We start from the raw sequence: 72,089 nt of genomic DNA, 5'->3' as shown, positions 1-72,089 counted from the left end.
GAAATAATGGCGGCGCCCAGTGGCACGGAACGATCCGGTTGATTGTGTTCGCAGTTATAGATGTTACCACCACGCACGGGAAAAACTTTTCATGCACAAGCTCTCATATTACCATATAAGGAGAATATGCTTACATTCCCGTAAACACGCGCGCCCCCACAAACGCAACCTTATCTTATGTAAATACGGCGCAATTTTCCATGCACCAGCAAATTGCTTTGCTATTTCAGAGCAATGTAAAAGACACGATTAATTTTTTCTAATGATATATGACATTTTGACAGTATTAACGTACACGCTAATGTGCTCAATGACCATTCCAATATCGATGCGTTTTTGCTCGTAAAAGACGGATATAGTCATATTGTGGCAACGTAGTGTTGTGCTCAGAATACTGAGTGCAGTAGTTTTTCTCATCTAAATTATTTCACGTTTCGTTAATTTAGAGGTAATTAAAATGATTATGCAGTTTGCTGGGTTCGTTTTATAAACAACTCAATTAAAACAAAAATAAATACACGAGCTGTCGGCTCCAGCGCGCTCGCTGTGAACACTTGGAGTTTTCATGTAATGTTGTTTCGGAAACGCGGATCACTGTGATATACTGATATTAGTTTTTTAGTGAGCGCGCTCGTTAGCCGAACGTAGCGAACTTATACCACTATCAATATTTAAATATGCCGTGACTTGGTGACAATTTAGTGGCAGTAACTTTGTCGCTGGACAGGCGACCTCCAATATTTTTTAAAATATTCCTAAAGTTGATGATTTCGCAAATGGTTTCGGCCTCAGATCTACCACCTAACGACTGGTGCGCATGTTACATTTGAATATTGACATTATTATTGATATAAATAGTGCTCGGTGAATTAATGACCGCCCCGAGTTCTGTGTACATAATGATGTGCACGTGCAGATTTACTCTTATTTCGTCATATATCGATCAGGTACTTAATTAATCTCCTACAAGTTAACATTATCTGACAAAACGACAGTAGGTATATAATATGATAAATTATATTATATTTTCGTGAATTATCGATGTTTATGCTGAAAATAATTATCTACAAAAGGAAATGCAAATAATTTTCCGGCAAGCCTGGCGTACACGCAATAATTACGTCGTCTGCGCACAATTACCGCCCGCATGCGCCGGCGCAGCTCTCTGCGGCACCCCGGCTGCTCCCAGCGCACCTGGGAATATATTACGATCGTCCACCGATACCCTGCACTTAACTCCATGTTTGAGGACATTTCCATCTACAAGTCCATAGCCTGTGACAGCTTAGAAGAATGGGACAGTTTCAGACCAAAGATGGCAGCAATATCTAGCAAACTTATCGTTTGTTATTAATTGTTTAAAGGTCGAGCAGGAACAATGGCTTGTTATAACTGCACCTATCGTTAATTGAATGTTTGGTCCCTCAATCATAATTAGCATATGACATATAACGAATGTGTAGACAACCAAGCAAGAAAACCAAAATGTGTAGACTGAATAGCTAACAAAATGTTACCCACAGTAAAAAAACTGTTTCGAACTTCTTTTCATTATTTTCGTTGCTAGATGCAAAATCTAGCAACTTAATAAAGAGACACCCGTACGACTTTGAAGTTTGACGATGCTGGCTGGTGGTGACACATGCCACTGCCTGCACATGGATCAGTCTCACCACCTCGCCGTAACTCAGCCGCGAGCAGGTTTCTCGTAATTTTCCTCGAACGATCGCCTGTTTATCTAGTAGTGGCGGCGTATCGATTACCTTACATTATAAAACTCGTTGACATTTTTAGAGTCGCGCAAATTGCAAGGTGGACCTGATCCTGTAAGTGTTACGATACGCATCGCCAGTGGCCACATCCCACTGAACCTTGCCCTATGTGCTGAGCGTCGAACCGACAGTTACTGTTTCGTATGTTTGCCTTGAAGAGGATCCTTCTCCGATAAATTATTTCCATGCTTTTCGAATCTGATTGCTCAAGATTTTTCTAAGATGTCGAGGTCGAAATGCATCTAAAACAAATTTTAAATTAGCAATTCTCACGACCTTTAGGTGACCTAACGAAAACCTTAGCTCCCATTGCCACGATCTCTTATGATGCAAAACTTGTGAACGCCAAGTGGTCAGTGGAGGGTGATCAAGTTAGATACACATTTAATACATAGCAAGCTTACAATTGTTCCTTTGGTAAAGTGCGTATCAAGTTACACGGTTTCCTTTGACAGTTTTGAATCTTAAAATATGGCTAGGTCCGTTCATAAAATGTTCAATATAGACGTGTATTTATCTTAGATCCCGCGGTGTCCAGTGCGCAGCGGCTGACGGCGTAACATACACACTTTATGTTTATTGGGAGTGATTCGCTTATCTGCACTCAGCTTCTTTTGCTATCTCAATACTGCGCCGTCACTATAAAGTGCGGGACACACCGCCGCGCGCCACCTGGGCGGACGTACCCGGCTGGCTTATGCTCCGGGTTCAACGTTATTGGTATATACCGATTTATTTATTCTTTTTTAAGAAAAAATACATTAAAAAGTTTCCAGTAAAGCTACCTACCATTAAACTTGGGCATCCAAACAACGACTATGTTAAGAGATCTCCTATTTTCATCCTTAACAGCGAACATACTCGTAGATTAAGCACAGGCCTAGCTAGGCTTGAGTTCATTCGCTACCGGAACGACGAATTAGTTTGAACTAATAGTGATATTTATGGCGCACGGGTTGACGTAAAGCGTATAACGCGTGCGTCACGCCGCACAGTGGTGCGTGCGGCGACGTACGGGAACACCCAGGTACAGTTGCTATTACGCACCTAGGAGATAATCTAATTCAGTTTCCAAACAAGCCGCAACTTGATCATGTTTTTGAAGCTCGTCTCAGTCTCTGGTTAAATATATCTGAGCTTTCAAGATAAATATGCTTTTGAGCTTTTCAATACACAGGTGTTTTGGCGTTGAAAACTTCTTTTCAATTTGTTTTCTTACGTTAAGCTTATTGGTAGCGACTATGTGGATGTAATTATGCGGAAGATTTAGGTTACGATATCTATTGTATTTGAGATTTACAATGATCTGTGTGTAAGTAGTAGTACACTCGTGTGGTAGGAGTGACACGCGTGTGTCGCTGGGCGCAGGGCGACCGTGGCGCGGCCGTCGACCTTGCGGGAAACCGTGTCAGAGAAAAGCTTTCCTCCTGTTGTGACGCAACCGCCGAGAAACGTGCTCTACTTCGTAAATCATATTTTCACAAATTCTGTATCGGCCATAGTTTCTTTTCACTATGCTAATCACTTACGTATCTGTATTTTTGATAAGCTAATTTGGAGAGAGAGCAATGAAAGTGGAAAGTCATTTGCGTAGTAACCAATTAATTATGTAATGAAAATAAGCTATCAACTCGATCAAAACTAGATCCTAGTGTCAGCTTAGAACCTAATTAAGTCAGGGTTTTAAATAGTCGTTTATATCAGAGAAACATTTCTCGTTTGTCAATGTTGCGTTCCTATCTCTTGCGATTTTTTTACAACCTGTTATAAAAACAAGTCTAACCTATTGCGTAAATTAATTTGATTCTAAAATACATCTGTTGGTGAAGTCAATATATTTCGAGTTATTTCGTCTATAAAAGGTTATTATTAATTAATTAGAATTTATTGCTTCAGTAGATATTGCATCATAAATTATATGTTAATTTTTTCAGGGAGGTCTGATTGATTTATGAGTTGACACATCTGAAGCGAGCACTGGTCATGTGTGGACAGGTAGTCATTGTGATGTTGTACATGCGCATACATGAGCATCTTCGAATAAGGGGGTAGTCTATTGTCCTATATTTTTGGGAGTAGTAAGTAAATCATTGTGCGGCATGTATGGGCACGGAGTGACGGCTGTGGCGGGATGCATCACGTAGAGGCGCGTATCGTCGCCAGACGTCCGGCCGGACTTATAGGGCGTCCCCAAATAGAGCCACTTGCGGAGCGGGCGCGCGCGCGCATCGCATACTAATCGCGCCACAGCCCCGTAACGCTTCAATCGATACCAAACAAATCCTCACACAACACTACAATGTTTTTGGACTCTTCTAAGAGTTATTTTAGGAGTTTTGTCGCGTTTTTGTTTTTTTGTGATACATAGCTATCAGAAACTTTATAGCACGAGATCACTCCTGCGAGTTCGCGTAGCATTTGCCCTGAAAATGTAAATGGCATTGCTGAAAGCAGAATTTGATTATTTTACTCGAAAACTTAAAATCTATAAGAATGTTTCATATCACTTCGAAAGAGAAATTGTACCGTTGTATCGTTTTCTAATTTATCTAACTGAAACGAGAAAGTATGAATATTTCTGTTTATTAGCTTCATTAGAAACTGGGGATATTTGCTGTTACAGTGACTTATGCAGTTTTTTCGCCTATAGCCATTAATAACGGGCGCCTATCGATAAGGCTATAATTTTATGCTATTCGGCTGTATACATACGACTTTCTTGAAAGTTTTGAGTACTCAATCACATTGGATGTAAGCGGAGATTTCAATTCGTATTAATTTAGAGCTTGGCTTGGTTGGAGTGAGTCCCGGACACATCGCCACCCAGAGCGACTTTCTCCAAAGATTTATAACTTTGTCACCGATATATATAAATGTGTAATAATTATCACAACGTTTATAGGCGCATAATGATGGCGAATGGAAAATTTTGTGATCTTCGTTTCTAAATATATACTGTTCGCTAATTATGTAAAGTGGAAGATGTTCTGTTGCTAGGAACGCGTACATAAATTAAATACTAACATTTCTAAACGGGTCTAAATTGAAAATGTTTTGGGGTTTAGAAAGTCAAGTTAGGCAGGACATAACTCGCCATTTTTATATGTTGCCGTAGTGTATTTGATTGGAGGCAGCTGGATTGTGCCGCTATATTCACCTGGTCATCTGTAAACTACGGTTAGTATGGTTAACATACCTACTTCTAATTGACAAACTATATGGAGATTGGCAAAATATGTATATGACAGTTGGTGTTGTCTGTCGGATTTTCACAAGTATATGCTGTTTGTTTTCTTCTTCTGTCATTATAAAGTAGAAAATATGGTCTGAGCTTATACCTGAGTTAGCAACAGGACTATGAGGAAAGGGGTGGGGGTGGGAGATTCTTACGAGTCATCTCCACACGTGAGTGTTACAAAAAAAATATAATAATCTAAGTTTATAAATACATCAAAGCTAAAAATAAAATGCTATAAATAAAGCCTAAGACTGTCAAAAGCATAATTTTTTCGCGTCTTCCTTTTGATATGTACATTAAATATGCTAAGCTCTTCATGGTAGCATTTGATGTGGTGTATTAGCTGCCTACTTCAATATTATATGGTTTTTAAATTATAATTATTACGATGAATACAGAAACAGATAAGCGTTCTATAAGGTTTGTTTTACTATGTTCTGTAGACTGCTACAAAAATCATAATGTTCGTCAACCCTGAACACGCTTTTGCCGGCAACGATATTGTTCGTCTGCCCACAACTTCCTAGCGCTGTAAGTGCGTCGCATTACTAAATCACATTATTCTAGTGCAGTGTTTCAAGACCCACAAAAAATGTTTGCAGCCTCTTTGGAAATGGTGCATTAGGCATGCAGCCCACTGATGCGTGTCATCATAGATATTCGCGCGTGCAGTATTGACGCGAGCGACGAGCGTTTGTCAACGCATGCTTCGATGCGTCGTTTTTGTGGCGAATCCACGAATCTATGACGCCACGCCTCAGTGGGCAACGGCACTTACGCGAAACTGTCTGCATATCATTACCTGCTTTATTTATAGTTAAAGTTTCTCTAAAATTGTTGCTTTATCACGATATGTCAATATCGGAGTTATTTAGTGCCGTTTCGGTGTCATCTTGGTCATTCCTTCAGTTGGACTTTTTGCTCACACTGTTATTAAGCACGATAATTTGCTCAAAGACAGATTGTACATCATTCACTACATGGTAGATGCACTTTACTGGTTTTATGTGTTGGTGAGCTTCCAAGAACTTGATAGGCACCATTGAAAACTCCATTCAGGATATGTGGTATAATTAGTTTGGATATAAGAGTGTCGATCGATGGCTGTGTGGCTGCGCTCGTTGGCAGTGCGGTCACGTCGCCGCGTAAGTAATCACAACTATATCTAGCTACCGGACTTTACGCACACACACAAGTGCACGCACACCCACACAAGTGAGCACAGCCTGTAAGGGTGACCGGGTATGAAACATGGGGAATTACTGGTGATTCAGAAGACATCGCAATTAGTAATTAAATCAGCAACATTAATTAATAAGATTTAGGTATGGCGAAACTGGTTGAATTTTCCATAGAGCTTCCAATCATCAAAGGAAAACTTGAAGAAACCCAATTGTTTAGCAGTCGACTGACCAGATTTTCAAGCCGTCCTGCATTATCATACTACTTGATTACTGTGACACCACCTAAATGAAGAATGAATTTTTAATGACAAAATTAATAAAAATGCAAACTAACAATAAGCAAGAATTAGCGACCCAGACTGCAGTGTCAGTATGTGGGCTCAGCAATGAGGATTACAATTAGCATAGTCGTGATGCGGCCGCGGATAAAATTAACGACGTGTTTAGATATATGAACTTGTACCTTGTTGTGTTTGTTCATAACCTGTTCTTATGAGATGTCCTACAAGGATAGAAGATATCAAAACTTCCTTACAACAATATAATATGTATATAACAGGTTAGGTTATTGCAAGACTTTAGGGTCACACTTTAAGGACAAGATATTGGACAAGATATGGCGTGGTCAGATCTTCAAGTGTTATCCTGGCTGACTAAAGTTTCACCAACAACTTGGTTCAAGAATGCTGCTAATTAATAGACTATCCATTTATTTCTTGAAACACAGTTCTTTGTCCTAGCTTTTCTTGTTTGGGGTTGAAGTAGCAGCTTATTTAGTGTCAAAATGTGTGTTTTCTAAGTAGTGAGGTGAAACAAATAGACGCACAAACAATGCGTTACCCGGATGCGGCCACTTGCGTATGTGTGCGGCGTCGCGTGTAGAAAGTGCACACACGCGTGACTGTGCTGTCTACTGCAGGCTATTGTCACACGTTTACTTTGTTCCTTGTGGTGCTTAACAATATACTCTCAGGAATGTGTTACTTTTTAATCAGAAATAATCAAAAGTTTCCTGTAGATTTTGTTTCACAGAAGTGAAAAACTTCATATAGACTAACTAGTTTATCGTCAAAATTGAAACACAAAGCAGAACTAAAATGGAACACAACATGGGAGTAATTTGGAAATATAAATAAAGCACAAAGTATCGAAAGCGTGCCAGCCATCGGAAAGTAAAATAAACTTGACATGTTTACAGCTAGCGATACTCCAGTGATAGCTGTAAATGCGCTCAGAACGTCACAATTGTGTATTGTCACCTACGTGCAGACCACCTGGCCCGCGTCCCACACAGCCTCGTCAAACTATTCCAACAATCAATTACTCCACAATACTGTATGTAAACTCCGCTAAAGATGCGCACGACGGCCCAAAAACGTAAAAAACAAACTGGAAACGTCAAAAAGCTCAACGCTCGTCGTCCGAGACAGAAAAGTAAACAAAACGCATCAATCAGAAGCATCCAGTGCTACAGAGCCGGGACACGGCGACGCGCGCGCAAAAACCACTGCTCCCAGGCAATAACTCAAAACTGCGAACATCCCGACTCGCTCGGCCACTAGGTAACTTACACTGTGCGTTTTTTAAACTCTTGTCACTCGTCAAACAGTCGTCGGGCTCATGATGGGCTGCCTTCGATGGACGCCTGCCAGCCTCCCCTCAAGACCGACAACGTCCTGGGAGCACTCCGCGCCGATCGAAATTCAAATCTATGTCGGAGACAATTGTGTATCAATTTGATTGTGTGAGCGATGGCGTTACTTCGTTGTCGGCAGCGCTGGATGGCAAGTGGTAGTGTTTTTTTGCCCTCGGCGACCTGGCGGGCTCGACGGAACTGACTGGCCCATTGTATGGTAATACCCGGCCGGATTTTGTTCGAGCTCAATTATATTATGAAGCTTAACCGCACAGCTAAAGTCAAAAGTCACCCGTGTGTCTTTTGTTGCGGTGAAACCGGGCGCGTGGCTGCGTCTGCGCAACGCACGCCCACGCCCGACACGCGTTGCCCAGTGCTGGGCATAGGAGCTGACACACTTGTCTAAACACAACTATTTATTGTATTCGAAAACGAAAATAAATCAAATTACATAAAACTTTCATCCCAAATGAAATATTTTGCCGAATAATGTTTAGATTTAAGAAACTTTGATCATGCGTTGGTGTCTATCTACAGCTACAACTACTGCTGGTATTCAGTAAGATTTTGATTCAATTAGTGGAACGATGGTAAATGAGCACGTTTGTCCAGTACTCCCTCATAGAGAACAACCTAATTACGATGGAACCAGTAATAAGCAAGCCCTGCATGTGGCCGCACCAGTTCCTGATCCCATTCGCTACGAGCTGCAGTACAACCGGACAAACATTGCCATTATCTCAGATATTGGTCAGGTTGCTCGACACAGCTACTAAAACATTATGTTAATTTGATTTACGGAAAACAAAGAGATATCTTACATATGATCCATATCGCCACTTCAGAATCTAATGTGATAAAACGTCAAAAATCAACAAAACAGCAATTAAAATGCATATTAAACATTGAATAAAATAAAAATTCTAATAAGAAGTCAGTACAAGTATTCAGATGATGTTGGTCAAGACCGTGCACTTCCTGACAAATAGAATCGTTTTCCGAATCGTAAAACATCGATTAATCGCTCTCGAATACACGTGTGCTAATCCATTAATATGTATAATGTTTATCTATTTGCACAAATCTTGTTATCACGTCAACTCACTTTATTCTATCAATATTGAAATTGTATGCTGGCGATTCGGTGCGAATATATAATACGTTATTTATGTAAGTATTGTGACCTCTGAGTGGTGGCTCCTCATTGGTCAGCACATTACACTCGGCGTGTGTTTGCGCAACGACTGTAGACACGGAACAGATTTTTAGCGGATTGCTATTTATTATTGGCTTTACGCAAGTCGTTCTAGAAAACTATTAGGATCCCAAGAATATTGATACACTCGCGTCTGGTTTCAACATTGATGCCTATTGCTATAATATGTATATGAAGATTTTCTCTGATGTTTTACAACAAAACCTATAAGTTGAAAGTTAAAGAAAACGGGGATTAAATTTATTTCGAAACAATATGCAGGCAGTGCTGATTATCATGTTCAAAGTTTTTAGCAAGTTTGTGTCGTGTTAAACAAATGCGTGTACGGTGGGTGCCCACGCGCCGGACACGCCGCTATCCTAAATATATGAACACCCAAAAAATTCTGTAGCAATCTGGATAAAACGCGCAGTTCAAAGCCGGCCGCGGCCATAAGCTTCGATATTTATCGCCTTCGACGTACACCAGCACCGTAAAAAGGTTAACTTGTGATTGAAAAACGAAATGTTCCCACACAAAAAAAAGTCGAGCGACCGATCGAGTCCCGGACTTCTCACTAACTATTCCGATCATCGATTCAGTGCGTTATTGAAAAATATCCAGCGATTCGACTCGGATTAGAGCCAGTTATTTGGCTACTGTTACTGTTGATTCTAAATTATTGATCGTTTGATATGGACGGATACGTGCCTAGTCCACTCTGATGACTCGGCTCGGCCATTCGGAATTTCGTGGTCGTCGATATTAAGCGATAGAGGCGGCGTGAATAGAATTTGCGTAAACATGTCGGTTATTATATTCCGAGCTGCCTACACGCACGATTGATGTAGTGCTAGCTGCGGACATAACTTTGTCTCACGCGCACTCAAACCGATTTTAATCGATAATTTACGATATATTACAAATGTTCCCTTCACTTAAGTGCTGCTTTGAATACTCGAGCTCTTGTTGAACCGTGATTTATAGATTTCTATCAGGTAACCTTAGGAAAGCTTAATAATTGTTTCTGCCAGTAAATTGTGCTTTTAGGACATAGTAGTGGCCACGCCTGTGATAAGGTAGCTGTCCAGAGGTATAACCCGGGGGTCAGGAACTAAACACCCTCATTTATTAATAGAACCAGCTGGCAGCCAAATAAGGCCTCACTTACGAATATCTGTACAATGTACATACAAGAATAACGAATTTATCGAAGGTTTTGATGTGGTTCTATAAAATAGATCCTGCAAGAGAAATAGGTGGATCTGTTGTGACAAAAAATGCGAAGGTATGAGAAAAAACGTGGCAAAAAATAATATTTTGAGGGTCAAAAATGCTTGCTTTTGTGTATTTTTTGTATACTTTTAACCTGGACAAAAAACTCCAGCGCCCAAATCTTAAACTACATGTCACCAGCTCTAGGCCAAATATATTTTGGTCGTCATGTAATGTAGGCTCGTAAGATAAATGTCTTTCTCATTATCATAATTTTGCAATCTCCAATTAGTTAGTTACACTTCATGGTCTATGTATCAAAGCGTGGCACAAGCGAAGGGAAACCCCGTGAACACAGACATGATGGGATCATTGACCCCAATCTTTGAAGTTCTCCAATCTGCCCATCGATGACAAGTATGTGTCTAAAACAAATATCAGGTTTAGAAATTGGAAATTCCCACAATCGCACGAATCCATAGTTTGGTATAAAATATGTTAAACCCTAATATAAATATCTAAGTTGGGTCAATTAACTGTGAGAGGCAGTAAGACGAGCCGGCATCACGCTGCGCCCGCTCTAGCACAATTTATGACGGAGATCGGCCACGCCGAATTAGCCGCTACCTGCGTATGAACCAATGGAGAGTTCACCTGTGTCAAAAATTGACTTGATTTGTTTTATTCCAAAAAAATATAAGCTATTTTTTTAAAGACTTACTACCTCTCAAGAAAAATCATTCTCAAAAATAATCACATTAGTCAGGATCTTTATGTCTTTATCCTCATTAAAAATGTGTTTAAAACTTACCACGTGCAGTCACATATAGGTAGTAAGCAGTACAAAAATATACATATACCCAGTATATTTTTAGGTAGGTAACGGTACATACATTTTGTTCATATGAGTTCTCCATGGTTACTTGCTCCATGTCACTATCGGTCGCCGCGCTGCGTTGCGACACACGTACGTATGCCTTCAATTAACTATACTCGATAATTCAACTGTTATGTCATTCGGATTCGGGTTTATTTGAGTTTGTGGACTGAGCACAGTAGGTATACGCTACACAGCTCCCCTGTAGACACACCAAATGAACCAGCATTAAAGTAGTTGGAGGATGCAGTGCAATATGGATACATATGCTGTTATGTCGGATACTTTTCTGTTTATCATGGATGAATTCTACTATTAGGTACTTATCTATTGTAATCTATCTCCTTTTACGCATTGTTGCTCTCAATCGTTAAGCTAGCATGGAAACTGTGCCATCAATTACATTAAATACGTTCTAATTCTCATTGGATTCAAAGTGATTCGTGACTCTCATCTGCTAAACGGTCAAGCAGAGTGCGGCCTGCACGAAGTTCCTGTTGCCTGATTAGTGTCAATGGATTCATGTGGGCCACTGTTACTCGCGAGAACCACTCCGACACTGTCACGATTAGCAGGAAAACTATTTACAGAAGTGTTCTCTTACTGAGAACTTTCAGTTTCACATCTTTTAAACATTAGTTGGTAATAGAAGCCGTTGCAAGTATAATGCGAAATATTTTTCCACACGCTTTGCCGGTAGGCACGTTACAAAAAGCGGCTCCATCCCTTAATTGCTTTTGTATGAATAAATTTTCCTAGCCATCAGGCACTGGGTAAACAGTTAACCTTGTTTATAACCTTATAAAAATACGATCCAGGAAGACTCAGCAAAAACAATACTCGTTGGAAGTGTTGCCCTTCGCACTGACCTCAGAGTCCCCTACTTAATTCACAAACCGATCGATTACAATTTTAAATGAATAGTATTCACACGCTCGACAATGTACCCGATTTGGCGGACAACGGTCACTTTCGTCCAATATATAATTGTTTGTATAAATTCACCGCGTTACCCGCTACACGCGTGCCTTGTATCGATAAATTTCACATCGCATCTTCTGTAATTTGATAACCCTAGTGACCGGTGGTCACTAGTTCCACCTGCGTACCGATTATGGTCACTCGATGCCTTATCCCGCTCGGGTCAGCTCCTGACAATAAGCGCGAAGGGGACGGAGCTAGTGGATCTGAAAGAAGGCGCCAAAGAATAGAGGTGACGGTCAGCGATAGGGTTGCTCGTGTAATTCGATAGTTTGATAGGAGTTATGGTCTCGTCGTGATCGCTCAATTACCGACGTTTGTCGTCGGTCAGGAAGTAATAAATATATGTGAGACGGGGCCGCTCGCACTCGGAAAATTTATCCACCGCGCTTTGACCACCATTGGGTTTTGTAATAAATAACACATAGCTAGCTATTTCCTCCATATATCTCTGAGCCGAATTTACGCGATGACCGGCTATGAAAAAACATGAGCATATCAAGTGTCAGGTACATGCGCGCACATTGTAAGACAAGCACACAAAGCTAACAGTCATCACATGATTTAATCAATAAATTAACATATTTAAGGACGTAGAATTTTTGTATCGACCGCCGCTTTGTAATGAGTGTCTAACTGATAAACAATAGTTGAGTTTCGTTTCCCACAATGCGTTTAGTTAACAGTAACTGTCGAAAGTAATAGCGGGTCGCAAGTAAACCCGGTCCGAGTGTTCCGAGAAGCAATACCGGCAGTAGGCGAGAGTCAACACGCGGCTAATCAAACACGCTTTGTCTTATGTGAACTGTCAACTGATAGACTAGCTACGAGCAGACGATACACAGATACACATGCAGTAGATCTACCAGACACGTTGAAACTGAAACTAGTAGGTGGAGTAATAATCATAAAGATTCAAGATAATTGAGTGAAGTAATAAGTTTCATTTCGTACACCATGTGACGTTCACTCTCTGACGACCGATGTAAAAGACATTGTGCTCTGCAAAATTCCTGCACATACTATCTACTGAAGTAAAAATTTAAACTTTAACTTAGAACAGAACTCGTATGATCTACATTCATAATCTTTGACAGGAACCACGGCAGCTCAAAGACAAAACAGTGTTTGGTGCGAACAGCGGCGGCGCGGGCGCAGCGGCAGAATGTTTGCACTGACAACACCATATGCAAACACGTTAATGTTCTCTAACTGAGTAGTAATAAAGGTCATTATCGCGTGTGAAGTGACGGCGGTATGACAGTACAGTGTTACCTGACGTAATATCGGTCCACTTGTGGGCAAACAGTGGACGCTAATCATCGCGACAAACTGATCAATGACGAACATTATGAAAGAATTACTGAATGATTTCGTGGACACAGCTTGAGACAATATTGAAGGTGTGTGAGTTCAGACAACTTCGAATAGTAAAGGCTTCTAAATGTTCGAAGGTCGACTGTTAGTCCAAAATCATTTAACTTTAGGAAGATTCAAGTTTCTTCAAAACCTTTCTATCAGCTACATAATTTAGGAAAATGGTTATCAAGTTCTTCGTAGCAGTCGTAGCCCGTAGCATTCTATGTTTTCATTAATCAATACATTAGATACTTTGGAAGTTTAGAGCAGTAGATGAAATAATACAAAACGGTCTCTTCATTCATGTGAACATTACCCCGTGTTATAATATTGTTAACATTGGTTAGTCGCCGAGGTCACGACGGCGGTGACGTGAGGACTTCTGTTGTTTTGTTTGGGATGCGCTTGCGCTTAATCTGATCGCTCCTTACTTTCAATCATATTACCGCACGATTTGTGTGGACCTTACCGGCTTTCAAGTAGTGGTAAGATTTAAGGGTTTCTGAGTCGATGTTCATGAACTATCTATTTCTTACAATAACAACGATGTATGTGTTGCAAGTCCGACTATAAGATAGAATGATAATGGGAAAAGCTCAAAAAAAGTTGAAAGTGTCAAGCTGAGGATGGATGGTTTACCTATCGCAATGATAGAACAATGTGTATCAGTTTTCAGTGAAATTACTTCACAAGAGACAATAAATGATCTACAGTAAAACATTAGAAGGCGTCCTATCCACACTATGATCACCTCTTAGAGATTAACTCATGAAATCGGATAAAGGGCGAGTAATAAGTGTTGGCGACGTTGGCGCGATAACGCAATATTTATACGTACACGCATAGTCGCGCCTCGTCGCATGCGTGTGCGCAGCCCGCACCGAATTACGCGGCATAAAGCGTTCTGTTTATTCGCGGTGACGCGATGCTATCTGCCGAGGACTTCATCAGACGCGCCGAAACAACTCGGATCTTAGATACTGCGAGTATGGATAAATAGAGTGTGATTTATTGTTTGCGCCGACATTTTACTCAATATGTTACGGCATAGCTTTTGGTCTTCTTCCAAGTTAGATTTTGCATCAAAAGTCGCTAAGTCAAGAGATTTTACGACTTATCTTTATTTAATATGTGGTGTTTCTATTAGCCTCAGTTTTTTTATTATCTTCCTGTTGCATGTCAACTACCAAGTCTATATTCTAGGTGCACTTTAAAATCATTGAACTCTTGATTCTTTAACGTCCGAGGGCCCTTAGTACAAGCCTAAGTAAACAACAGAAATAAGTATGATATCTGGCAAATGGAATGCTCTCCGAGTGGGTACACAGCAAAGAGCATTCCTCGTTATCTATTTGCCCCGACCTTGTGAAGCCACTACTAATATTTGCGTACGCACATCCGTGTGGCGCGCGCCATTACGCTCACAAACAGCGAGGTGCAATGAACCAACATCCGCCCTCTTACACCATGTGCGACCTAGCGCCAAGCCGGCCTGGTCCTCAAGCCCAGGGTACCAGACTGCCGGAGTGCCAGTCACTCCACTCGCTAAACTGTTTGCTGACGTCATTAGTGAAACTGTCTTGACAAACGACACGTTCGGTGGCTGTTTGGCATCTCTGTATGTCTTCGGCATTCCAACCAATTACCAAATTGTTGTTAGTTGTGACATTAAGGCTTTCAAGGTAGTGCAATATGTGTGCGAGACGCTTAGCGCGGATTATCGCTTCTCTTGTTAGATTACCTCAGTGGAAGCATTTCTTTATGCAGCTCTTGCGTTCTGAACATCTTGATCCGGACATTAAGAAGGCGTCACAGAATATAATAAAACTATTCTTGAATCGCGTATAAAATACTTGCAGATACAGGTTTACCTTGAAGCCATTAATTTTATCAAATACTACAGTAGGTATTGATACACATATTTAAACAATCCGGTAAAGAAGCGATAGGTATTTCCTTATTGATGCAGATTAATTTCTGATTAACAGAATTGATCTTTATTCTCGGAATTGTGACACAAAATCGTTTTATAAATAAATGATTACGAAATGGCAAATTGATTGCAAATGCGTATCTAAAATCTAGATTTATTTACATTAATATATTTTATATCTATTTTATAGCTCAAAAACTAAGTTTTAGAGTCAAGAAACATAGCATTAAATACACATTAGCATTTAAATTCCGAAAGTTTTGAAAGCGATTTTCAAATGGTGTCACAATTTTCTAAATCACTGAAACCACTTGACTAATTGTAATGAAACGGTGAATTATTGTGATGCTGTAGAAAACAAACAAACAAAAAGCTTTTAAGTTGTATAAAATTTAAGTTTTTACACAAACATGTTAAATATTTATCGAATGTGATTTATTCATCGCTACGTTTTTATGAAGAAATAAAAATGTTTACTTGTGGCGATACATTTATGTATGAGAGTACGGAACCATTTAGACGATGCTCTTCATTGTTCCAAATAGTTGTATCTCGGTGTGATATCTACGTGTATCTGATATCAGCTCCGATTGTTCACGATCGCACACGCATCTATATTATGTGCTTAACTACGTAAAAATTATAATATGATGCTGTGAATAACATTAGATAACATGTTGATAATATCGTTCTTTGACGTTTATAGGTTTCCTTGAGACTTACTGACGTCCGATTTTTTTTCGCCATATATTGTATTACAGTTGTTTCTACCAGATATTATTATTATAGAGATATTTCACAACATTTTAAATAGTAGATAATTCGCCATTCATAGTCTCTCTCTGAGCAGTGACATTTTGCGACAGTTATGAAAAGTTTCTAGACAATAGATAACCTACATTCCTTAGTCCAGACATTTTATTGAACATTAAAACGCTATCACTTAATATAACTGCTTGTTTTTTACATTAGAGGATCCACTTTACTAACTTTATCTTAATTGTTTTGTTATGATGTTGTTGTAATAAAGTGACCGTAAACTTGTGAGCTCTGGTTGCTTCCTGCCGCCCTTGCGTAACCCGACACCCCGCAGTGGTGACCCGGACCCTGAGGGTTACAGAGACATCGCCAAAAACCGGTTACATTAGCCAATTAAATATTTACTATTAACGTCCAACGATTCCATTAGACCGATCATAAAATAAATCATTCGATAGTTAAAAATTGTTATAACCTCGTCCGTGAGTCGGGGACATAAAATTTTACGATTTTGTCTCTGGTATTTTGGCAAATTAATGAGCGTTAGACAATCGATAACGTATAATTAATTAGCTATTTGGGCTATAATGTTCTGGTAAAATTATAGGGCGAGTGTCCGAGGTCGTGGCACAACCGGTGGAGTGTGCTTGCAGGGCTGGTGGACAAAAAGTAGGCGACGACGAGTGAGCAAACATAGTCTAACAATACAATACATGAGCGATGTTTGCGCTGCAGCGAGCGCACCCGCCGCCGGTAGCCGACACTCGACAGCCGAGGATTATGAAAATATTGAACACCAACCTCTCGAAAGAAGGTGAAGAAATCACCACTCCCACTCGCTTTTACACCTAGAACCAGGTACCAGAAATAAAATCTATTACAATATATGAATTTATATTGGCGTTCACTTTAGATACCTGGATGATTTAGTAGGCAGTGACATATTTCAATGTTACATTTTGGAATTCGTTTCCGTGCATCTATTTCGGGTTTAAAACTACGCACTAGCCGTCGATACAAAAACTGTATTAATATTGATTAGGAACTCGTCAGACTTCATCGTTATATTAGCAATGTCAATATTAGAAGTGAGCTGCATAGTATTAGCACTAGTTTGAACAGTTAGCAGCTGAGAGGCTTTTATATCTGGTGTTGTTTGAGTGTGCGGTCACTATCCACCAGAATGTAGGCAAACTACTCCACGCTATACATTATGTTTACCACTTGAGTGTCTGCACTGTTATTTAAACTTACCAATTAATATTTTGGCTGAATAATTTAACGTTTTTTAGATTCTGATTCTGCATAATTTCAGTCAATATGTTTGTTACTGTCCACCTGCATGCTTACCTACTGCAACATGTTTATCATTGGGGACCGTTGGAATGTCACTTGGGCCATAATTAGGTAATCTATCTTGAACATAAGCATGTGTATGTTCATAATGTATATCGTTGTCAGTTCATAAGTCCCTGATTGGCATGGTACAAGAGCATGTAGCTGTCGGCGACGCCGCGGACCGCACCATGCAACCACTCCCATGCACAACAACAAATAATTCGTGTCCCTCTCTATTTTACTAGGAAAATAATAACATTGTTGGCTTTTACGACATTTTTATGTAACTCATTGAATTTGGTTTTATTGTTTTCGCTGCTTCTATGTTAGATTCAGATTATTTCGTGTAATAAAAGGTAAAGTTATGCCATTCAAGCTCCCACTGTTAGTTTTTATGTGCTTCTGAGTGATTTTTAATCAGGAACACTATGTTTATCGTAATTTAAAGTGTTTCTGGATATTTTTGAAATACCGTATATAGGTATTATCGCGCAAACAGTGAAGGTGTAGTGTAGGCATTGCAACGTGCGCCACGTGCGCGCTTGCGTTTTGCGTCAATTGTTCACGTATTAACATAACTCGGCGTCACGTGGCGTATTATTTATTCCCGATGCTGGTTCATTACTGAGCAATGCGCTCTGTGCCCGGTGACACTAACACCGCGATGACGAAACTCGCCACTACTACAGGTTTGTGTTTTTTCTCCTCCGACAGCAGTTTATACGTAGTTTGCGTCATGCAGCGGCCGATGTGTAATTTGTTGCTGTTTACGAATTAGAAACTCGTGTGTAATTGATACTTTCGATTTAGGTCAAAACCATTGGTGATTGGAAACCCGAAAATTAAACAAAACCATAGTCAACAGCTTCAAAGCTAAAAGATAAGTCTACTGAAGTAACGATATAACTTTGAAACAATTAAGATAATACTTGAAGAGTTACGATAAAAGTTTCTTAAAATCACAAATATTTTACGCTGAACACCGATTATCTAGAAGTGAAGACACCGGATTACAAGAAAACTTCCACCGTTATACTTGAGATAGCTGCCTATTGGACTGCTCGTGTACAATATCACCTCGGGAGATATCTCGAACACAGAAACAGCTTTAAATACTAGAAGGTCCTCAGATAGGAAATTTCCATAAATTGTAAAAAAAACGACAGGTCATCGCCTGGTTATCGACGTAATATTATAATGAAGAGCGGGAGCGTAGTGCCACAATAGTACGCGCAGATAATGTACTCAAATATACGTTTGAAAGCCTCCGCAGATATGAGTTTAAGTGGTTAGCGGTACCTTTGCATGTTCGCGTCAGTCCCGCGGTGCGTCTCGTAACGTATTTAAAAAACATCATCAAGGAATTCTTTTTAAAATTAAGTCTCGATATTAAGATTGTAATTAACAAGAGGTACATGTAAAAACTGAGGAGTCGTTAGCGTGGATGAGGCGGTGACAGCGGCTGACGGCGCGTCCTTATCGCGAGATGGCGACGATAGCGGCCGCCGATAGCCTTGCGTCTGCGCAGCCCGCTGACGCTCATCTCGATTAGAAGTGTCTCCGCGGAGTATTGTTTGAGATGCAGTTGCGCATGTTCTAGACCCGATCAAGTTTGTGCTGATCCGATTGCATCAGTTGCTAGGTGTAACTTTGCAGGTTTAGACTACCCTGGAGAGTAAAAAATATTAGATTTCTGTCTCTGTCATCCATGCCAATAATTGGTCTATGAACGTAGATAATCATGAAAGCTCAACTCATTGTTTTTGTGATACCTAATAAGACTTTATTTCCGAGTAAGGTGTGCGGTGAGTTAACAACAGCTAGATTTCAAGTTCATAAAAGTCGAGCTTGAAGTAGTAAGTGCAGTTTGGAAGTCCGTATTGTTTAATCATCGCGACGGTTTAATGCGGTCTATCCACTGTAGCCGGCGGTAATGGGCGCAATCCGACTGATTTATACGACCAGTGACGAATGCCTTTACACACAGTTTAGCATTTGTTATAATGTCGGAGAACGGGCCGTTTTATGGCGATCCGTCACGGTCCGGCCTCTGCCGACTGCGAGCCTTACTTGCCTACTAGGTACCTCCTGAGAGTTCATGGTAAAACTTCCAAAATATGCAATGTTTTAACTAGATGTCTCGGCTCTTATTTACCTTTCTTTGTTAGGTACAAATACTTTATATGCAGTCTGTTATGTGACACTTACCTAACTGTTCGGTCAATCACTGCAGCAGACGTCAGTATGACTTTTGTCTGACTTCTCCTAATAATTACTTGCAATCAATATTCTGCCTGTATAATACATAGTTATACCTAAGGTGCAGCGTATATTTTATGGAAATAGCAGTGGTTGTATGCATGTTAGAATAAGTTATAACTATTTAAATGAATTAATTGAATAAATGTTGTTCTGGAACCAATTGAACATTAATCGCATTTAACTACACGAGGCCTAAGATTTGTTGTTTGAATGTAAATGCAGAGAAAACAAATTATTATAGATTCGTGATTATTAGAAGAATTAATTGTCCTCACTAGTAGCTTAATAGCCAATATTTGATGTGTTTGCTGAAGCAGATAGAGTACCTATTAGGTAAACTTGCTTCTTAGAAGCAATCAAAGCGACATGAACATCAAACAAAGCCCGTTTGAGAACAATGAGTAGTACCGCGAATGGCGCATTACGGAGGAACATGGTCAGCTTGCCCTTTCAAGTGCCATCCAAAATCCGGGCGAGTGGAGTGAAACCCGCGCGACACGCGGCCGGGGTCGGCAACCTGCGCCCGCGCCTAAACCGAACCGTCTTACACATATGAGCCGTTAATTACGATTTCGCTTGTCACGCCTTCTGCCTTGCTTAATGTTCGGATTAACTTTATTATTAAAATAAAATGAGCGAGCCTCTAGGCGCGGGACTTCAACTTTCTTTCGGATTCCTTATTCGCCAGCGCGACTAGTCCGACCGGAGAGAGCGCCTCAGCTGATCGACAATCGACAGCGACCTTCAATCAACTCGATCAAAGTACGTGTTAGCCATTACACTAATAACATCCAGTCGTAAAATAACGCCAACTCGAATCAACCGAAATACCAACGAGTTGTAAAAAATATTAAATAAATAAAAGTCAAACAATATTTATAGTAGACAAACATTAGGAACGAGTCCATCGGCAATAAATTACGATGAAGGAAGCAGCTGCTTTATAAACAACTTGTTCAAACTGCTCCAACATTTTAGACACCTATTTGTGTGGAACATAATTGTTTTGTGGATATTTTAATGATTACAAATTAATAATATCGCGATCAAAATTATTATTTCCTCTCAGAGTAGAATGGTTAAGCCGACTCACACGATCACCTCCGATATTTCATATGTAGCTAGGCAGAACATTTAACCACATGACTTTTTCATTATTTTTGAATATAAGAAACGAAGATACTCAAACGTACTTATAAGTTGGTGTTGAGTATCGTGGCAGCGACTGTATGTGTGTATGTGTCGCCCACACCTCTTGCCAATACAACCGATAGATACGATCACATTCTGTTTCAAAATACGGAATAACAGTTATTGAACTGGAAACTTGTACCACTTAGCTCCTCGTGTACTTTAAACTCTGTTTTATTGAATCTTGATGAAATTGTTCGCTTTGAAATATATACCTATGATGATAATGTGAAAAGAGACACGATACAACGCTCATAAAAATCAAATGTGTTTGTCGATATAAGTCGAAAGTCCAATTCTGAGATCGAAACATAAAATGAGTGTGGGTGAAGATGTTAACTCAAAGAATATACTTATTCTATTGTTTTAGACTACACATCAAGTAAATACATTGCTTGTTGCAGCATATGTGAGACGGCTCAAATCTAAGTGAAGCTTTCATACTTGTACAGTAGCCCTTCTCGTGTAGACAAGTAATTTATTTGCCGCGGCGATATCGACGCGATACCGCTGCGAGCCTCGGGCCAAATTAATTAGAGGTATCACGCATACGTGCGTCATACAGCGATGCGCTGAAATTATGCTGATCGCCGCGATTGATGGCCAGCCCGCAATGGATTCAGTGCTACTGGTTTTAGCCGATCAATGGTTATGAAATATGCCCGATGTTAGGCTAGATGAAACAGATATTGCTTATTGATTCATTAAACGGCAGAGCTTTTGAAACCGTGGTATACGTATGATAGTAGTCAAAGTCATGCACCGTAGGTTAGACGATTAGGTGTGTCAGTCAAGAGAAATTTTTGGGAGCTTTCGAATCTTTTGGGTTTTCTGTGTGTTATGCTGGAGCGGAATATCACTTCATTATCTTGACAATTACACAATAATTGCGCCAATAAGCAACTCGAAGAGAAAACGCCATAAAGTAAATCTAAGCTTGTTACTCGGTCAGAATTAATTGAGCGTCGCTTCTCAGCAACGGCAATAAACTCTCCAAACCGTATCGAGTCTCCAAAACGTATGCCTATGTGAAGACACGCGGCGCACCGTGTCCCACCGTGTCCGTCTGTGCCGGTCAGTATACCCTGCACCTGCGAACTTACAGCACACCGTGCTATGACTAACTGCAGCAGGAAAACACCCAAACAACTTTTGACTTTGAGAAATTAATTGGCGTAACGGCTATGTTTTTTAATTACCAGAGTTTCAAACAAATGTACTCTTGAACCGGTGCGCGGGTAATGTTAGAAGCCTGTCCTAGATGGAACCTGGTTCCTCTTCGTAATAACATTAAAACTTTAGTTCTATGAGAACAACAGGTGTGGAGTTAGAAATTTTGAGAATTTTAGGCAAATATTGGAATTGGTGTTCTTGGAGTAGTTACAGTACAAAACTTTTATTTAACCTTTAAGTTTCTAGTCTAATAGAATTGCGTAGTGACAGTGGAGCTTGGCACATAATTAGTGGGCATTAGCGAGTCAATCGCGACATATCTACTGGCACTTTCAATGGGCGCAGTTTGACGCGACCTCACAGGAATGCTGGCTGTAATAACACTGTTAACAGTTCACTCGAGGAGTGCTGCTCGTGCCAATGTAATAATGAGATCAATAAATACGAAAGTGGTTTGATGATCAGTATTGAATTGTGTTCTGATGCTAGAAAGAACTTTTACAAAACCGATGATCGAAAAACTCTTCCTCCTCTTCACTCACGTCGTAATTTGACGAAATAGAATATAAGATTGTCCAGAAAATCCTATTTTTTATTTATGTAATCCTGTTTTTATATAAGTAGAGACTTCCTAAAAATATTTATTTAAAAAGTTCTTTTTAAGTTTATTTTCTTCCTATTTTTATTTAGCGACAAAATGTCAAGGCTGTCTATTATCAATTTACAACTTTAAAACAAATATAAAAGGCAGTAAAGATTTAAAATATGTCGTCCATTTCGAATATAGAATTAGACACAAAGAATCAGCACACGTATCGGCTTTGGTGGATGGTCAACAATTTTACAATGTGAGGAGAACACAGAAGGTTCACTCTAGAGCAACAACTATGTAATGTAGATTTGTAGATGTCGATGACAGAAAAAGGCCTTTCTAGTAGCACGTGACAAATCTCTCTTCTCGAGAAGAGTCTCTTTTAAAGAAGGCGATAGATACCTCTTGACTATGATTTGTTAAAGTGACACTAAGACGATTCGATCTTCAAATCTCGGAATGATTCTGACTGTATCTTCTGCTTTGTCTCGTGGTGTGGGGCAGTTCCGCTGGCACGCGTTCAAGGAGATCGTCTGCCCCACCCACTAGGAAGGCAGCAGCAGTCACGTGCGCTAATGATGGCCGAGCGACACGAACCTGTTCACGCCACCAGCCGTATATCAACTGCTAAATGATCTGGTCGCCATTTTGTGTGCCTACCTGATTACTCAACACACGTAGAAACAGAGATGTCCATCGGCATACTTTACCTAGCTAAATATAATGGTTCCGTCCATAGATATATACCTATAAGATTATTTCTACTTGAGGTAATACGCAGTTTTTATTTTCACAATTTCTACTTCTGTGACGACGTAGACGCAAAAATAAATGACGCGCTTAAAGTTGCGCAAGAGTGGCGCATGGCCATGTACACCTCTAAATACATCTGATTTATGTGAACCTTTTAAAATGTCAGTTTAGATGTGACGATAAAAAATATTTCCAAACTTAGTTCCTTAAAGGAAGATTTATTTAATGAGACGTTTAACTTTAATGGCATTTTTACATGATTCACGTAAAGCCTATCAATACAAATGACACGTCAATTACTTTGTTGGTTTCTGGCATTTAGACGACGAACGTGTAAATTATTTGGTGAACATAATTACACAAATATTTACGTATAAATCTCAATTTTCTCCCAGCAACAACCGAGAACGATAGTAATATTGAATGTATTACTTGGCGTATAAAATTGATTCATTGTTTTATTATGATAATAGCTACGTGTTGGACAATGATTTCATCATTTGAATATAAAGATCGTCAATCATCATTCATAATCAATCCACTAAAACACACGAGCGTTGAACATATCGGGCGCGTCGTACCGCGGGCTGCGCTAGTACGAGATCAACAACAAAAAACAAACGCGTGGCAACAAAAACACGATTTAAAATCCTTTTAGAATAAATCTTCCGTTATTCATAACAAATAAGATAATAAAACACCTTGTTTTTTTGACATCGTAAAATGATTCAGTGTTTTAAAATGGTAATAATTCGGCTATTTGAATATTGAGAGTGTGATTGGGCACCGCGCGCCGCTGCGCACGCGCCGACTACTACGTTCCGGGTAGTGTGGTGTGTCTGTGTATTTTTTCTCGGTGCACACAAGTCTGAGAGTACGAATTAAGTATTGTAATGTATGCAAATTTTTGCTAAAGATCCGCTCGGGGTTCTTGCTCTCCACTTAATACTAGGGCAACAAAACTTTACGAATTGCACTCGTATTTACATAATTGAGAAAAAGTAAAATAATATTCATGACATGTTAATTTGTCGGTTTATAAGTGTTAAAGGCGTATAATTGAATGTTGTGGTGTACACCCACGCCCAGCGACTCATTGCTTTGTGCTTCACGTCTGCACGACTGTGTGGATGTTTAGTATTGGGACGTTTGCGCTTCTGGTTCGCGAGTGTTGTGTATGCGCAGCTCCTGCGACATTGTCGTCACTGCTGTCACACCTTGATGCTATTACATTTTTGGAATGTTTAATCTAACATTCATGACTCACAATCAGTTTAAAGTAGCCATAAAATTGTTTCTTTTATAATGTAAATGATTACGAAATATATGGCAGTGGCTACACCTCGCAGTAAGCTGTATCTTTATGAAATCTCACCGGCGAAGGTCGCCGATGACTACGAAATACATAAGTCCACATACCGACAGGTAGGTGGTGTGGCCGTTAGACATTCTAAAAAAAAATATGTGGAAACATATGTTCCATTCGCCTTAAAAAGCGATTTTGGACAGTAAGTTCACGATTCGACTATTTATAATATTAATAATGTGTTTAAAACAGGCTCATGGGGATACTTGACCGAAAACGACTAGTTGAATTTATTGATATTACCTTTACGGCTTGCGTTAACATTTTTTGTATCGAATAGTCTGTTTTTAGGCACGAATATAATGTCAGATCACAGAAGATAAGAGCGGGTCCGGTTGAGTCGCGAATGCTGGAGTTTGATTTGATTATTCAAAGCGCGGGTCGCGAGGTGTCCGCACGAACCTGTGATCGATAGAAATATTTATTATCTAGACTTAATCGAACTGCCACCACTACCATCGGTCGCATTAATATGCGTAACTAGATTTTATCTCGCGTTCACGTCTTTAGAGCACGAGGCTTTGTAGGTATTAACTATAAAGCTAGGTTAAAAGATTAGATAAAAAAAAAACTCAAAGCAGTATACCGGAATTATTGTTTCTATGCGCTGATCCTTTACTACCTAAACCAATGTCATTCTCTAAGTACTCGACGGCAACTCGCCTGTTTCTCTAACTTCTTAGTTTCGTGGTAGGGGCCTGGTCCGCTCCGGGCCTATGCTAATACACAGGCAGCATGCTCCTGCGTTACGTGCGGTAATGGAACCACTTCTAGCAATTTCCACTCGCTTCAGATCGCTGTATTTATATGCGTTTATATCGCCTGTAAAGCATACGCTTCTGATTGACTGCTAGGCTTGTTGATTATAGTAGTTTTGATGCTCGTTTAGAGATGTTGTGCCAGTTTGGCAGTAGGTGATGTCCATATAAACTAATGAGGAACGAAACTAATGCCTGGGCTAATGATGAAAATGACAGGATGGTAGTAAGTGGCAATACTAATTAAACAAAAAAATATAGTTTATTGGAAAAAAAAACAAGGGTGGATGTTTCGTCTTATAACTTGGCTTTATACCGATCCTACTTATGACTTAAAAACCCAGACACAGTTAAATATTTATAAAAGAAAGATTTGCTCTGAAATGTAGTTCAATGATGAATGTTCCTCGACACACATACTCAACCGGCTTGATCACCTAGTTGCAATTCGTCTGTTATGACCGGACCTACCTTAATATTATTTATTATTCATATTAATTATAATTACTCGAATCATAATCTGGTCTGTGGTTATAATAACTTGGTGGATTGCTTGTATTAAATTCGCTGGTCAGTTAGTTGAGTGACACTGAAGAGATGTGACGATGTTTTGGTATCGAGGGACTGGGGTCGCTGGTGTACAGGAAAAATGGTTTTAGAAATTAGAGGAAAGTGCAAGATATCTAAAACTCAATTACAGCGCTTAATAACAGTCTGCGTGCGCCTGCGCAGCTCGTACGGGGCCGCGGGTCCTCCGCTGACATCCGCTTTATTTAGCGTGCGCGGACCCGCCGCGGGGGTCCCTAAACGTCCGACCGGCTTATATAATAATTGTTCGCCGTTTTCATTTAACAACGTTTTTTTTTCGTCTCGTCCGCCATTAACACGCGGCGCGTCTCGGTCGGCGGCGCGGGCGCACCTCCGGGCGAAATTATTTATTGCCGATTTGAAGGAAAATTGGTATTTTGTTGTAAAATATAATCGCCGTCGCGATGCAGCGGTTAATTCGCATCGTCGCGAATTTCTGCTCGGATCCGTCCGATGCCATTTATATTAGACATGTATGGCTCTTGTTTACGAGTGTACCGACTACTTATGCGTTAAATTAATCGCAGTCGAGTCTTTCGATAGGACGGCCGAGAATTAAAAGTAATTATAAGAGGTCTTATCGCTGGCGAGTTATAATATACGCATATTTAATGCCGGCTCGTTAGCGAGCGGAGACTCCGCGACTGGGACCAGATAATAGAAATGTTGAAAATAAAAACTAGTATTTATGTGTGCGGGCTCTCTCGCCGTGAGTTCACGCCAACTTATTATTTTGAAGACCAGCCAACGTAAACGGGCGTTGGCTTGCGGCCACCGCCATATATGGCCGTAAAAAATACCGATAGGTTTAGTAAAAAACAAGTAATTACACATCTTCATTTGACCGTGATGCGGTGTGTTTTTGTGGCGTGTTCCGGACCGGCGGCCGCGCTACAGCGGGCTGGGAAATGCGAAAATATTGAACTCCTATATAATTATATAGTGAACCCTTGCCGTATATGGGCCGGCTGACAGCCGCCGGCCGCTGACCCGCCGCTTCACACCTTGCCCGCGCTGCTGATGCCAACAAAACCTAATACATTGTATTCATTAGACCCCGGGGGAACCTGCGCAGCGGCTCATTATAACTGCTTTATTTTAATTCACGTCAAACTGCTCGCAAGCCTCAGCACAACACCATGTGGCCACAAAACCTGAAAAACAATATCATATTTATGTCCTCTTTGGAAGTCCTTATGACTAAACATTTCAAATTTTATTTTTGCTTAATATAACGCTTATCCAACAACTCAAGTTGGAAAAGTCCCTATTTCAATTTAACAAACAAACCGCACTAAATATCTTCTTACTCTTAACAGCCGCCTGTATAAGCCCCGATGAGCTGAAACGCTACACGCTGTAAGCGCGAGATTCCCCACACATCGGTAATGAATATCGATAGATTCAGTGTAATTGCGCACCAAAAAACTGTGTCGACTGCGCACATGATACGAATCTGATATAAACTGAGAGCGATTTGTTCATACTACCAGCTGAATACTTATTTAAAAAATTATACATTCTGCATTGTTCTATAGTATGGAGACGAATACTGAAGACTTAGTTGTGTATAATAGTGTCATATCTGATCCAAAAATAAGCTGCTAAGGAAATATAAGTTTGTTACATATAGGTACACATGTGTCCATACCTAACCGACGTCTGTCTGTCAAGGTTAAGTCTTACTTATAAGGGTCAATAATGTATCATAATCATAGGCTACCTGTTTGCTATGTTTTTTGTCTTAAGTTAAAATCATTTGCAAAAACTGTTTCCCTAAACTTTTAAGATGTGGGACGATGTGACTACATTTTTTAAATGACTCATTAAAAAATGATTTGTACTTCAGACTTGTGAATATATAGCCTGACTATAGATATGGTGGTACTTGTATTTGGAGAGGAAATACTTAACAGCTGATGATTAAGAAAATGTGCGACTTGTGCGTACTGATAAATGAGTAAACTATGATTCAACTGCTGATTACAAATTAACTTAATAGCCGTCATTTGTTGTTTCCGTATCCTGTGGATTTACCATACCATACCAATAAAACTATTGGTTTACACATTTGCAGTTGCTATACGAACGTTATGAATTTATTTGGTCCAATCAATTAAAACTTTCATCTGCTTTTAAATATCTACTTTCTTAAAATTTTCTTTTTAGATCTATATGAATTTCGGAACTTTCTTGTTGACGATGATACCCGCTAGTCTTGTCACCTCGCGCCAGATAATATGCATATGACCGAGCGCATTACCGGATTTAGTAACACTTATCCGTAGCAGTGCGAACAAAAACCGCAAGCTATGACGTACACACATAAAGTATCGGACACGCGAGCCAGCTATGAATATGTAAAAGTTAGTGATTAGGCGATATTCGCTGTTTGTTTCTGTTTGTATTTAAATTAACACTTTGTATGTACACGTCACGTTTGATTACTTGTTATTAATCACGTGTGGAGTAGAACAAAGTTATGTGGTGATATATTTATTGTCACTATGCAGTTAATATGCTATACATATCACTAAATCCTGTTAAGAATCGATGGAAAATTTTATATCATTTAATTGAACTAGATACATCTGATTACATAAAATACGGCTTCTTTTTATTTATTTTCATGAAATAAGTGTAGGTCAAACATTCTAATTTAACATCGATATTCCAGTTTCAATGCTGCTCAGCTAATTATGTAAAACATTAAGACATTATCAGTGCACATTAGTGCGACCAATATCGTTAATTAAATATCTGCGATCAATGAAATTAACATAATAGCGCGCAGTTCTGCAGTCGCATCTACAGCTAGCACTGGCTGGCTGGCTTGATTTCATTTTAGAAATTATTTCTACTTCATGATAAGCATCTGTGGGGTAGACATTTTTATCAGCTCTCTCTCTTGTACAACATATTTTCAACATTTTATTCAGAATCAGAAATGGCTTAAATATGCTAAATAAGTTTTTTGTTACACTTTTTCGAATTCACCTATTCCAAATTGTAATAGAAAAAATAGCTTTTTAGTTAGAGTTTAATATTCAAAATGGTGTATCACGGTCAACAGGATATTGAATTAATTAATGTCAATATTCACTCGCTGTTTTTCACTAAATCAAAATTAAACATCGCGTTTAGATTTCAAGAATTTACAAGGTGGTTTTTGTGAAGGAATCGAAATAAATATTTTATTCAATGTAGTGGAAAATTATGACAGTTTATTAATTTATGATCAAAATGCTCAAAAAGCTCATTAATGTCACTTTACGCTTTATAATTTAACAGCAATAAAACCACCTCTTCTAAACAACAATGACATCAGAATAGGTTCATAGAAGTGCATAGAATTGAACAGAACTACTATGGCTGACACAACTGCCCACGGGTTCATAAATTTCCCTCAGTCAATGGGTCGGCCGGGGCCGGTAGACGGGCGAGTTTCACAATTTTTCTGACCATAGGCAGTAAACTGGCTGGTATCGCGACTGATCCTACGCACTAGATATGCGACGAAACGTATTGGAAGGTGCAGACGAGCGACTCGCACGCGTTGTGGTAGTGACAATAAATATGGAACGCTATTGCTTAGATCTGCACTATTAGATACTGGTTGCACACCAACGGTTTATCCTATATCTACTTCACGTGAGGGTATACTGTGCCTTGCCAATGCGCTTAGGTGTCCATCAATTACCTTATAGTAGAAATATAATAAAACAAGAAGATGTAATATTATGAACAGACATTGCGTTAATTTAGATGTGTTACATTCCCAAACATGAGGGTTACTTTTTGCTTAGTTCATGGCTATGAAGCAGTCTGCTTCAAGGACATAACAAAACAGAGCTTCAACTGCCAGTCTGCTCACACAGAACAACATTAGTTGGTGGCGAAAACCGCCGCCACGTCGTCTCGTAAACATGTCACATTTATGAAGAGAAAACGCCCGCGTGCGCCAGTCTGCCCGTGCGTCCGGACATAATTACCGCGCCGTATCGCGACACCAATGAAAACCACATCTTTATGTACCCGTTACGCAGATAAACCTAAAATGTTGATGGCTGTACACCGACACTATTGCCTACGAGATAAAAAATGTAATAAAAAAAAAACTAGCCGGCCGTGGCTGTATAGTCCGTGTCTTAATGACACCACTTCAATGGCATTTCACATATTTTTTACTAAAGGAATCGGTTACATATTAATTGCGTCGTATTGGTTTGCCATTTAATTTTACCATACCTAGGAGTAAATTCCTGAGTTTTCCAAAGTTTCCTCGAAAGCTAGAGGTAGATAGAAAAAGTATAATTTTTCACCTCCTCTACAGCGGAATGAAGGTCTCTCAAGTGGTTTTCTATGTATGATTCTTTTGCTTAATCGTCCTGTAAGTACATACCCCTGTAAGACTAAGCTTTTGACGAGAAAACCTTGCCTAGCTACAGCTACGCTTTCACGAGGCGATGTGAATGTCCTGAAGCTTGCGGCTAATGTGCCGGCTGTATGACAATACACGTTGGTGCTAATTTATGTAACGCTAGGTATTGGGCTCAGGCGCTCTGTCATCACTACTCATTACAATTACTTTCCCACGTAAGTGTTTGGGTAGCACGTCATACTTAAATGTTTAGGAGAATTTTGTCCACGAATATAGGTATGATACAAACATTTTCCGTCTTACCACAAAAACTTGACTTAACTTAACGTCAGTTTAAGACTTGTCTAAAAAAATGTCAAATTATGACGTTGACATATGGTTCATTTTGGAGCCACGTTTTTTTTAGACAAGTGTAAAACAGTGGTTAAAGTTTTTGTAGTAAGGCCATTTAAGTCTGAATCTGATCTGAAAGCTTACGTGAAGTCAAGGTCTAGAAGAAGAATATACTTTTGATTACCAATTTTTGAATCAAGTCACAGAGTACAACTATCAACTACGTTATCAATGTTTTTGCGCGTCGCGGCGAGAGGTGCGCGGGCGCAGCGGGGAGGAGCGACGTCTGCACGCGGAGGGGCGGGGGGGGAGGGGGGGAAGGCATGTCGGACTTGTTTTAATTGGCTCAAGGAAGCACGCTTCAACGACTTCAGCCGACCTGCCACTAGACTGCGCAAATATACTGCTCAATGTACGAATTCAGTTTTGTCAGGTGCCAGCTCTACTGACACACACTTCAAGAAAAAGCTAATGCCGTATTGGTTCTGATACGTCACAGACTTACTCATCACATTCTTGGCAAATCTGATGATGGTGTTTGTTGGGTAGCTAAACATTTTTCAGGTGCTGAACTGTATTTAACATATACATGGGTACCTAACCTAAAAAGCACAACCGCAATATTTCTCTCCAACCCTTTTCCAAACACACTCGTGCTGGCAAGCCAATTAATTGTGACAAAAGTAAAGTACCTAATTGTAATAATTCACAAGGCACACAAATAACTTAAGAAAGTGCACGGAGTATTATGTTAAATGGGCGAATTACGTCCACTTGATGTATTCATTAGGCTAAATTAGCGGCCGGCACGCGCAGCGGCGACGCAGCGGCGGCGCGCGCGCAACGCAACCGCAGACGACTCACTTACCAAAGCTTATGTAGCAGGAACACTATTGCAAAGCTATACTCTACCAGGATCTTGAAAGTTTTATGAACATGTGACATCGAAGGATAATGAACGACGTTTTATAGATCTTATCTTTAAGTAGAATGAGTGTGCTGATTTCGTTTAACAGCGTAAAGTCTGCAAAATAACAGGAAATGACAAGAACTTCATCACCTGTCATTTCATAATAAAGCAAGTGCATTACCATACGATCTCGTTTAACGAGGCATTAGCATAAACGAAAACTAACCTACCGCACACCATGAATGATTGAACGAATATGCTAAATAATGGAAACACTCAAAACTCCGGGTCCACACTTGTCTGTGGCGAGCATCAAATAATTAATAATGACAATACGGCGGCGCGTGCGCATGCTAATTGATCGCGAGTTATTCAAATAAGCGAGAGGAAAAAATCTCGCACGTTACAATTATGACAGCCGCTCGCCTCGGGAATAATGCTAAGAATTTATTTGAATTACAAATTGAACATACAGCAGACAGTTTTAGCGCGGCGCGAATAAATAATTTGATATTATGCTAAGTGATGATACCACAGTTAAACGCCGCAAACGACCTTGACATAGACCCATAAATAAGAATATCTTAACCACTCATACATATGGACGGCGGTTCGCACACTCAAATATGGTAAGTGCCCGCTTATGAATAAATTTTATTATTTAAAACTCGGTATGTTCATTACTAAAACAAATACTCGTAAGGCGTAGTAATACAGGCTGTTTCTGTTTGCGGTTGGGGGGTGTGCCGACTGCTGCAGGATGCACCGGGTGGAGTAGTGTCGTGGTGGAATAGTTCATTAGTGGATAGTGGCGTGCGTTAGATGAGGTGCTAGGTATCGCGAGCTCCGGTAGGTTTAGCGCTAAACGTTCAAGGTGAGCGGGGTTGTGTTGGCTGAGTCGCGGGCTGCCTGCGCCCACGCCTGGCCCAAACACATAGGGTTGCCAAACCTCACTAACATTTACAAGATACTCTATAATTAAGTTGCGATTAATACTGCAGTTGTTGAGAAAAATATTCGAGAAACAGTTTAGCAGATGATGACACACATTGTTGCAATACATCGAGTATTTCTTCGGAGTCTTGTAAACTGCTATTCATTTGGATTGCATTTTTCACATGTATTTTTAATTGTAAATGATAGCCTAAGCTACTAATCACATAACAAATGCTCTTTAGGAAAAGAAAACCAAATAAAGTTTGTTGCCTACGCTAAGTATAAAAGTAGTGATGTATGTCAACGTTCAGGCGAGGTAGTCGCGCTAGCCCTGTTTGGGGTGACGTCACTAGTGATTCGCTATCTGGGATACAGAACAATGCTTGCTATCCGCGTATCGAAACGCCATTACGTAACCACTAACATCTCTATCGCTTGCATAGGCGTTTCCTTGGGCGCGCTGTCTCGACCGGACGGCAATGACATTTCAAACGTTACTACTACTATTTTATTCGTAACTCGGGTCGCATTAACGTTGACCTCGCGTTGACAATTCGAATTTTCTATTAAATATTTATTCGAATTGTCACGGCTGCGATTAATATCGATTTATCGGCGATCATATGAGAGGTGACAGCCGATAACGAGACAGGTAATTGTAAAACTTGTTTGTTCACTTTTAATTTTTGAACTCGTTCTGTGGTACAAGTTCGGAATGTTTTAAATACTTGTACAGATAGATCTCGATGATTACAACTTTTTATATGAACCATTAACTAGTTCTGTAAACAGTTTACATAGTAACCGCGATGTAACGTTGATCCTGTTCATGATGTGTGCACAAGTGCAGTATGACGCGATGCACAAATGTGAGCACCCTGTGGTGCGGCTGACCCGAGGCGAGATCACACGCGCACATTCTCCTCACAATAAAAACAAGACAACAATCGTAGTGTTTCCATTAAACAAATTCGTGAATACGTAATGCTGCTCAACGCTTCATATTATTAATATTTATAGAATGCGCGGCCATTTGAATAGATCGCTGATAGCACTCGTTAGCGCCAACTGCTGATCACATCTCGATCTGTTGATGTTTGTTGTTACCAATTAGCTTATCGGAAACGTCGCTACGTTTTTTGTAATATTTAATAACGTTATACTTATTTGAATATTATTATTTAGTTCAATTTGAAGTTGGATCTTGATAGTGAAGCGCTACGTAATTGACAGTTCTCAAGACGTTTGTAATTTAATTAAATTTCGTGTGTGAAGTGTGCATGTGTGCGTGCGTGTAGCTGTCTCCCGTGACGTGAGGCGCGGGCGGGGACGGGGCGCGGGGCGCGGGGCGGCGGCGCGGGCGCACATTCATAAAAACGCAGCATTCATTGAGGGTTATGTGATGTGTATCTCGATGGAGCCAGTATACACTTAAATTACACTTGTTTATGATTCATATAGTTTTATCGCAACGAGTCTCATAAAATGCAGGAACAACCTCGCGTAGCCGTTAATGTGTTTACTACTTTACGTGTTAACAGCAAAAGTATAGAAAACTCATTATATCAATACACCTTTATCTATATGCCCGCATATTAAACGCTTAAAATTGCTTCCTACAAATTGCCGTTGCTATGGACCCTCTTTGTCGTTTTCATCAGCAAAGGGATACTAGTAATACTGGATCTTATGCACTTCAGCAAGTATTCAGGATTGAGAATTATGATAATGGTAACAATAACCTCGCATCACCTATATCCATAAGAAACAACGTCACAACATTATTCCCATCAATCTTCACATAGCATCAGACATCGATAAAAGCTGCGACACTATGAAAGCGGGTTAAAGTACGAACATAAAGGGTCACCCTCAACTAACAGTCGCATGAAACATATTAATATTCCGTGGTACTGCCACAAAGGGAAGGATATAGCGAACGTGCCTCACAAAGCGAGCCTCGATATTATCCTAAGGTTTTTGTACCGCCGTATTAGGAGTGACGCCGAACTACAGACTCGGTATAAAAACTAACGCTTGTTTATCGGTATTGTTGTACATCTCGCTACTGGATGTGTTCCCGTTACTGGCTCATGTTGATGACAAAAAACAATCATCCTTGAACAAGTTTGTTTGATATGACTCCAATGAGGGCTGTGCTATTTATGATAGTGAGAAGAAATTGCTGTTCCTACAATGTTAGCTCTTGTTAATAATAAATTGCAGGACAAAAAAGATGAGATTATTTTCTTAAATATGTTACAACTGTATAATTGAATGCATTACAGTATAAAGTTACCCTTAACCTGCCACAGAATTAAGCGCACAATTTAATACGACACTAAATCTAGATGCGACCAATCAGCAGCTAACAAATTGTCGTACAATGAGCCCGTGCTTGAGATAGCTGCCTTAAAATATCGCGCCAGATAAACATCTTTATGTATTTACTGCGCAGGAGCCGCAGCTTTATTGCTGAAACACACCGAAATGATGAAGTGCCTTCAGCTAACATATTCGGTGGCAAATGTCTTTTTCGGTGATTATTTACACTATAAAAACATAACCTTGTTAACCAAGTAGGTAAGTTTGTGTTGTGGGTATAGCATATTGGGTGTTTCTTGCGTAGGTTAACAAGCTTTTATTGAGAAAGATTGAGACACGAACAATATTTTGTCTTGAAACGCGATGCTCTTTAAAGTTTAGTGAGAAAAAACGGTTCACCGATGTGAAATCACCACATCTTAATATTTGATCAGTTCTAAAATATCAGTCGCAATATCTTAATCGGATATCTCCAAACCAAACAGAACTCCAGTCGAACACCGATTGTCTCCTTCGTATCGCAAAAGTAAATAAAAAAGCTAAGCCCAGTAATCCCAAAACATGACAACACACAAAACTAAAACCGTCAACTTACATAACGCAATCAACGTATCGTTTATTTCTAAACGCTGCAGACAAATCCTTTAGTCACACACGACAGCCCTAACGACGGCACACACGCCGCCGACCTTGTGCCCACCGCGCGTAAGGTTCAAAATGTGTTGCGCGACTCAACGCCGGAATTGTGTAGGTACTAAGACCCGATTAGGCGAGATAGGATAATTCTCGATTCGTCGTCAATGCTCGCTGTATTGGGCGTGCGACAATGTACCTTAAATGCATTAGTTTATTGCGCGTCGCCGGCCGAGCGCGACAGATACACAGGTGAGATGATTGTACGCCGATACTAGATATTCTCGGAATGATCCACGCGATATGGAAACTGGTACATTTGACACAATTTAGTGGTGTCAGGTCTCTTGAACGATTCTGTTGGCGGAATAAACTAGTCGCCCAATTGACGGGGAACAGATATAATGTTAAGCGTCGATATGTATAGCTCGTAAATTAAGCTCACTTTTATGGTACACGGCACAGATTTGTAGGTTAGCCGTATTTGCATAGCGAATCTGGTCAATATCCGAGTTGATACTGCAGATATCTTAAAGATTTCAATCAAGGAACTAGGTTAAGGAGTGGTGGTCTAGAGTCTAACTCAATTTTGAGCGTGTATTGCATATTCCATTTGATAGGCTTACCGAGAAGCTAAACACTGTCTTTATATCAAGGACTGAGGGCTGCATTGCATTCACCGTCCATTGTGTTGCCGTGTACACGTCTTACACTCGTGGATCAGAAATATGAAGTTTCTGCGGAAGTATCAATAATAGCAGCGATTCGGAAGTCAGATAGCTCGAATATATTGTGAGAAAAGCCGAAAAGGTCACGCCCGACGCAAGGTCAGGAGCTGACGAGAGATAAGGATCAGACGAGATGCGAGGGAACGTGTCCCAAACCGTGGGAGTGGGGCACAATGCTCTTTGTAACGCCACCAAATAAATTCTCTTACATAATTGTGGCAATTAAAAGTTTTATGCGCTCGCGCACCGAACGCCGGCGGAGATGGCCGAGTGGTTCCGATGCGACATTCTGATCGGTTGATAACGTGTTAACTGCTCTCCATACACGGAAATGAACCAGGTGTGATGTAAAAGTGTCTCAACCGGGATTCCGTTACGTGTTCTTTGTCTGGTATTTACGATTCCATATAAAATATACATTCTGATAGCTCGGGTATCGGTATGACGTTGATGTGTTAGATACGTCCGAAGAATCCTTTTAAAAACGAATGAAACCCACAAAGCTGACAGGTTTTGTTTTAAATGAACAGTAGGACTTCCCTCAGCCATAATTTTCTTAACGTTAACTCAAAAATGGGAAGATCTTTAAGCCATCACTGTAATAAAATAAAATAATATCCGCGATAGCACATCAGCTTTCGGTCACGTTTGTTTGGGCACATTACTGCTGTGTCGTCATGGAAGCGTGCCTTTATATTTATTCTGAGTAACCACAATTCTGCGGTCAGGCTCTTGTGGATAATACCTATTAGACACAAGTGTTGTTATTCTTAGCTTTTGTAGTCATTTCTTTTAAATATGTTTAAACAAATGTTTTTCATAGCAGAGAGTCTGTTTTATCTTTTCATGCATACGTTTATACATAGTGCCCAGTTCTCATAAACAAGCAAAGTTACGAACTTAATTCTATGAAGTTCATATCAATGATCCCCTGTAAATCAATCGTTTCTTTTTCAGGGACTAAATATTTTTTTTGGTGACACAACATTATTTGATTGAGAATCTCTTACGGTTTAATTTATCCGATTTATTTTTTCATTTTCAACATAGTTGTATTGTTGTATAACATTATTTTAGCCCACATGCGTTATTATACTTACATACAACAGTGTCAAAATAAATGAGTAACCTAACATTTCCAAAGTAGGTACTCTCTTGTGTGGTCAGAGAAGATAATCTGCGGCAAGTGTGAGCTCTCCCCGCGTCCGCCGGCGACTATCTACATAATATCTACGTATAATAATATCGTAGTGTCCATTGTTTGAATGTATAATTTCCCACGTGCTCCGCTCCGTAGTAATGACCTCAGATCAGCTGATACACAGATCTTGATTGATAAGTTTATTCTCTGCACTACACTGTAAGGGATAGTGGTTATTAGTGAAATTGTTTAACGGATACCAATGTTTTGATGTACTCTATACATGGTGTTGTTTGGATGTGTTGTGAGTAGAGTACTATCCTAAAATTAAGACCTACAGGAAATTAAAAAGAAATTTTATTGTATGCCAGAAGCATAAGGAACAATGCACAACAATTTAACATCCTGACAAAAACTACCGTAGAATCCTTTCAAGTTTTCCTTAAGTTAAATAGGAAAAATACCAAACAACTGAATATAAAACACGGAAGGCTCGCTATCAGCGCGTACCGTGGCGTATCCTTTGTGGTGCGCGCGCGCACTGAGGAAACACCTTGACGCGTGACGTCACGCCGCCGGAGGACGCCGCGTGTGAACGATGCAAGAAATTGTGTGTTTCTAACTGCTCAGAGAAAATATAATCGTGGTGAAGGTCATCACAATTTATTATATATTGTTGTACGACAGTCTTCTGGGAAAATGAAAAATAACGCGTATTTGTTTGATTATGTAAGTGTGCATTGAGCTGGTAATGAACTTGATGTTAATGAAAAGCTGATAAGGCCTGAAGTAATGGCCGCCTTGACCTGGAAGCGGTGTTCAACGGAATCGAACTAATTAAGCCGCCCGTACAAAATGTTTCTTACGAAACAAGTGACAAACAATAGCAGGTTTTTAAAACAACAAAGTATCATTTCCCTCACTTTGTGTAGGACTTGTTTATATCTAGGTGCACTTTTTTATACTTTACTTGTATGTATGCAACTACTATGGTATTTCTTTAACTAGACTGTCAGGTTTTTGCCAAGTTGATCTAGTGTAACACCTTTCTTTTTACCGTCCTTAACCACACTTGGCTTATGGTATTCCGGATTGAAGCCGCTTGAGTTTTACGCTCACAAATAACTTTATATCAATTAAACGTTTCAAAACAAACATAATAAAGAACTTTCTAAAACGGAACTGTAATGAAGACGCCATTACGATCCAATCAACACGCCGACCTGCGACCCGGGGTCACGGGACTATTAGCCAAAACCGAATGCCATTCGAGTTTACCTCCACAAGTACCTCACGATGCGTTTAACTGCAATTATAACTTGTTTCGTTATTTTAATAACTAACTTGTGGATTTTTTATATTTCCGGACTTCGTTAAATGTTTTTTTTGTTAACATCGGATGTTTAATTACCGCAGTTCGTGAATCGTGTCGCAAAAAATCCTTTAGCTTTAGCTTAGTTTTCGTTTCAATGGTGTAATTAGTTACAGAAATAGAGCACTTTAATTTTATGGTTTAATTGTTTCTTTTTCTAATTGTTTTGTTATGATGAGATTTAATTTTAAAGGAGGTTTTAATGATAGCTTAACGACATTTATAGTCGTTGAAGTTTTATTCTAAGCAAATATAGATACCTAACTGATTCACTATGCAAGGAAGATGGTCTATTGTGTCATAGAAGTCTTTTGTAACAAAAAAAAACTCAAAATCCCCTTTCACCCTTTAGTACCAGGCTGGCAGAGGCACAAGGAGGTATCGAAATGAAATAAGGCGTTATCCGTGATCCGGTCATCAATCGTCCGCGGATATTCCGCACAATGGATGTGGCCCTCTCTTGACACTTAGCCCTATCACACAATATTCTACTATTGGGACAAGAAGTAGGGAAATATGGTGGATGTGGTATTTGGGATATACAAAATATTTCTTGAAAATATTGATTAATGAAAATAGAAATTTTGTGAAGATCTTCTTCAATCTTTCTCGATTCTACTTGATTAGTTTTTGTTTTTTGATAATTTTATGTGGGAATCCAGGACGATTCCATTAGAAAATGTTGCCGGATGTCGTAAACAGGCATTTATTTTGATGTTCAAGGAACCAAATGACAGTGTTGAAGATTCTTCGAAATACCAAGAATCAGGTACTAATACATCATGCGTGGGAGAGTAATAAATCTATCAAACTGCACGCGGAACTACAATGTTAATGTTATAAGATAGAACCTTTGCGTCATCTCCTAGAAATGTTTACAAACAACGGCTTTTTTATAAACCACGTGATTAAGCAATCAGTTGTGAATTATACAAACGGACAGACAATCTATTATGCATAGTAGAATTAGTTATGAGAGTATTAGCGGCCTTAGTTGGCATAATGAAGTGATGAATCAAGTGAGCGCGTGGAATACTAACTTTAGAAGCGCCAGTATCTTTAATACTTCATGTCATTAACATTCTTACATGGGTTTACAAGCATTAGATAATGCAGCTCTAAGATCATGATTATTTTAAAGATCATTTGTGATTTCATTTTGTTTTTAATTGCATGCATTGTGTTTCTGCAAACTGCATGCAGAATTTAACTTCCACAAATCAGCCTTGCTTTTAAAATTGCCATGTTGCCACCCTATATTTTCTACATTCCATGTTTATCACTAAGTTGGTAGAGTATAGTTGTCTGCGGTGCAACAAAGCGCAGGAGGCGCGTCGATGTCATAACATGATCGATCAGCGCTGATGAATCTCTCCGCATAAGGGTCAGGGAAGGGATTGTAACTGCTGTCTAGTATACAGTGTATTATATATACATTGAGAAGATAGCTCAATCTAGAGTTTACGGATACTTTCTGTTCTTATGAAAATGGACCAACTAACCTGACTGAATTGACCACCAGTTATTATAAAGTAGCCAATTTCATGATACACAGTTGTCATTTTAAACAATTTGAATCCTAACCATGAATTATGATTACGCCTATAAACATAGTACATACACTGCTTCCTTATGCTAACATAGGTTCTATATTAATATGGCTAAAATAATATGCAACATTTGGCTTGATGGCTTAATAAGAAATCATTAGGTACACCACACACAACAAACTCATAGGTATAATTAAAGTGTAATAACTGCATCCCTACTGATCCGGGTGTGCGTCGGTCCTATTGTCCGGCTTGACGCTCAGCTGTCGAGGCGGCTTTGTGGTGATTGATCGCGGATACCACGTGGCAGAGGGGGCTGATAAACTATGACTGATAGCTCACGATGTTATGAGCTGTTTTTGAGAAGCTTAGCAGACTTTAAAAATCCATGGATACCTAATTTTGTGACGTAAAAAGATATGGTATTTCAAGACCCTTGTTAAATATTTTTTACCTAAAATTCGTTCAACAGCTTAATCACCCAAAAAATGTCTCTAGTAAACATTACAAGCGAAATATCGAAGTGGAACAAGTAATTCTGTCACGCCATATACACGGCCACAAATCAACAGCCACACCTAACTATACGTAGCAGTTAATTCAAACATTGAAGAATTCCGCGCGTGCTTCCATGACGCGCTACTCCGGAGCTTGACTTGGAACTTGCTCCTGTAATTGGGCTAAAGGACCAGCAGGTGCGGCTGTGGTAGATGCTCAGTATTGCTTCTATTTAGCTGTAAGGTTGGTACAAAGCTGGATGTTCGGCGTCTTCATGTAAAGGGACACTGATCACACTGTCAGTGAATCTTATCGAGGAGCATCGTCCATCCTCGACTTATCATCATAAAGATGTGACACGATAAGTGATGTGCATCCCAGCAAATGTGTTGCCAGGTGAACTCCTGAGCGTTTCCGACGCCCGTGGGAAGGCTCGTGTGTCAGCTGTTTATTTATGACACACACGACTACCATTCATTATAAATATTCGCCATTTATTACGAGTTGTCAAAGCACGGGTTTATCTCGCATTCTTGGTGTGGTAGTTGGCAACACTGATGGAAGTGGGCCGCGTTATCTCGTCGATCTGTCGCCTGGACATTAATCCGGCGCGATGACTGCGCAAGGTCGCGCTTTAGAAAGGCGCCTCGGAGCGCCTCGCACTGCCTCGGACCTACGCCTCGCAGACATTGTTGAAACGCTGGCTTTGTCGCTTGTGCCGTAACCCGTTGCTGTTCTCTGTCACATCATTTGATTAAACAAGGACTTGTGTCAACATAAACTTTGGTGTTGTGGAGTTAGAAATCTTTGATTTCATTGCTGGCCCACTTTTGCTTTGCTTTAGAGCCAAACTTTGTTATTTAATATAAATCTCTATCGCCTCACCAATTATTCAATTAACGTTATAACACAATTATTTTCAGTTTTAATTAACGGAATACACTTCAACTTTCTGGCAGCAATTTGCGACACACTAGAATGAGATCTAATAGAGCAACTTTCGCGAATCTGGCCTCGATCCCCTTATCTCCGTCCCCAGCATCATGTGTTAGAACAAACAGTTACGACACGGCTCCGACACGACTGTGACGTCATCACGCACTTGCTATCACCACCTGGCTGGAAAGTGGACCGGTGGAGTGGCAGAACTGGTTGCTTAGCAGTGGAGCTTTGATTCTTGCGTCAGGCAGCTGATTTGGAACATGTTATGTGATGCCCAGTTTTAGGTGTAATGAAAAGAAGTTGTCCTGATGTTGAAGTATTCTGCTAAAATAGTGGGTATGGAATTAAAGTTCGATTAAAATAATAGAGGACGGTTTTGATAGGCCAATAATATTGGTAAAGTTATAGTCATCAAGTTTATCTAATAGCTAGGCGTGGCAACAGCTAAGAGAAATTTTATAGTCAGGTTTATTGTTTATTTTACTGTTTAATGCTAATCTCCAAGGACGTTGAACAAAGGCTGCAGCATCAGATATTTCGGTGTGTATCGCGCATTGCATCATCGCGGAATTACGACGTTAGGCGACGTCTGTTAAACATTAACGTTACTGTCTACTTACTTACGTTAATATCTACTGTAATGTTGTTTGAAGTAAATAAACTAATTTTTTTTTTTAATTTTGTACATATTTCATCATATGTCACAGCGTAGATGTTGGAAAAAAGCCCTTTTAAGATGCTAAGAAAAAAAAATTAAAGATATTGTATTTCATCAAGATGTTTTGATAAAAATTAAACATCTGTTTAATCTTGCATATTAACATATGGGTGCAGTGTGCACCTAGTGCACCTAGCATCCGCGATAGCTATCAGGTAAATACCACGCAGCGATGACGTCACGGACATGTCGCGACTCACGAGCGCCGTCGCGAAATAAACAAAGTTATTATTAATTGCGCCCGCGCACGCATATCAGCTGACTGTTAGAGACCTGTCACACGGGCAGCGGGGCATAAGATGTCAGATGTCATAGCAAAGGACTTTGAGTTTGTTGGAGATACAAGAGTCGTTTTTTTCCCAAATAAGGAGACTGGAAAGAATGAAAAATGCAAAAAAGGCAAATGGGACCATAGTATAGAAAAAGTTAGTAACATGAATAGCTACCATGTGCACAACATACACACTGTTCGAATTGATTTTTTATTGCAAATTTAACAATTTGAATGCATCTATATGGCGTAACACTAACAATGTAGCCAAGTATATAGCACTTTTAGCATTTTTTTGCAAAGTACCTAAATGCATTAAGTGACAAATCTTTCACTGCTCCCAGCTGCATAGTTTACTGTTTAGTTTATAATCCTGTAATCGCTAAACAAGCGCTAAGCTTAAGTACCAGTTTGCAGAGGATTAGTACTTGTTGGTGCGTTTGTTCAGATAACATCGGAAACGAAAGGGAAACGAGATGGCTGTCCTCCGGCGGAGGCTGTGTAGGGAAGTGGAGAACTTTGTTCAAAATACTAGTTTGCCTGCTTACATGATGAAGAGATGTGTTTTTCTATATGTTTGTCTGTCCGTATGTGTATTTGAATTGCCTGTAAATACTCACCTTATCGTGGGTTCAAATTAGAACCAGTTGTAATTTAAATTAATTTATTTGCATGTAACTTGCCCAAATACAATCTATAAATTCAAGCTTTGGCATAAATTCCTACTTTAATATCTCCTATTTCAACAATCCTACATATATTTTGGCCATCTATCATCCTTGGTCTACATTTGTCAGGCTGCCCTTTATAGTATGTTGCCAGCTTCCAGTCTAACGAGATTTATCTAAATATGAGTATTAAATAGTTGGTAATCACCAGCGCTAATCACCGGTGTCTGGAGCGTGGTTATTTAGTGCTCAATCGCTCGGAACCAGTCCCGATCGTTTGCTTTATGTTATTGCGGATCGCCTTGACGCTGCGTCTGCGCACCACTCCTCTATATAGCCCGAGAATGTTGCAGCCACTTCAACAAGAGTTGCTACAGATGTATATTCTGGATTTAATAACGTTTACTGTTCTTATAAAGTAACGTGAACGGGAAGAGCATTATCTGATGTTCAAAATCATGAATGTATTTGATGTCAATGACTTCCATGGTTATCAGTGGATGACATGTCATGAATATAAACACAATACTTTATTAGAAATACGTGATCTGTAGTCATTCAGGAAAGTAAACAGTCATAATGTGATGCATATAATAGTGTAATGTTACGTTACACACTTGAGGGCGTCACTTAACACGTTCTCGGGAGCACTTGATCCCTTCGGTCAGAGTGCACCGGCGACCTTGCTCAATGACTCAAACATTTTATTAATTCAATAAAACGTTAACTAGCAACAGACTATCCGTACAGCACGCATACTTGTTATCGATACACACTTTATTGTTATTGAGCGACACTAAAACTCAAAGAAATATTAAATTTAAATATGTTTAATGCAATTGAATTATATAGTAGCCGGTCGTAAACCTACGTTCAATATTAGATACATTCGTTTAAGAACATTTTACGGTCATTATGGACATGCCCTACAAAACTAAGAATTAAATTAAATTGTAAATAAAATTACCATAACTATAATTATTCAACTACCTAGTCTTAGATTGAATAGAAAATCGATTTTAATGAAACTTTAATTTAGTACGATTTAATTAGGGAACATTGATATTACAGGTAATTTGCATAACATGCCAATTTATTATAATTGGCAAGCAATGCAAATAATAATGATTATTATTGCGCGCACGCAATTTTTTCGGTATTACTAAGTTTGTGCACCGCGTTGATGTCTAATGAAGGGAGATCTCACTTCACCGTGCGTCGAGAGATACTCGAACAAGATTATTTTTGTGCAGTAAACGCTAATTCGGATTTAACGATATTTACATCAGCACGCTATAAATTGTACTGTTATGAGCTGTCAGGCAATAAACGTAGGCCTAAGGTTTTAAGGCTCAAACAAACATAACATTGGGCCTTGACATATTATTAATAGGTTAAATAATATTGTGTTGTACAATATTATTATGGACTGGGTAAATAGGTAAATAAACTGTGTTAGTTGTCTCTGCGGTGCGGTAGCGGCTCGGCACCCAGTTAGCATTGAGCCTTCACGCGGTGAAATATCGCGCGCCCTCAAGGTACCGTGGACTATGCAACTATTATATGGAGAAATTATCTTTAATTGAATACTGTCCGCGATGCATTTGATGCGATTTATAGTACTGGTCGATGTGTTGTATTTATTCTACGCTGTGATGTATAGGATTTATTTATTTTACTGTTAGAGTATCGCCTATGCATGACACAGGTTCAGTGTTCTACTTGAGATTACATCATATAAGCTTTGCCTGTTTATAATATGTCTTGACAATGTATGGGCTTGACTGTAGTATGTGTTATTCTGCCTATAAATCCACTGTTCAGAATACACACTATAATTTTACAATATGTCGTTTGCAATTTTCTTTCGATCAGTGATATGGTGTTTTTAAAAATCCTAAATCTTTTAATTATAATTGATCATTTTCAGTGCTTTAACATTTCCTACAAGTTTCTGAGGTCTACAGTCGTCGGTCAGCGCGGAGTGCATGATAAACCGCGGTCGCTGCGCACGCGCACTTAACTGACAATATTTGCGTTCAAGTACAGCTTCCAGTGTACTACGGAAATCGTGAAAATGTACTAATGGATGCTATATACCTACATGTTATTGAAGATCATCCGTTATTTTGTTAGTAGAAGCATTCTAACATACAATATTTACTTAACCCATTGAATTACATATTATTATTTGACTTGCCTGTGTGGCGATAGTCTGTGATATGATAAACTTAATGGATGCTGTGACTGTAGGGCTCTGTTTATTTCAAACCCTTATAATGCTTGTTAGTTGATAGCTCTTACACACATTCATAGTATACATCACACACCCATACACGTCGCTAAGATTTATAATCTGTCTTCTGAAATGTCCAGACTTGTCCGTCAGTAGACAATGGACACACAAACTAACTGGGTCTGATTTATAACGTTAAATGTATCAAACTAGATATTATACAGCTTAGTAAAGCTTACTAACTGTCGTCCGCTGGTTTATCGACCAAATATCGCTGATTTTTGATCACGAACTCTGTTAGTGGACCACGACAGTAGAATTCTTTAATTATTATTGAATTCGTGGTCAATTAGGTAGCATTTTTTTTTGCTTTCAGTAGATACATGACTGCTTACTCGGGTGTTTGTTTATAACTAAGCACAATGTTTACTATGAGTACTAGACAACCGATAAACACACTTATGTAGGTACTTTTTTCGTAAATACGTACGAGTGCATCATCATCTGCTTAGACTTTTCCCAACTATATTGGGGTTGGCTTCCATTCAAACCAGATGCACCTGAGTACCTACCATAGTGTTTTACAAGGAGCGACTGCCTATCTGACCTCCTCCACCCAGTTACTACGCCATCAGGTTGTCAAATCATCAACTATGGAAGGTACTTTAATAATTGATTACATCCTGCCATGTTCTCGTGACCATATCGATTCCGAAGTTATTAGCTAAGCCATGAGTCCTGATTGTCGTCGGCAGCACTAAAATGAAAATGATCTCCGCAGATAAATACAGCAATTACATAACGCAATTAAAGGAATCGAACGCATACACAACTAGCGTGCTCAATAACACATACACCGATTATCTCTACTCTATCGCTTATGTACTGCATACATTGCTCGCTACACAAGGCGCGCGGTGAATCATTGTCTTACATAAGCAGAAATGTATTACAAATGCAGCAAATGAAAAGTGGTAGTTCTCATTTATATTCATTATGTACGGCAAGTAGTAATTATCGTATTAAACATTACGTAAACGTGTTGAGTGCCGCTCGGTTATGTTTTTGCATGAATTAAAACTAATCAAATCGTTTGTTTGGCTTTGTGTTGTGTGTTAACAATGCTTGAGTAGTTGGTGACACGGGGGCCTTTGTAATTGATCTGCGAGAGACTTTCTTCGTTAAACAGTTTCATTTATTTTCCTGAAAATGGTTTTCATAGTTTTTTTGTTTAATGTCTAACACTTATGGCCTATGATAGATAATGTTGTACAAGTGAAAGAAAAACTCGGCGTTTTGTTTTCTTTTTACCTAAGATTGGTTGCAGATTCGCCATAAAGTGTGCGTAATAACAGACTGCTAGCTACCGACGTGGAACCCACCTGGTGCGAGTACATGATACTCCATAGAGGATATTTTATTTTTCTTGCGTCGTCTCATCACCGTTTCGCTACTTTTTACTGATATGCTATCTGTAAGTTACCATTAAACCACAATTAAAACTGTAAAACTATGGTTCGCCGTTACGAACCGAAAAAGAGAACGCTTTTAAGTAATTAAAATGGCCGGCGTAGACGCAAGAGGCGTATAAAAACTTGTGAATGTTGTTCCCGCGGACCAAGTGCACAAGTAGTACAAGTCCGATGTTTCGTTAAAATATCTCGACGAGCTAACCCGCCTGTGACTAACACACCCATTGTAATTAACGCGCTGTTTTTAAGGTTCGTTACTTCCAACTGATGGCTGAAAGAACAATTAGAAAGCGGTAGGCTCAAAATTCAACGCTATATCTATCATTTTTGGTTTTTTAATGCTCATTATATTCGTTAGAAGTACTTGTATTTCTGTGTATTCGGTTTGGCGCGCATGTTCTGCGCGTGCGCATCGGGGTCGCTAATCTCCGAGCATCTGCCGACTCCCGAATATGTTCTGCCATATATATTTCTATTTTACTATATTTGTATTTAAATTAAATAGTTCGTTTAAGTTTCTAAATGTCTTCTTACGGTGTACAATCGTTATCTGCGGCGCTCATTACGAGGCCTCGGGTACAGTTAGCAACAAAAGTGAACGAGATAAAAAGCCCGTTAAAATGTACTAATGAAATAAAATATGATAACGTACTAGAGGAATTATTGCTTTAATGACAGTAAAATACTACTGTAAGAACAGAATACTGTCCACTTTATAGATAAGGTTCTCGTTTGTAGTTTTAGTGGTTGTAAGCTCATCTGGTAACAGCACGTGCCAGGATTTACTTCATAGTTAATTTCTAACCACTTCTTACGAACCTTTAACATTAACAAGCCAAGCCAAATATAATTTGCTATAAATTAAGAGTACTACATAAGTAAACTAACATACGCCTCGCTACAACTACTACTCTATAAATCAGGAAGTTCTAGAAACATCTACAGTAGCAATTTCCAGCTCAATGTCAGCTGTTAGAAAGTAGTGATGTGCGGTGAGTGCGGGTGTCGATAACAATTAGCGCGATGTCGATAATTGTCCGCCATTAGCGCGTCAATCACTGCCACTGCACATAATTGTCAGAGTTAACTGCCGATGTTTTTGTGCCTGATGCAAGGGATAGACGAACTGAAAGTTACTGAATGCATGGTATTATGAAAAGAATTGGATCTATAATGGCTAATGAATGATGCTGTGTTTTGATGAGGTTCTGTCACATCGAGACTATTGTGACCACTCATGAGTCACCACATGTGCCGTAGAACTAAGTGCTGTGCTAACCGATTCACAAATTATATTGGGCAAGCCATAACACTTGGAAGATTATCAACCGCGAGTTTCGATAACAATGTGGTGTTAACCGCCGCAACCTCATTCCGCACTATATAAAGGCTGCCATGAAGAAAATATTTTGTACGAGCAGATCATTTAGGCGCTCCTTTAAAATTCATGCGTTCCTCCTTTGTCCCAGCATCGCCATATTAGCGCGGTATTGAATCGGCTGAGTTTGTCCGGCGTGACGTCACCGGCCCTGGCATTGTTGCCAGGATAGTGAGGTCGTTCACCATTGCCAAGTGATTGATTGGCCATACGTGCCATAGCGCGTCACGTATTGCTGTTCCCATTTGGCAACGTCGGATAAGGACATTCGGTTGTGGTGGCTGTCGCTTTCAATTGTTTTGAAATTTATTGACGCCTTGCGTAATGTTTGCATTATATTTCCATAGCGTACGAGTGTGGTAACGCTTCCTGCTGGAGAATTTCCATTGCGACACGCCATGGACGAACAGCAATTCCAGGAGCTATTCTGTTCACATCGGGTCACGTAACTAAAATACTTGGAACAGTGTTGAAAAAGCTCGTAAACAATGTCCATCAAACGTGTACAATTCCACATAAAAGTCATGAACCTGTCACTCTTCAAACCTCGTGATAGTCTAGATATGTTACACAATGTCACGCGAAGTTTGGTCACCCCAGTTTCAGGTCCTAGACAATAGCAACGAAAGTGCAACAAAAACGCATGGCGCAGTCCGCGCGGCGTGACGCAGTTTTTGTGGCGAAATGCGCCCGCGCAGCACGGCACCGCCTCGTGACCACCTCATTATTTGTGCGGTTTTCAGGCCACTGAAAATTCGTTGGTGAAGATCTGTAGGTTTTTCATATTATATAACACCGAAACGGCTTTACGTTCTAAATTATCGTTTCACGAAGAACAGTTTCATATAATCATATTTTAGAATCTTTAACAGCATGAAAAAAAAAATTGAATGAAATTAAAGAAATATCTCGATGAGCTCAAAATTTCCACAATGCCGTAACCATAACACCCAAAATTTTCCTAACAATAAAACCACCACTGCGCAAACTATTAAAATGTAGCGTTAATAACATCTCGTACAGCGACACTCGCTGCGCCCGCGCCTCTTAATTAAGATAATTACACACACACACACATACACGACAGTAGCCACAATTAGTTTGGGTATACTTCAGCGCTTCTTGCTATACCCACTTATTAGAGACACTCGCTATATTTCAAGCCGTTCCTGTATAGTTTTTTAGTAGATAATTCACAGTTAAATATAGGAAAAACAAAATAATCGGCACGATAAACGTTTTAAAACATTTTCACAGATTACCCAAGATTTTCAACCGGAGCTTTTATAATCTCTTGTACTCTCTTAGATACATAATTACGGTTTTATGAGCACACTAAATCAAAAAACAAATGAAGTGCTAACCATTACCTCTCAGTGAACACATAAGCACTCATTGTAAGCTTATCACTCCCATTCCGCGTCAGTCTTGCAAAACACCAGACAAACTGGCGAACTTTTTTCACAATTCCCAGATCGTAAAAATAAACTACTAATACTTACTACACTGGAAACTAATTCCAAAGAAATACAATTGATATTTAATCAAGCGTTAAACTAAGGAAGGCTACAAAAAGGGGGACTGTGAGTACATGGCTAGCCACGCAACTGTATTTTTTTACTATGGTATATCCAGTTAGGCTGAATGGCTTTCACTGGTTGATCGGGCAGGAGCCATGCAATATCGCAATTAACTATCGAGTCCTCCTTGCAGCTTGCGTGAGGAGTTGCGAGGGCTTCTCCATGATAAAGTTTACTTATATCATGGTCTGAGGAGTAGGGTCTGCTGACAATTCTAGATGATCACTGCTTTGATATCCCTTTCAAGTCAAATATTCGTTAGGATTTTGTTGGAAGAAAATGCCCTAGAGATTATGACAAAACCGAGTCAAATGATTGAGTGGTGCTAAATTCAATCAAAGAAACTACTTATGCTTGCGGCAAAAACTTTGTTGGTTGTTTCCTAGTATCTTAATCTATACATACACATAACTTAGATAAGTAATTCCAATGCGCGGTTGCTTCAGTAACTCTTAAAAAAAAAACTGATATATTACATAACTAACCTTTATCTCACATAATTATTCAACAAACCCAATCATTTGTAACTTTGATCTCTTTATTGAACTTTCTATACGGTGCCAAACAATTTTTTTTATTGAATTATAATTATTGTATTAACATAAAGTTCAAAATAGCTTGTGACGTGAAATTATCATCACGCTAAGATGCGTTCAGTATAAATGGGTATACAGGTGCTGCCTGACGTGCCATTAGATATAATACAGTTAGTAAGAACTAGAATACATTTCATTTAATACAATTTATTTTCAATTTTGTGGCGAAGACATTTATATATCATCTGATAATGTGCCAATATTAAACAAATAAAATAGTTTGACTAGCTGAAATTAGCCTTAAACGGTAAAAATAGAAATAGAAAACGTTTATTTGCAAATAATTATGAAAATGATGTGATGTAAAATAATACGTATGTTGAGAATCACTAAAACGTTTCTCAAATCTAAAAACATCCTCAAACGGGAGAAATTTTATAATTAAAATAGACATATCAATTATGACTAATACGCATTTCACTTTAACCGAAATGATCGTTGGATTAATCGTACAGTTAGTTCTAAATAGTGTTAATAACCAGAGGTCGCGGGTCAGGTCGGACATATTAATAAGTTTTTTTGCGAAACCCGGAGAGAGCGGCCATCACTAACCACTTATTTCAAATATATGTTTATTATACTGCTCATTTGATTAGATATATTTAAAGTTATTAGGAATTGAATTTGTTTTAGGCAGGTTTGGACACGAACGCGCACTTTATTAGTTTGTCCACAAACCGGTACAAATAAAACATTTTATGTGTAAATAAAATAATTTCACAAAAAATATATATGGCGATAGTTTCAGAATGCTATGAAATTAATTAAACTACCGCAAGGAATATGTAAAAGACTTTTTTGTTAGTCAATATTCCCCATTTCTTAATTGGTTTGAAGAGTACAGTTTATGTTATTACAGTAAGACCGCAATGCTGTTGACCCGCCACTCGTCACTTTCCAAACCACTGCGATTAACTTAACAACTTCTTCTCATTTGCCTCACTCTTTTAGACCCTGGTCTCTTGACATTTTATGAACGCTTTGTGTCTGACACCAGCCAACGTTGACCTTCCCCACTTCTCTGTGGCATTAAAACTCCAGGTGTAGGGGACGGTTGCGTGTGAGTTTCGAGGGGTCTGCTTACATTGGAGCATGTCTAAGGTGGGCACAATATGGCATGAGACAATAACTCCGATGAATATGCATGGTGGCATCGCGGCGTTGCAATTTGGCCGGAACACTGCTGTAATGACAATGTGACAAAAATAACATGTCTCGACGCTTTGTACGCACGCGCCGAACAAACGCCGCGGATACGACGATCAGAAAAAACGCAAAATAAATTATAATAATTAAAATAGTTTGTGAAAGGGTGATGGGTTTAATTAAATCAGGATTTAGAATAAATATTCAGTAGTAACTTGTCATTTGTTTATTACAAGTGTTCTATGCAGGTACACTCATGCACAAGTGCACATGATTTCTTTTGATGTTAAGGTACATAAATTAACTGCTCTTTCTATGGCCTCAGATGCTCTCGGCGACAATTTTTTTAATGCGGTCTTATCTTACACATATTCATCAGTAATCAGAGGATCTATGTTAGTAAGGTTTGTCCCATTTACGTGCTTTTATCATGACGGGCGTTTTAGTAAAACGCGGCGTTTTTCCCGGCCATTGCGTGGCCACATCCACGCACGGTGCGCAGACGCAGCCGGTGACAATAGTACACTAGCTGACATAACGCTGCGTGTGTATGACTAATCATCCTGCGGCGTACATGCGCTTGCGCCGGTTCTGCATGTATCTCTAGGAGGAATGAGATGAACATTACTTGTAGCATCAGAGAAGTTATAACTACAAAATTATTATAGTGATCTAAGCTTCTCTGTTTGAGAGAAGGTCTGTGCCCAGCAGTGTGCAGAATCCTGTTTGAGTAATATTTAGTACAAGTATCACCAGTATTTTTGACATTCCTAAGATATTCCACATTGTATTATATGACTTGGACCGATTCAGGTTATCGAAAAACCTGGCATATTAGGTTTTTTTTGTGAATAAATAGATACATATTTTTTATGTAGATAAGTGCTAAATCCTGAGAATGCAGGTGTCTAATACATTTTTTTTTCATACATTAATTTACATTTCAGATTTTATTTTCATAAACAGTAATTTATAACACTTAAATATTAAGAATTAGAATTCTTGAAATACTTATTTAAATATCAAGAAGTAGCTAACTTTATCTTAGTATGATTATTACATTTTTATTTCCTTTTCTTTATACATTACGTTTCAGTAATAAGATTAACAATGTATAAACGATTATAATAAATAGGTCACATTTACTGAACAAAAACATATTTATAAAAATTAATTTGATGCAGCCTGCATTAAGTTACTGTGTCATTACTTCATTATATAAGTAAAAAATAAGTTTATAACAACTTGTCAGCATAATGATTGGCCACATAATTGACATAAAAGCTTCCTTCTATTATTCAGTAAAAAAAACTAACGTCCCCACTCAGAGACATTTCATGGTTACTTAAGCCATTCCTTAGTGAAGGATTTGTATGACATTCCGTCAGTGGGAGGTAAAACAAGCAAGACCACATTAAATAATGTTTATATTTTTTATTCTAGGACATGCTCAAGATAAATATAATTTAAATTGCACAATATTTTATTAGAAGTAAATGCAAATATATTTTAAACCTTGTAGTATTTCAACAGGTTTAATTTATTTACATAGAAGTGCAAAAAAATAAGTAAAAAATTTATCTGTATTTAATCGCAACATATTTCAATATATAAAAAAAAAACAACAATCAAAGTATAAAATATTCCGACACATGCTATACGCTTGTTAAATAATAACAACTATTTTAGATCACATTTGAATATGACAAGTTAACAAAAAACTGTTATTAAAATTAAATTACTAAATTCAAATATTATAATATTTACAGCAAAAAACCTAAACATGAACTTGCTCGAATATCGATCGTCAGGAAAAATCATGTGTGTGGCGCCATCTATCGGGGCGCGCGAGAGTGTCGGTGACATCTGCCCGTTACGTTAGGTTACAAGGCAGAAATAACAAAAAGCAGTATTCAGTTAATCATCGATTGTCAATAGCAGGGCGAACGGAAACGATGCCTGCTTTGCAATGCAAATCGCGTCGAATTCCTTCAATGTCACAAATAAGTAGTCGATAGTCTGTAACCCCTACGTCGGGGTTACGCGACATTTACATATAAATAACAAGCGTTTCTCAACTATTGATGGCATCCAATGCGACTTTATTTATGGGTTACATATTTGCATAGGTACTATGGTTACGGGTTACGGGTGAATTGTCCGGGTAATGCGCACCTGGTAAAGGTGTGACGATGCGTTTTTCTAACGATCAATTAAAAAGTGCGATTTATGTGAGTGTACGAGGCACATAGCTGCGCCTGCGCAGTACATACAATGTCCTCGCACGGTCTCCGGGCGACAGCAGGGCGGTTAATCAACCAGCCACACCAATTACAGCAATTATCTTGGCATAAAAGACGTAATAGACAATAAAATTTTGCAAAATTATAAATAATTACTGAGATAAAATCATACCATTTTAAAAGTAATTAATTTTACTAGACATGCTTTATTACGAGCAGTCTTACGTAACAGGTAAAAACAACAAAAATTAAACATTGCTATTGAATGGAATCTTACAACCGACACACCTGTTGCATGCCTTTAGCTCACAAACCAGATTTTAAATAATTTTCTTGTAGATGCATAAGCATGTTCGATATTGGTAATAATAGATAGTTAGGTATATGATGCGATGAGCAGCTGTCGCCGATCTGCAATAAATAAACAATACGCGGTAGGTAGATGTGCAACACCTTTGCCATTCTCATGCTAATCCCGAGTTTGGACAAAAACACATTGATTGCTATCAATGAGCGGCAATTTGAATAATTTCAAAATAAATCATCGCCGGCGCAATCATGCTAATTTTACTATCAAACATTTGGGATGGTATTATGAATTGATTTACATAGTTTGCTGCTCGAATTTTTACTGCGTTACGGAAGGTAATGGTCGGAATAAATGTTTTGTTTTGCTAATAGATATCTGTAGCCAAATGTGAATAGCACCGTTTGTTTGTTGCCGTGATTTATTGCGCGATTAGCATTTAGATCAATAATTCGATAAAAATAGAATCAATATTATTTTTATATGTAAAGTAGAACGTTTTATTTTCTAACAAAGGCTAGCTTTAACTATCGTTTAACATGCCGTTACATTTTGTCACACACTAAATAACAGCAAGTTCGTTATCTGTCATCAACATTCCTAATTTTCATTAGACAAAAAGCGATGCAGTTAGAAACGTTGTCATCACAAATGGCTGAACACGGAATTATCTGACAGCCATCAAATTGGAAAATAACAAAACTGTCAACGTAACGTGAAATTAGACAATTTTATGACAGCCGTCGGGTGCGCGGGCGCAGGCGGCATCCGTGTACAAATTGCTACTTAAAACGATAAAAATCGATGTAGCTCCTCGCCTCCCGGCACATAAACAATAGCACCGCGACCCGCGACACACAAACAATAAATTCGCTAAATAATAGTTATCGAAAATAAGTCCAAAACATTATCGTCATCCGGAAAGCATAAAAATATTTCAAATCGCCAAGACAATAGAGTGGAGACAATGGGCCGGCGCAAAAAGGGACCAACTTATTTTTTCTCAAAAAAACTGTGGTTTTTTGCAAAAGCGTTCCTTCGACAACAATCAGTGCACCGCCCTTCAGTAGGGAGCTTTTTTAATAACGGACCCGAGGTTTGTTTATTTTGTCGGCTAATGTTATTGGTAATGGGTTTTTATTAAAAAAGTAGACCGACCCACAAAAGTAAAGGTAAATAATAACTTAGAAACAGTGACACTTAAAATGATGTTCACAGTTATGTTACTATTAGAAATGATTGAAAAAACGTGGACATGTTTTGAAAGTAGCTGCTATGCAGTAAAGTATCAATTTGATGACATGCGTTGGATCGATATCAATCTACCGGTGCAGTAAATAATTTCCGTATCCAATCACGTATTACACAAAGCTATCTAATTCCAACAAGTGATTAGCATACAGAAACCGTTTCCACGGCAGCGCGACCCTCACGCGCGGAGCAAAGGTGCCAACACTAAATAACGGCCCAAACAACCGCTTCCGAAAACCGTAAAGGAAGTAATTACATATTCTAATCCAAATCCAGGGTCGCTTCATATGTCACTCCTTACACAATAAAAAAGGTAACACACATTCGACCTCCTTATAACGGTAGACTCTTTCTTCACCGGTCCTGAGAAAAAAAAACATCAAGAACCGCATTTCTAAACAGACGAGCATAAGAAAAAAATTGCATACTTACTTTATAATCTTAAAAAACAACGAGATGAATACAAACAATAGTGTTTCTAATGTCAACTGCGTAAGAACTCCTTTCCTAAAGCAACCCCACGTGTGTAACATTAAAATTTATGCGCGCATTTGCATAATGTGCATAGCCCCTAAATTTTATTCAATAAAAAAATAGGATGGGTAGAAACTTTTTTGCATAAATTCTTACAAAGGAAACGGGTTAAAGCATTCAGGAAGTGAAATGTCGTAGATCCGCTCGCATCGCGGGTAAACGTCAAAGTTCAACCGCGCTCCCTAATAAAATAGACTTTAGATCGTTCGTATAAAAAATAAAATAGCAAATCCATTAGTTTGGCGTTACACCTTTTCGCCCGCGATCCCCTTTCGCGATGCACAATAGACCAAAATGTACCTGACTATAATTTATGCGAGAATATTAAGAGAAATGTACCTGCCCTTTTTGAATATTAAGTGCAACCTAACCCCTGACATTACTGAATAGGGTTAAGATACTGTTTGAAAAGGAATAATAAAAAAAATGCAAATAAACTGTCCCCACATCAAGCCGAGGGGTACAGGTATGCGAACGCATAGAAAAAAAATTGCAAGCGCACCGCGCGCACATAAAGTTCCGCATTGATTGTTGCTCGAGGGGTTCCCGGCCATTGTGGTACTTGATGGATCCCAGCACTTGTCACCTTGGCGTATAATTTGGGTGTGTACGGTTCTTTTCTTATGCATATTCAGTAGGGAGCGTCTCATAGATAGTTCGTTTTTTAATAGCGTTTTTTTATTATGCTCTGTATGCAAAGATTTATTGTGGAGCCGCGGGATGTGCGTGAGAATGCTAGGAGATAATCGAATTTGCCTATAGACGCATCCACCCTAGGCAACCCTTTGGTTCGATTCAATCGGTTCATGGGAAATATGTGAATATTCAAACAAGATCTCATCTCCTTGAATATCGATTGCCGTTGAGATCCTTTTATAGTGCCTGGGAATTGATACATTGAATAGGAAGAGCCTGTAGGGTTTTTGCATAATCTATCGGTGGCCGTGACGATGCTTTGTTTAGTCAACGGTATTTCTCGATAAAGGGTTCTTGCTGAGATCGTTAAAAAATGAGACCGTTACAATTCTTTCCTTGGACTACTGTCCACGTTTTGTCTAAAGTAACCGTTACTGTCTTTTATGTTTTTTTTGTATTTTTTTATGAACACTGATAGCTGTTTTATTTGTACTACGCGTATGACTTTATTGTTCTATAAACGAGAATTACGACGAATAATAAAGAAATAACATTCAAATTAAGTGGTTATTTTTTATTCAAGTTAAATGGTTGAAGTAGGTATAGAGTTCTTAAAGTTAAATTGTTTATGATAATTTTAATTTTTACTGTCAATAAAGTTACGAGTAAAATTTAATATTTTACAGAACGAAATAAAATAAAATAGATAATAAAACGTTGCTCTTTGACGTAAAAAACGGAACAGTTACATTGCTTTACCTATGCAAACATGTCAAAATTGTAACCCTTTTTTGTGAATAGTGGTCGCAACGACCGCGGCATGTTTTTTCGGAAAAGCATTTTGCTCTAGTTTTTGTTTGTAGCAAAACAAATAGTGTAATGGATGTCGATATTGTCGGGCAGTGTCGGGCAGTGTCGGGCAGTGAGCAGCAGTGACGCAACACCCGGACGGACAAAGGGGAAGAGTTGGCAAAAACTCGTGTCGTAAAGTTTAATTACTTCAAAGTGTTGCGGTTTGTACAGGATGTTGCTAGTTATACGCGTCTATTCCTTCCTCATATAAGTATAATTTTAAGCAATAATTTAAAAACTTATTAACAATCGATTGAAAATCAATGATTTGTTTTCCAAAATAACTTAATCAATTAATCTTATATATAAAAATGAATTGATGTTCGTTGGTCTGACTAAAGCTCAAGAATGGCTGAACCTATTTGGGTTATTTTGGTTTTAAAATGTTTGTAGAGGTCCGGGGAAGGTTTAAACGATACGAAATTCGCGGGATCAGCTAGTTTGTAATAATTAGACATCGGATTATATGCATTTGCATGTTTGCATATGCAAATGCATATTATGCTATTATTTCAGCGTTATTGCATATTTTGGTACTTTTTCATTGATAGTGCTTATTTCAGCCAGTTTGACAGTTCAGAAGCCATTGCAATTAATTCAAGCCAGCAGGCATTTGAGGATTCTTCAATTAAACAAAATATTGCTCTTATTGCAACACACTTCAACAATATACCCGATGCCATTGAGAGACTAGAAACTAAAAACCTTCCTCTGTGCAAGTCCTTGGAAATATTAGACAAAATGTTTGAACAGAGTAACGCCCTTCCGAATTCACTTTCAGAAAATGTTCGTGGCAAATTAAATGCTGTTTTGTATAAAAACCCGAGTCTCGAAGCAATAAAAAAAGTTAACGCATTTATCAATGGCAGCGGACAAACTCTACCTGAAGAGGTCTCGGCAGGAATGTCACAAGAATTACAACTAATAGTAGCTCTATGTATATTTAAATATACATATGTTGTGAAAATAAAAATTAATTCTAATAGTAGTTTTTTAATTGTGCATATTTTGTGCATATTTCGCTCTTTTTTAGTGCATATTTGCATGCATATTTTGGCATTTTGATAGTGCATATAATCCGATGTCTAGTAATAATATTTGATCAATATAGGGAAACCTAATCTCCACCAATAACTTATAACTCGAGTGAGATAACAAATGAAACGTTAGCAACACATCATAACAGATGTCAAAATGATGTACTTAACGAGCTCATTATACCTAATTGGGTTTGTTAGTTTTACATAATATGCACATTAACATTAGTATGGCTGCGGCATAATTCAATAATTGTGGACACGGGAATATATTTCCTATACTAATTAACTGTTCTGGTTATTAAAATATAATGCGATGCACTTTTACCAAGTTGAAAAAAGTTACTAACAGGTGTTGATAGGGTCGCCTTGTATATTGATGAATATATGAATAGTAACGACGTGACACGATCATATTTTTTTAAATTTTAATTACCATAAATTAAGCACAATAACAAACACCATGTATGTCAAATGATTCATATTTCACCAACTAGCCATTTAAAAACGGTACATCTTTAAAATAACACACTGTAAAGTGTCACTAATTTCAAAAAAAAAATTCGTTGTTCGCCTTTGAGGAAAGCTCGTAAAGAAATCGGCAGCAAACAGTAACACGCCGCGTGTTTTGTGTTTTTGCTCCAATAAACGTACACTTTCGTCACAGCTACCATTGAAGGGTTAAGTTATGCAAATTGCCTACAAATTGCCCCGGAGCCGATTGCCCGAGCCTACCTATTATAACTGCGTACTTTCCAAAATAAGCTTTTTTATTTGTCCAAAGTTTTGTTGTTAATTCAAACAAATGCTTCCAGGAAATTATTTTTGCATCTGTATTATTATCTTCGAGTTATTTTATTCAATGTCAGGAATAATCAGTCATTTTCGTAGGAGAAAAATTTAGTATCAAAAAGAACGTACGAGTACTACCGTAACATTTTTGAAAATTATATTTATTGCTGAAATCAAATTAAAAGAGGTAAAATCACATTTATAATTGAGCTAGTGATACATATCAATTTCTTTCCCATCCTACCAAAAAAATTACAAAGTGCAACATTTCAAATATCTGTTCAGTTACATGCCTAACACTAGAAGCTAATATCCTATAATAACCAGAATATCGTTTTGCTAATTTCAGGATAACAACGACTCAAACACGACATGTCTATAAAACAAAATAATCCGCTCAATAAGTTGAGTAGAGTCATGAACTCAAACATAAATATTTCGTATAGTACGCTCGGTATCGGCGTCGTGTCGTCCCCGCATCGTCACAGTGCGACGCGACGTGATAATCCGGCCACGACGACACATAACCTGCCTACTTTATACCGTATACATGTCAAATTTTAATTGAATCTCGCGTTAAATATGTTCTTAACGCACCGAGCTACTTCAGTTAAGGCACCGAACATATTCCACAGTTATTCCGATTCTCATCTCATATTGATCGCGAGTTTAGAGTATCGATTGACGCGGCTAATCTGTGAAAATATCGTGAGAATCGATTACAGGTAATGGTTTACTTAATTTGTTGAATGTATCGATGATTTGTGATGGTTGCTGGACAGATTAATTAAGTTATGTAATTATTGTCGAACTGTGATTTGTTATAATTATTTTTAAATATTCTCAATTTATTTAAGAATCAGATTACAGCATGATTTCATTAGAAATTTCGTCCATGTTAAAAAAAAAAAAAACTACCTACGTAACACTACAATGTTGCTAGATTGGAAGTGATAAGATCAACCTTCTCCACCCACACCACAACATAAAAAAAATATGAACTAAAATAGCCAATGACATAAACTTTTTCCATTATTGGAGCACTACATGGCCTTAACAGTCGTCAGAGGAATCCACGCAACTCGCGCTAACGAGTTAATGATTACTGACCACGTGACATTTGTCTGTCCGACTGTCCGACCGATCGTCCGACTGTCCGACAGATATCTCCTCACGCACCTATAACAGCGGCGAATTCACCGGGCCTTCTAATAAAATTGTAGAAATATGCACGCGTCTAAAGTTTTCGTAAAACCGGCAGATGATCAGGTATCAAGTAAGTAGTAGTACTAATTGTGTTTATTTTAGCGAGGGTTAATAATTTCTTAGACGAAAAAGATAGCTTTGAACTTCTTACGCAGGGAGAACTAAAATGACTTTTTTAAATATAATAGATTAAAAATAAATATACAGGTATTCCATACAATGTTGTTACCTACTGGCGTTTCGTTCAATGAACAATTTTACACAGAAAAGGCCAATCTATATTTATCCGGATAAAATTACTTCAGAAGGTACGGCAAAGTTTCGCGAAGAGCCCTCGGCTAATTTAAAATTGCGGTTAGCAAAATAATTTACTAATTCCTGTGATGTAATCGCTGATCAAATTAGGTGGCTTGTGTGAAGTTAAAATGGAGCATATAAAAATTGTGATATGACCATATCGATTAATAAATGAACCCTAAGAAAACACTCTGTACCGCAAAATGACAATGATATTATGACAATATTTTTGTAAGAGAGTTCAAGAGTCTCTTATTGGAATCCACGAGTACTGACCAATTACAATTACAGGCCAATTTATTTATTTTTAAAAATAAACTCTTGTTTCAAAAAAGGAACCATTATTAATTACTTATCGAACAAAATTGTTATTTAGAGAACATGTATCGGCCCGAGCGGAGCGAAAAAAACGCGCCAAATGACCGTGAACGCATCGTATCAAGGGATCGATACATATAATCGATACTTATAAATCGAGACTGTTATGAGACGATAAAATCGGCCGGCAACCGCCGCCGGCTACTGGGCGTCGGCCTAAGCGACGATTACTCTCCGCTCTTCTTATTTTGTTGCTGGCCACTCGATGCGAGATTATCGATAAAATAATTAAATGGTTACTCTCGAAATCGATTCCCGAGTGTTGTTATCGAGACTCGTGTTATTTGTGTCGTTTTCTTGTTGCGAAATAGTCGCCTCAAACAATTTGAAAAGTTTTCGGTTTCACAGTTACAAAGTTTTACTACAAACTTCTCTAAGAATTCACAATCTGATTCGGAATGTTAACTTTTTAATCGGATTAATAACTTGATGTCATGCTACCGAACTTTACTTAGCTTTATACTTATACCTTATTAACCGAGACTCGTTTACCTATAACAGGTACATCTCCATGTAAGCATTAATTAAAATAATTGAAATTTGCTCGTAAAAATTATATCTTGTGATGAAGAAAGAATCCAATTGGTAAATAAATAAGTCTTATACGTTACGCACACATCAACAACTTACAAACAAACATCGTTTTAGTGCTAGTTAAGAGAATTGAGGCTTTAAGGCTTCGTGTGTATATAATTATAAACGTCATTGATAAGTACAGTACACGTTAATACACACATCATTCGTGACTAACAAAAACAAAACTCGAGGAAGCATTTAAGTTACATTGCATGTTTTCGTCCAGTGTGTCGAGTATAATGCGGGCAAGTGTGTCGATGGACGGCGATATTCGGCGCTGGCGGGCGTGGGCCCGCGGAGTGCGTGCCGGCCAGCCGTTCGCTCAGATGGTGGACATCTTAATTGTCGGCCGGTGATAACTCCACTCACTGATTTATAATGCCTCCTAACGTATTAGTGCCTTTGTCGGCGCGCACTTATCGACCGACTTAGTAGCGGCTTCCGCTGCCACCGACACTTTTTATCCCTTTTATATTAAAACTGAACAATAAAACAAGCCACTGTCACAAACAAATGCCACAGAAGTTATATAAAGAGAGCCCAAAGTGGAAATATCCTCGGAGGGAAACAAAATGCTTTGCTAGATTTAAAAATGTTGAAACTGCAGCTAGTAAAAGATAAACATCGACTTTGGTACGCAAATGAGAACAAACATCAAACAGGAACTTATAATAAAACGAGTGTTAAGCGCGGCTCCAAGTGAAACTAAAAGATTTTTACAGTTGTGTTTATTTAGCATAAGTTTGCCGATCTTTTTATGATCGAATAAACTCACGCCGACACCTTTTTACAGCGTCGTTTGTTTCGCTAAACACACGATAATTTACATATTATTATCTGCAGACATAAAAATCGGACGTTTGTTGTCAGCGGTGTCACCGAGGTATCAACTTCGTGACTGCTGACCGGTCGGAGTATGTGCTGTTGAAAAAACGTTGATTTAGAAAAGAGCGTGTGAGACATGCGTGTGATGAATTGACATGTTCCCGGGGCCATTAGGGGCGAGATAAGGAGGCATTTAACTCAATCCGCGGCGTACGCGCATCCCTCCCCCCGCGACCCGCGCGCTGTCCATCCCATGCATGCACAGGGTGATGCAAAGTTAAGCCTGATCTGGGTAAGTTGGTGTAGTTAGTAAATAGAGTCATTTAATTATGTCTTTAATTAAACTATGTAGTAGCTCCAAAACATGCAAATATCTGATAATTAAGTAATGAACCATATCTCTGATTTAACATGCGCAGGTGGGTATGATTTGAAGCTCTCACACGCGGATTTTTATGGAGATCATAATTCTTTTCAAGAAGATATATTACCCTCGAATATTAGTTAGGTGGTTATTCCATAAACGTATTCTAATAAGAATTTAAGTTGGCAGTACGTTATTTATAGCCCCAGAAAATAATTATGTTCATCTGAGTTTTTTTGCGATCTCTCTTTGCATACAACTTATAGGCTCTCCATGGCTATAACATGGAGGTATGCATGTCAGCAGTAAGTTAATGAAATTAATGGTTAAATATTGGTCCAGTTGTAGTGCATCACCCTGTGTGTGAAGTGGTATTGGGTCCGATAGGCGGTGTTTATGTGCGTGGCACCGACTCGCCCGGTAGCTCCTTAATGAGTGCCGGCTTCCGTCAATAAAATCATTTCGATGGGCTAGTAGAGCCTACCGTGAAATTTTCATCGCCCACCAATCACCTCGGGGAAGCGATATATTGTCCAGATACTTATCTAATTAGAACTTAGCGTTACGCTCTGCTTTGCTTTCCATTTGTTTAGAGGTACACTCACATTCTTTTGGAGAGAATTTTGGGCCGTTATAATAGACAACATGTGGAAAGTTCAGTGTTTTTGGAATAGCTGTTTCTTTTGTTAGATTGTTCTAAGCAACAATTAATTTACCTTGATCGACTAACTGAAAAGTTAACACACCTTCGCGGATTCTAAGATACACATTTTATAAAACAGAATTGAAGAACTTAATTGATACAATTTACTTTTAGTTTCGCAGTTAATTCAACAATAAACTACTAGGCGTGCTTGAACGACAATCTCGCCGATAAGATAGCACTCAAGCTACGATAGCTGCTAGATTATTCTGTAATATCGCCAGCAGTTCCAGCAACTCCTTAAAAGCTGCTATACATTGAGATTGTTCAATAGCTGGTTATAATAGGTTCCCATACGGCGGTGCGTGGTATCGTTATCTGCAGATAAGCGGCCCACGACCCACGACTTATGTTCACAGGCCCTAATTAACCTCTTCATTAGCACCGCCACTAACACTGAAAACTAAGTGCTGCACCACACGGAGATTTATACACTATTTTATGATCTAGTGATTAGGAAGCGTGAATTTTATGTTGCGGGGAAGATTTGTTCGTATCATTGATGGATGCGCACGCGATGCAAGCTAAAACGTTCAAACGTCTCACTATCTCTGATGCACAGATAAGCTTATACTTAAATTTGAAATATTATATCAGTAAAAACAGTGAACAGAAACACAGAAGCAAAGATTAAAATGGCAAAAAACGCTAAATAGCTATCATAAATGTATTCAATGAAATTGATTCAGGCAAACAAAAGAGTCCAATAAATATAATGACACAACTACCGAATGAGAATATCAAAGTCCGGTAGCTTAATTTATTCCGTGTCGCATGTAACCTGAGGATGGAGCGGCACAAATAAAAAACGTATGAATACACTTATCTCAGCTTAGAGGACCTCGCCTGATGAATTTTAATGGAAGAAAGCTGTGTTCCGCGATATGAGGGATTTGGGGTCCAATGGAATCTCCAGCTTTAGAAATCCGTAAAATGTAATTAGAGAAACTTATTTCTATTACTTATTTCTTATTGTTGAATAAAAACTAGTCAGCAACTTATTTTCGACAAGGTTTATATGAACAGTTTATATCTTTTTTGCCATAAGTATTGATAAAACTTGAAAACTATCATGTGACATATCTTGTGACCTTCGAAATCGAGCTTTGGTAACACCCATCTTTATTTTCTAACAAGACCCCACAAACTTTGAAAGAAAATTAAATTCTGATTATACTTTCACGCGTCCCAATATACAGAACCCGGTCCTCGCTTTAAGTGTTGAACTACAAAATTTTTAATCGCCTTCTTTAGATCAATCGCCTGGCGAGATTTATGTGGGCAATTATCCGCGCCCGCGCCACCGAACGTACGGCTAATAAAATATCCCGTACCTCGTGCGCCGGGGCATCAAATCACTTCTGATTTTTAGCCATTATTATATTGATGTGATGTTATTTTTATGTACCTCAGTGATGGTGTGAAAGAGCTGTTAAGTATAATTCAATTATTTTTTTGAATTACTCTCGATAGCTCCGTTGACTTTGTTTCCTAATAGACTTTCCAGTTGGAAATTGTCGAGCTATCGTTTCTCCAAATTAAGGTAATTGATGGTTCCATAATACGTGTAAGGTCCCCAACTGGTTGAATCGGGAACGTTTTACAGCAGTGTTAATGACGAGCTGATGTCCGGCAGACGTGTCCGAGGTTTACGACGTCGTCCATTACGTCACCTCGTCATAAGACGTGTGAGAATTAATTATGGACGTGTTAGATTCCCACTTTATTGGACCGAGTGGATTCCGATAGGAATTAACGGTCGGTTCCCAGCAGGGCCATAGGTCGTGACTCCGATGCTCAGATATTTTATACTTATTTAGGTGTTAGGATCTTTGGACTTTATGATGAGTGGCTCGAGCAGAGATCAGCCATAAATGCTAGCTGCTCATTAGGCAATGTACAGTTTTAAAATGTCATAAGTAAATGAGAGGGTTATTGATACCTATGATGCTATCCAAGTTATGTAGTATGTACTTATTTTTTTATGGAAAACCTTCGTGGTACAATTCCTAGTTGAATAAACCGCTCAGTAATTGGATATACAAAGAAACAATAGCGACCCTGTCACTTACCCTAAGGCCATTGGCGACACATTTCATAGACCAGAAGCTAGCTTAGCTTGTCCGGCGTGTTAATTGCTCGCTCACTTGACAACTTGCACTGGAGGCAGCTGACACATTGTAGTTTTATACTATAAGATATTAATTAGCGCCACAGAATGCTGCACTTAATTAAGCACAGGTAAATAACTTGCTACTTAAGTATTTTTCACTGTAAGTGCAAGTCAATCAACAAAGTTGTCAAAGGTAAGTATGAACTGTTATAGGTTCTTTTAAGGTGTTTTAAGAAGGGATTACATAGGTGTAAAGTTATGAAGTTTTTTTTTAGTTTGAGTCAATTTCCTCTCACAGCCTTCGTATAGCTGCATCAGAACCTTATGAATAAAAAACAAACTGCAAGTCCCATAATGTCCAACTAATAGCTTGGTTATCAGCGAGATCGTCTCCCGCGGCGCCTGCGCAGGCCACTTGCTAATTACCCGCGAACTTGCCGAACGTATAGAGACGTTCGGCTAACTTCGCTCGTGACCCGACGATCGCCGACCGATACCGAGGAAGCTCTTTAGATTTTAGATGCACGATTTTACATGAGACTGGGAACTGGTCGGAGGAAGATCAAATGATTTGTATTGGTGTAGAGATTTGATGTTTTTATAGCAGTCATCTTAAATAGGACCTAGTGAGGTGGGATTAGGAGATTTTGTGGCCAATAGCAACTAATAGGAATGAGTACCAATCCAGTTACATTAAGTTAAGTGTATCATTTTCTGGAAGCTTTTCTTCGATGTACAGTCCACATGGTTAATCCAACATCTTTCCACATTTCTTGGTCATGAACAGAGACAAACACCGTAAAACGATAACTAAAAAAGAAGCGAATTTGATATGTATTCGCAATAGTATTATAAAGTAAAACAGTTTATGCAAATAAGCAAGCCTGGGCGGTAAGACAGTCAGTTTGTTTGTTTACAGTGAGCGGCTGATTAGCGCATTGTGAGCTAGTGCGCGCTGATTGCGCGCTTATTATCGCCGCCATTACTGCTTGTTAGAGAGCCGGCGCTGCCAGTACCGCATGACATGATTTATGCAGGTTTATGATTTTTACTACACTTGTAGGAAATTGATTTTCTTTTTTAGTCAATCAGAAAAGTTTAAACAACATTACGCATCTTAAAAATCTTCGTCCAAGAAAAAACGTACTTTAAAAAATGTGCCATTGAAAGAAATTGGAATCTTAGTGTAGGCATACACATTCCTTAAAAAACTTACAACAATTCTTACTTAAGTAAAGTTAAGTAAGTCGAGTCTCATCACCACACATGCAACGGTAATATAATCCAATAAGCCTGCCACTACCAGGAGTACATGAACACCAAGAGCCAAAGCCAACATAAATTAGAAGAAAGTCTTACGCAACAGTTTCCCACCGAACACAGCTTCTATTTTAATCGGCGCCATTCTACGATAAATTGTACGAGTGTAGGAATTCCCTGCCTCAAGGTCGGGGGCTTATTAGACTACAAGAGAAATGCATTTGATCGCCTTGCGTTATCTCGCGATGTGGAGATAAACAGGTGTGTGGGCAGTCCCGTAATGCACTTGCGTCGTGTTGCACTGTACGGATGCTGAGCCGTACCGAATCAATTGTACGTGCGAGAAAGTATTGTACCTGCATGCTAGAAAACCGACGTAAATAGAAATTACCTGCTCTTACTACTTGCAGTAGTTTTATCTCTGTCTATCTCCGTTTCAATTTAAAATTGATTTACTTTAGTTAACAGAATACTGCGATTATTATTATTATACGCCAGTCATAAACTTCATCTAAAAATCATGACTGAAAACGACTCATCAAATGAACCCCACAGCCAGCGGATTGCGTCCATAACATTTTACTACGAGAAAAACATAAGCTGGAGTTCTTATATGAAACTAAAAATAATAATAGAATAGTGCTAACAAGCGCCATCCGTTGGATACCAATATGACCATTAAAATGCCCGAGATCTTCCTTATAAGAACTAGTTGTCACATAACATCAGACGCGCAGGAAAAACTCAGCTTTTGTTCAACTCAAGAACTCACTTAAATGCCTTACAAAGTTGAAGGAAAATGATTTCAAGGAAATATAGCTATTGTACAATTTGACACCTTTGTTTTAGTGAACATTTATTTATATACGTCTGATGTAAGTTAGTGTTATGATCAACTCTATAAATGGTCCGTAAATAAATAAAACAGCCCAGTCTATGGTAGCCGTGGGCTTTATTGTTAAATTCCGGTGCCTACGACTGATGTGGGGTAATTAATATATCAACTGCCTTCAATGCTAAACGTTAATCTAGGAATTGAATCAGGTTTGTGGACCCATTAAGAACAGAAACTAGAAAATAAATCCGAGCATTAACCTTCCTATGGAATTCATAAACTTCAAAGATATAAAAACTAGTTCAAGATTTAACTTGAGGAGCTTCCTATTAGAATGTTTCCTAGTTGGTTCTCCGTTTTTCATTGCAACAAAGTTTTATTATTCACTGCACAATGCAATCTTTAAATCCGAGGTTCAACAGGTGGCCTGTTCTACTTGCCATTCCGCTAAACCCTACCGACATAAATTTCAATAAAACTTGTATTGAGAACATGTAAAAAATAGAGAAAAACATTGCTCGAGATGTTTTTTTGCAAGATAGATGCAGATACAGTTATCTAAGATCATAGCTATCGGCTAGATAAGGCTCGCGTACCAGGAGTGCAGAAGTAGCGAAGAGCTCTCGTTGCGCTGTCAACTGATGGAAAAACTCAGATGTACTAACTGCAGTCTTAATGAGAGTCGACAAACTGGATGGCGAAGGGCCTTCACGTTCGATTTGTGAGGATATGCACTTGTGTTTTTTAATGTTTGCGTTTACATGACTGGAGTAAAATACACTTCTTATAAAGATAAACAAAAGAAATTTTATTCAGTAAGTGAATTCAGGTTTGAATTTTTCCAACCAAGCAGTAATAAAACGGGCCTTCAACTTCTTAGGAAAACACAACATAATGCGATGTGGATAGACACATCTTTTATGAGACTGATTTGGGAGCACGAGGTTAATCTTTTAGTAACGATGCTGTAAAATATTTTATTGTGTTCAGTTGTTTCACGTAAATGTAGGCAGATGTAAATTATTCTGTCCTAGTTGTGTTAAGTAAGGGATATGAAGTCGATTGTGAAAGTCCAGAAAGTTGTTTTCTTTTAGGCATACTTTAGTGCGCCTTTTGAGTGGTACGAGTAGTTACAGGTGAAATTACTGCCTTCAAGAACACCATCGATCTGTAGCACCATCTGTTTGGGACCCAAAAAGGGCATAAAATATGCTACCGTTAGCGGACCAGGGTCCATTTACAGTTAGATGTCTGTCGTATCCACACTTCGCCGCTGGCCCGTCATAACACGCGCCCTAAAAGGCAGTGGTATCATTACCCGACCGGTCGCTACCGGCCACCTCCGCGCCGCTCTGCGCGCCTGGTAGCCGCGCACCCAGCCTCGAGTGTTGTTTTTATGCACCTCGCTATGTTTGTGTTGCTATTGAGATGGCATGTTACCTAGTCCATCTGTCAATTACATCTCGCAATACAATCCCTACCTTTCTTTCATGAAATTAAAGTCCAATTTTCTCCTACGCCACTCCAATACAATGGTGGACAAAGTCGTTTCATTCACGTTTCTTTGTGTTCGGTATTTGGAATATGACGTAAATGGACGTATTATATATTTTTTGTGAAGTTTATTTACGATGTCTCGTAGGTGCGGCCTTTTTGCTGTGCACTGACTGGCAATTTTCTGAAACCCAGTAGCTGGGAGTAATTTCACATAGCATTATACGGTAGCTCTGTCGTGTTCTGGTCGCCGGGTACCGCCTCTGGCCGAATGCGACTACTGCTAATAATAAACGTTGAGAGGCGAAACTGAGGAGCATTTATTACTGTTTATTATTATACGGTCGGAGCACTGTGGTTTGTTGCACGATTAATGTGTTCAATAAGCCGGGGAGAGAGGAATTAATCCGGCGTATCGATCGCATTATTGTTATCAATAGCATCGTGTTCGTGGAAATAAAACAAATAACCTTCTGCACTACCTAGTTGATATTATGAAGCCTAGTCTGTACCGGATGGCTGTCACTACATACACAGGTACTCTAGCAAACAAATAGTCAACATTGAACAATTATAGTTCGGCCATTCAGAGAATGCGTTCCTGACACGTCGCGATTGAACTGACGACGTAACTTTGCAATGGCGTTGCAGTTACGATAAAAATATTTTTGCTGGTTGTTTACCGTTTTAACAATTGAGGAGCATTAAAACAACATTATTATATCAATAATCAATGAATGTAGTTACGTCGTCAGTTCAATCGCGACGTGTCAGGAACGCATTCTCTGAATGGCCGAACTATAATCTGGATAATTAGCAAACATTATAGCTAGCTAGTTATCCGACACACATAGATTGCGGTAGTTTATGCGCAGCGCGATAATTAGCAATACTTTATCGTCATAAATCGTAGTGTAGGTAGCAATTAGCGAGTAGTTACTTACTGGGCATCCACTAGTGTTGTACCTAATGGTTCAGCTTACACCGGGGAGGCCAATATTCGATGAGTCTGAGGAGCTTCGGCGCATATTTGACATGTCCCTAACTAACGTTACTCCTTATATGGAGGCCAGTTATTGGACTTCGTATGTTGTTACTATTAATATTCGATTGTACAAAACATTGAAGCAGTTAAATGTTTTCAACAACTTGAAGTCCCTACTATAAAATAATAATATATAGGCAATAATTGAGGTATGAAACTGTGAAGTTAGTTTATGTAATGATTTCTAAGTCTTAGCAGTATCTGTGTCTAGGTAAAGTCAATTTCACGCACATTAAGAACTTGGAGATGAACTAAACAAGCAAGAAATTGATGAAAGGCAGTCAGCACGCGATGGCACGTGCTGTACCAAAAAACTCATGTTATTGAATATTACATAACTAGAATACATTATTATACATTTTCTCTTTCAACAGAAGTTGAGAAGAATACGCTTATGTTTCTTGCTGCACACAGAATTACCCGAAGAAGTTTTTATTTAGTTCTGACATTCTGTGTAAGACATGTAGGTATAATGCAACAGAGATGAAGATCATAATTATCTGATTTCTACCGCAATGTTTTATCATTAAGACTAAATGATCCTTTACCAATCACACGCGTTTATTATAAATTGGCAAAGAAAGCGCATCCGTATGATTGATGAGCGAGATAAATGTCGGGTCGGCCGCCACGAGGCGACGGTTATTATATTAATTCGCAATTACCCACTAACCTTTAATCACTGAAGTACGTGTGACACTAAGAAATGCGAAATTAATATTATGGCTACGTATAGTAAGTCCAATGGATTCCCTGGTTTCATAAGTACCAAATGAAAGCTTTAAAGATGTGTACCCATGAAATAAGAATTATTTCCTGATGCAGTTCACTAAAGTCAATCCATAATAAGTACAAAGTGAGAGTACATCTAGGCACTCTCTTAACACGTTCGCGTGTGCAGTCTCATTTTTAAATGTTGGTACTGTGGCGCACCTTTTTCCCGTACAAAATTAAACCAAGTCTTAAGACGTCCCGCCGTTATACGTAGTCTTATAATCTGTGTTATGTGGCGCAACGTTATTTCACGTCCAACGTCTATAAACGTTGTCGCCACCACATAGGTCTGACATGGTCCGTCAAAATAAATATGACAATCTAGAGGCCGTCGTACGACGTTGCGCCTTTTCATACTTATATCAATACGACGTTGCTCACGCGAACGTGTTAACCTCAAATGCATTGATTCTAAACAATTGAAGTAAACTCTAATTAATGATTCCTGTAAAGGCTATAACTATTTCATTACTTCACACGTTTCACGCCTTGTGAAGTCAACGTTAACTAAATAGGTTTGAGGAATCTAAGAATGAGTCAAGATCTAAAGGAAACGAGAAACGCAATTTAAAGGCGAACTAAA

This window comes from Helicoverpa zea, chromosome 5 (assembly GCF_022581195.2).
Source record: "Helicoverpa zea isolate HzStark_Cry1AcR chromosome 5, ilHelZeax1.1, whole genome shotgun sequence".
NCBI lineage: Eukaryota > Metazoa > Arthropoda > Insecta > Lepidoptera > Noctuidae > Helicoverpa > Helicoverpa zea.
Note: the sequence above shows the minus strand (reverse complement) of the source record.